Below are 59,300 nucleotides of genomic sequence, written 5' to 3'. Positions count from 1 at the left end.
AAACAGTTTTGTTTTTATGTTCAAAAATCACCATTCATAAGAAAAACTGTAATTACACATATAGTATCACTACTTCTCAAGTTTGATTTTTCAAAATAAAATGAAATTCTTGACTAAACTTTTTGACTTTGATTTGTTATTTATTTTTCATTTGTAGGTTTTTTTGATCTGAGCTTAAGTGTGAGTTCTAGAAATTATTGTGACCAAGAAATGATGAGATGAAACACAGCACACTGCTGATCACAGACTACTTTGGGTCAAAGTTACCAGGTTATTTGTTTTGAAGGACAATCACAATCTAGACTCAAAAACATATTTATGTGAAAAATGCTCGAATTTGATGTAATTCTTTTTAAATTTACATAAGTAGAATGTAAAATGTTTAATTTAATGGACTCTGGTGAAATTAAATTTTCTTGATTGCTTTATATTCAGTTTATACCAAACATTTTTTCCTTAATGAATAATAATTTAAATAAATAAACCTTTGATTTTTTTATATTTCACTTCTATTTAATTAAAAATGATTGCATCTTGTTTATGAGCTTGTAAGTTTAGCACAGATATTTGGTTAAAATCTTACATTTTAATGCTACAATCATTACTAAATATAGCACACTTCACTTTCGTCATGTATTTAATTTGGTACTGTGGCAGAGTTCAAATCTAGAGTGTAATCGCCTCCCTGTGTATTTCTTTTTAGGCTTTTATATGACGACACCCCCATAAAAATCAATGCTGTGTAAAGATAAAATTGTTACATGATGTGTAATTTACTGTGTCTATCTTTGAAAGGACCTCCATCATCACAGGGTTGGATAGCGCTGTCTGTCTGATTACAAAAAAACACAAACATCAGGCTCTGTTCATCTGTCGTTTTAAAATCTCAAACTTGTAGGAAGTCAAAACAGCTTCTGTTGTCTAAAATAAGCCCTGAAACCTCCTTCCTTTGTTTATTACCCACGAGGGCACGGTAACTGTGCAGATTACAGCCACACAGCATGTCCCGTCAGATCTGCACATGTACAGTGCATGAGTTTCCAAAGCGGGGGATCGCAGGAAGACGGTGTCCTCAGGCACCAGTGGGTTAGTGTGTGAAAGGTCAGGATGTTGCTACATGTCTGGTATGTTGCATCAGCCTCTAGCGGGCATGAACTATTCCCATACTATTCCCCCTGAGCTCTGTTTGAGCCCAGACATGCACAGCGGGAGACCCAGAGGAAGAGCCGGGACTCTGAACCAAAGCCTCTAAAAACAGGCAGAGGCACAGCAGCTGGATCAGCATGTAACCATTATCTTGTTTAGTAATTATCAGGAAACTCAAACAAGGAAATTCTCGAACAACCAACCTCAGCAAAGTGTTATTCATAGAACTCTGAAAGGAAGCTTTCAGACTTTAAAATAATCTGATGGTGGTGGCCAATTACAAGGGTCTTAATCCCTGGTCAGGTGTCAGGTAAGTGGCATAAAGATGAGACAAGAAGCCTAAATAAGCGCTGTCCATTTGCAGCTTGGTAAACCCAGTCCTTTATTTTCTTTATCATATTGTGCTATGGCTGCCATCATTCCATGAAGCTCAGAGATTTCAAGGTATTCTCCTCCACTCCTGGGATATGGTCTGTTTCTTCCATTTTCATGTCAAATGTGTTAAGAGCTCTTTCTTACTTGGCTGTAACCAGAAGTCCCCCCAGATTTATTATCCTTACCTTGATGCTGACCTACACAATGAATTTACTTTACTGAAATAGCTTGAAATTTGATATATATGCAGGGAGTTAAACTGATGCCAACATCCACTAGTTAAAGCCAAGCCTATACAAATAATACAAAACGCATACAGGTTTCTGTAAGAAGGCATCAGTTGCCTGCATTTTCATAGGAGTCTGCAGACATTTGAACAGGGATCACCAAGATCTTAAAGTGAAGTCTGAACTTTATGGGGAGCCAGCGCAAAAACGACAAATTAGGTGTCACCTGGGACCACTCGGAGGACTTGGTAGGTACCTTCGCAGCTGGATTTTGTAACCGATCCAACAATGAAATCCTGACGCCCAGATACAGTGAATTACAATAGTTCAACAATGAGTTGGACCAGTCAGTTTCCCAGTGTTAAGTAAAAGATAATTAGCAGCCATCCAGTTCTTAAGGATAGATATATTTAGAAAAGACATTTACAATTAGATATCATCCACTTAACGTTGATATGAAAGGTGCAGAAGATAATAAATACAGTTCAAACAGTACGGGCGCCAAACCAGAACCTTGAGGTACACCATAGGACAGAGTGGCAGATGAGGAGACGTAGATAATGCCGTTAAACCGAGACGTACAAGAACAGTCTATTCACCTGCACCTCTCTTTATTAAAACGTCGATTTGTTTCTGAAGAAGATAAATCTCCATCATAAAAATCAAGTCTGATTTCACTTTTTGTTTATTTTCATTATATTATTGATTCATGTTAGTCTGGCTCCTGTTTTTCATGTCAACTTTTGGCAGAGAAGAAAAGTGGGTGAAAGGTAATGCTCGTGCACAGCTCGTACGCAGCTCGCGCACAGCTTCATGTGTTGATGTCATGTGGGATTCATTAAAAACAGCTGTTATTCACAAATGCAAGGCTGCTGCTCCATTCGCTGACTTTCTTCCCACTGACCTTTTACCTAGTTTCCACACGCTCGCAGCATCCCTGCTTTACGACTCACTTTGGGACTGGTGGTGTTTTTTCTTTTACACTTTCTGAATGCACTTTAACCCAGAATGCAGCACCGTTTCCTCAGGGCGTCCTCCCTCTGATCAAACAGAGGAGCAGAGCCAAAGACATGTAAGTCAGAGGTTAGATTTGTGTTGACTGCAAAAACATGCTGACTTTTCGTGTTGATGTGAGTGTGTTAATTGAATTTTATGGCTGCTGTAAATGCCCGAGCATAGTAAAGTAGCACTTTGACTATTACCCAGTTTTCCTAACTCTGTGTAAAAGCATCAATGTGTAAATTTAAACACTTTCCAAGCATCCACACTCTTAGGAAGGGACAAGAGAGAAGTTTGACACTTTACTGGAACCATTATTTTATTTTTTTAAGTTAAAGCAAACAGATGTTTTTAAATAGTATTATGATTAGTTTTTATTCCTTGAATTATCAAAGTAGTACTTCATTTTTACCCCTTTCAGGATATTTAAGATCCCCCCCACTGGTTTCCAGGCGCCTCTTCAAAAGCTTCTGCTTGTATTCATGCAGATTTTGAAGTTCACTTGGATCCTTGTCCTGGTGTAAAAGCAAATATCTTCTTTAGACATTTGCATCCAGGATTTGTTGGCATTGTGTTGCAAGTATAAACCTGCATCTGTGTGCAAAACAACATTACCAACCCAAACAAACTTCCCAGTGCAGATGTTACTTTTGCATAATTGTGGATGAGATCACAGATACGATCTGAAAATGTTCTTTGATATGTTGTTTTGACTCCCACTTTGTTTTTATAAGAAAGGAAAATCGCACAATGCTGTGTCTCGACCTGCGTTGCATTCAGCAGTCCAACCAGTAAACACTAAAATGACAAGAGGGGGGAAAGGTCACATCAGATGAAGGCAAAACACAGAATAGGACCATGTGTGTAGTCCATATGCTGGTGGTGCTGGTGGTGGTGAAGGTTGTTTTGGAATAGCTGATGGAAATTTTGAAAGTCACTGGACATCCAAGAAGAGGAGGAGGAGGAGGAGGAAGTGGCACAGTGGGAAAAAATAAGTGGTTTAAAGCACTGAGCTTAAAAAAAATGTGGGCAGGAGAAGTGACGGAGAAACAAAAGGAATGAGGGACAGATGTTCTTTATCAAACATTTGTCTAAGCTTCATTTAGCATCATTTCCATGAGTTTTCAGTCAGTCTGAAAATGTCATTAATCAGCACAGGCCACGGCCCGCCTTCTAGATCCTAATGACTCATTTAAGGCTTAATGAGACTCAGTGGAGAAGTGAACGTTTTATAAGTTTGTGAAAAACATGAATAATTGACATGAGGCACACTTCAGTCATTGTTTGGTGTAGCAGTTACACCCTTTCACCTAAAACAAATGCATCTTAGGCTGTTTTCATCTGAATTTCATCACTAAAGTAATCTGCTGTGGGTGTGGTGCACAGTGTGCTTGTTGTTCTTCTGTAAGCGATAGGACCACATTCCCATTAAAAAGATTCCCTTTACCAAAACTCTGTGGGACTTTCCACTCTGATTTGTGGTTGCCAGATTACTAAAACCCACAAGTTTGAGTTCTCCACCTTGTTTAATAGTCTGATACTGATCGCACATGTTTCAGCATACTCACACTCAATAAAAAGAAGCAGGTATATTTTTGTTATTAACCAGGTATTAAGCTCTGATCATGGGTTCACTTCACCCTCCATCCCGTTACTCTGCACTCTGATTGGTCGTGACTGCTCCTGGCAGGCCATGCTGCTGTTTTTACACAGCTCACCTTTTACCCAGAAACTGGGAGGAAAGCCCTCACATGTGTGAAAATGAACAGAAAACAAATAATAAGTGTTGGTTACCGCATTTGTAGAGATTAGGGGCATGGGCAAAATCAGCCCTCTGGTGAGTGTTTGCATTTTGTCTGAATATTCAAATTTCATGGGATTCATATGATATCCTACAAAGCTCTGTTTGTGAGCAGCTCAGAAGAAATCAATAAAGTTTTTCAGTTTTTAAAAATGTAATCTTAGTGGTTTCTAATCCAGAAAAAATGACTGAAATGTTAGTAATGGATAAGTTTAGTAAAACACTAACATTAAAACTGCTAATAAAATTGATTTAATTTATGTAACTTTTATAATTTTAATTTGATTATGTAATATTTTGTGAGTGATTATTGTGAAACAACAGTTTGTTTCCTGAAACTATGAGTTAATTTGTGAGTTTGACCTCAAATACCTTAATTGTTCTAGTTTTTGTAACTGTTAATATTTCTTTTTGTAATGTTGATCCAGGAGTCATCACCAACCAGAGGATGAATTCACCTGACTTTGTTGAGGCTGTAGTTTTCCTACTTTTCCTGCAAATATTAACAAACTGCACAGTCTCGGATGTTTCTGTCTTCAGATCCAACTGTTTGAAGCATTTCTGTGAAATCTATGGATAGTAATGTTCCCATCAAGATGACTTGTACTGACTCAGGAGAGCTCCAGGCTGTTCTTGTAACACAACTATCATATCAGAGAGCTCCAGTACTTGTTTGAACAGGACTTTTTTCCATTGCAGCATCCAGAGCTGCTAAAGTGTATTTTCACAATAAAAGAGGGAATCTGTTGTGAGGCAACTTTAAATGACTCATCTTCATAAAGCAAGAGGGTGATGGAGCGTTTCCTAAATTTATTTTTAACCCCAATTTAACAAGAAAACACGTAACGAGGCCGAGAGTGACGGAAACTCTTTCGGTTATGGGAGTTCCTTTTTCTGTTAAATGTGAATTTTCTTGTCAGTAAAATGCTGAAACATTTGAAAGATAATAACTTATAAATAAAGTAGAAATCAGTCATTCTTTTAAACAGGCTCGTTCTTATGTGACACTTTTCTGCTCTGGTTTATATAACATGCCTCATTCACACACGCTTTATTCTGAGATTCAAGATTCACACGCTATTGAACACACTGCAGAGCAACTTGAGGTTCAGCATTATGCCCAGTGATCTTTTGACTGGAGCAGCCAGGGATTGAACCACCAACCTTCATATTAGCAGATGACCCATTCTGCCTCCTGAGCACCCTCAACACCTTAAGCCAGTGGCTCAGAGAGCCTCGACAGGTGAGGCATTTAATGAATCTGATGTTTTTTTTAGGGAAGATTAACAAACTTCAAGAAGCTAAAATGATGTAATTCTTGATATAAAGGTCTCCTGTGATTCCGACTCTTCTCTGATCGAGTTTTAAAGGAAAAATGGTCAATGACAAAATAATCATTACTATGATGTAGAAATAGGAATCTATAGCCACTTAAACTAGAAGACTGCATCAGTTATTTATTTGTAAGCTTGTTTTTCTTGGAAATTCTGAGCATTTATGTGCGCAGAGGCCTTGAGACCAATGTAAATGTGTTTATGACTCCTTCCTGTGTGGCCTCATTCTGACTCTACTTGAGAAAACACATTTTGCTGCCAGCCTTTTCTTGGACTTTGATGCATACTCTGAGCTGATAGACAGGTATACTCCTACCTCCATCCTGTACGTACAACTAACTGCTCAGCAGGGAAATTATTTTACAGGTTATTGTTCTGATAAAGAGCCGCTGCTGCTTGGCCTCCAGCTTTGTTTTTCCTCCCTGGCCGGTAATAGCGTACAAAGGTTTCTACAATGTTACCATGAAATGCGGCAGTGCGAGAAACAGCAGAGAGGAGTGGTACCACTGATGGTACAGAATGTGCAGCAGTTTTTATTGCAGTGTTTGTCAGCATTTTAATCATTTCTCAGTTGGGAACGATTGGAACGTGCTGTGATCTCAGGTTTGTGTTTACAGGTGGTTTCTCTGGCCCCAAGTGGCCACATTTTTTTTTTCATCCATCATCCATGAACAGATCGTTCGGGTGTTTTACTCAAAAATTACAAATAATTTCCTGATGAACTTCTGTTTTAGTAAGATCAGTGAAAATCTACCAGGAGAGTCTCCTCTGGTGTTGCACAGAGAAGGCGTGGAGCTAAAGCTCAGACTGATCCGAATGATAACTTCCTGGCTTTGTCGTGTTTAATGCACATTGCACGTTCGTTCTTGAAGACAAACCATCGCACTGATGGAAGTAATGACTCACTGAGAGAAACCTTGCCAACACACAAACAACCAGCAACCGCCCTATGTTTCTGGTGGGATGAACTGGGTGTTGACGCCATCCGTGATAACAGAAAACCTTTGATTTGTGGCAATATTAGCAAACAAAAACGTTATGATATATTACCACATGTCCTGTGAACAGCTTAAAAGCTTCAAAAGGACCTTGAGAGAGACATGGAAAGAGAGAGACTTTGCCCACTAAAATCAAAGCTCTTTCTTGGGCATAATGGAACTCCAGATTTTTTTCTCCCACACATCTGTGTTTAAAAAAAATGAAAGGTTAAAAGGTTGACTTTAGCTGATTGCAGTCTCCTCTTCTTTTAGGAGGATGAGGGTGTGTCCATCTTTTTTAGGCATGATCCAAGTCACTGTGAGGGTGACCTTCTGAACCAGAAGTCGTGCTTACCTGGAGGAAAAAGAAGCCATAAAACCTTTCAGTGCTTCCAAATTGCTGCAGCTTCCTCCATCTGTAGGATCCATCAGAACATCTCCTCATGCGAACTCCTGCACGTCTGTAACTGTGGCTGTAAGAAGAAAAACAGCAGCAACCTGTAGGAGACGTGCAGAACCATTAGCAGGAAAATGCACTGGTATACTGAAATAGATTTATAAATTTCAGACCATTTCTACAGTTTACAGAGGTTACAGCTGGGTGGGTCATGACCACACACAACAAAGAAATAAGTGAATGAGTGACTAAGTAAGTGACTATGGTGCCAGACAGGCTGGTTTGAGTAATTCAGAAACTGCTGGTGTGCTGGGATTTTCCCACATAACCAGGTTTACAGAAAATGGTCAGAAAAAGAGAAAAATATACAGCTCTGGGTTTCTCTGGGTGAACATGTTGATGTAAGAGGAGAGTGGCCAAAACTGCTTTGCAGATAGGAAGGCAAGAGTAACTCAAATAACCAATTGATAAAACCCAGTTAAGGAGAAGAGTGTTTCTTAAAAAAAAAAAGGAGTGAATGAGGAAAGACAAAGGGCCCTGGGTTGGAATTGTGTCTCGCAGCACATCTCTTGCTCAACCAGGCGAGATGTACTGGTGCCTCAGAAGAGCATCTCTGAATGCACAACATATTAAACATTTAAGCTGACGGGCTACCGCAGAGCACACCAGCTTCATTCCCTGTCAGCTATGAACAATAAACTGAGGCTACAATTTGCACAGGCTCCCCAAAACTGAACAATTCAATTCAATTTTATTTATACTTACCATATATAAATATACCATATTTATACTAATCACAACAACAGTCACCTCAAGGCGCTTTATATTGTAAGGTAGACCCTAATAATAATACATAATACATACAGAGAAAACCCAACCATCATATGACCCCTTATGAGCAAGCACTTTGGTGACAGTGGGAAGGAAAAACTCCCTTTTAACAGGAAGAAACCTCCTGCAGAACCAGGCTCAGCGAGGGGCGGGGCCATCTGCCGTGACTGGTTGGGAAAAATGTAACCTTGTGTAACATGTAAGATTGGAAAAATTTAAAATGTTTGTTGTGATGAGTCTTAATTTCTGCTGTAGGGTCAATATTTGGCATAAACAACATGGATCTATCCTGACTCGTATTAATGGTGCAGACTTGTAGTGTGAAGTAATACTGTAGTAATACTGTACTGTTTTCTTATCACACTTTGAGCCCCTTAGTACCAACTGAGCATTATTTAAATGCCACAGCCTGCCCGAGTATTGTTGCTGACTATCTCTATCCCTTTATAACCACAGTGTACCCATCTTCTACCTGCTGGTTCCACCAAGCTAACACTCCTGGTTTCTTTGGGATGGAAAATATCATGTCAATATAGACCCGAATCTCTGAGAGTTTTTCCAGCAGCTTGTTGAATCTGTACTTTGAAAGAAAATGCAGTTTTAAAGGCAAAAGGGAGTTCAACACTGACAAGGTGTAACTTCTTTTTTAAATGAATGTATTCAGTTGAAGTCATTGTTTGTTTTTGCCTTGTTTCATTGTAGAGACCAAAAGTTTTATGTTTTGATCCAAGTGGGGGAAAGGGTTATCTGTGTATGAGTGTTTCTTAAGAAGTGGACCAGGTCACAGGTCTTTCTACCAAGATCACAGAAGCAGCAGCTTTGCTACTTCTAAGTATCTGTTCCTCCAGGGTGGGATAGTTTGGCTCCAGAGATATGAACTGTTGAACTGCACTGCTCTTCCCGTCCAGAGCCTGCTGTGTTTTCAGTGTCGTGTTGCTCATTAATGTATTGACACAGTGTCATGTCGACCCTGCTGGGTCACACTGACCTGAAAGCATTGTTGCTTCAGCCTTCCTGTCCAGCAGCTCACACTCCATCTTATATCAGTCAAATCCAAACCAAGGTTCAACAATGTGTCACCTCTGCAGTGTTACAGTTCACAAACTGCTTGCCTCTAACCCAAAATCAAACAAACTATCTTGCCAGCTTTCCCCAGGCTTAAAACATCTCATGTGCTTCTCAGAACTAATGATAACAGGTTTCATTATAACCACATTTAAAGGCAGTTTGACATTATAATCTCAAACATTTCTCTCTGTTTCCAGGTTGTTTAAACACTTTTTTAAATCATATTTTTGTGTGTCAGTCAGTAATAAGTGATACAATATTCTATAAGAAAACCATGAGCTGAGATTTTGATGATTGTGACTCTCGTGCGTTCTCTCAAAGCTCTTCCTAAAAAGAAAAAAAGAAGAAGTTTTTTTCTTTCATTGTTATAGCTCTGTTCTCTCACCCTCATCCCATAAAGACTGTGTGAGGTGAAGAAATGGTCATGTCATCACTGTGAACTGTGTAAGTTCCCCATAAAACAGGCTTATAAGCAAAAAGGAAACTGCTTCGGGAGAGGGAGAGGTGAACTGTAACTAAGTCAAATGTTCCTTTTTCTCTCATAGTTTATGGTTTGTTATGGCAGCAAAAACAAACCAGATGCTGGATGGTCTGGCTTCCCAGCAGCAGAGAAGGAGTGGCATTGTTCCCCTATTGTTTATAGATTTGGATGAAGGATGGCAATTTCTTGCTTAGTCGTGGGTCCAGGGTGGGGTCCTAGTAACGATCTGTGCAAGGTAATATGGACCACTGATCTTCTATCTTGGTCTTGGTCTGGCCTGACACCAAGGACCAGTTTGTCTTGGAAGACACTATCTGGGGCAAATTTCTCCTGGATAAGGTGAGATGTTTCGGGCAGGCCTGACTGGGAGCCAACCCAGGGCATTATATCTTTTGGCTGATATGGGAACGCCTCAGCATCCACCCTCAGAGGAGCTGGAGGAGGTAGCAGATGAGGGTCTGGGTATCATTGCTTAGACTGCTGCTCAGTGACCTAAAACAATGGATGGATGAATGCTAAACCCAGTAATAAAAATTTATATTACACTTTTTGAGAAAGCAAACAACAGCTCTGTGTGATATGAAAAAGATAATAAATGGTTGAGAATGAGTGTATTATTTGAATTTTAATATGTTGATTGTTTGAGCTGATGCACAAATAAGAAACAGGTTGAGTAGACTCCAACAAAAATGCAGGCCCAAACTTTGAGCCTCAAGGCCATAAAAACAGATTTCACAATTAATTGCCGTGTAAGCTTAACAATGGTTACAATTCACCATTAACAAGGTTTTTAAAAAACCCGTGAATCCTCAGAGACACATTTGAGAGCTGAAAGTACAGAGTAATGTAGCGTTCATTTGAGGTCATTTCTGTGGGAAGAAAATCCCTGTGGACAGACCAGTCATCCATAAAAGTTCTTGGATTAAACCCTCCCATAACCACTGACAGCAGTAGTTTCATCTTTGGGGCCATCAGTTTGATTACCAGCATGAAAGAGCTCTTAGGTTTGGACCCAAACTTAGTCCTAATTGCACGCTTATGTTTGACTCATGCATGAATACTCCTATAACCCCCGTTGTGACTCTGTTCTGCACGCTGTCCTGCTGTTAAATTTCACGCAAACAGCAAAAACAAAATGCTCTTTATGTTGAACTTGCTTCATAGCTCAGACCAGAGGACCACTGCAGTAATGAACATGGAGCAAGGCGATGAATTAGAAATGACTGAAGATACACAAGAGCTAAATGCAGCTGTGCACACCCCAAAATACTGGATGAACTCAACAAGCATGTCAGGAGAATGATGCAACATGATAATCCTTAAGTTTTTAGTTTTTTTTATAGAGTCTTTGCTTTGACGGTGATCAAAATGGTGAGAAATAACCAAAACTTACAGCAGAAAAAGAATTTTGGGAATCAATTTGAGATATTTTAACATTTTGTTATGGTGCAGGGCTCTTCTCCCTAGTTAGTCTTTGTTACACTTCATTCAGACTGGTATCTTTGTGTGTGGCTGATGTCTTTTTATTGTATTAAAGCCAATATTTTCATTCTTTATTTCACTGAAATGACCCTTTACAGTTTCTTTGTTTGGTTTCAAATATTTTGGCTCAGTAAGGTTTCTTTTAAATTTTTAATTCAGTATAAAACATTTGGAAGCTTCTTTGTCACAGCCACTTTAGGAATCTTTTTGTTTTCAGGCGTCCTGTTTGTTGTATGTAGAGAATCCCTGTGAGTACCTTCATACTGGAAAGACTACAGCGCCCTCAGCTGTTGGATGGCAGGTGATGCAGTTTACAGTGCTTTATGAAGGTACTTTCGAATAATCACAATCAGAATCAGAAAGGGTTTTATTGCCAAATGTTGAGCGGGTTTACAACATTAGGAAATTGCTGCGGTGCTTCAGTGCAAACATACTGTTATAAATACTGTTATAAATTAAGCTTAAATGGACATGAAAATAAAAATGAGAATAAGAATTAAAAGTGCTAAGTAGATAGATAGATATATACATGATATATACATGAGTGCAGGTGGTGATCAGTGCCAAACATGGAATGATGCAGTGAACACAACGTAGGGTCATGTGTTAGTGGTGGGAACAGTCATAAGGTTATTGTTCATGTGTCCAACAGCAGAGGGGAAGAAACTGTTCTTATGGCGAGAGGTTCTGGTGCGAATGGACCGGAGCCTCCTGCCTGAGGGAAGCAGGTCAAACAGACTGTGTCCAGGGTGAGAAGGGTCAGCTGAGATCCGAGCTGCACTCCCCAGTGTCCTGGAGGTGTACAGGTCCTGCAGAGATGGGAGTCTGCAGCCAATCACCTTCTCAGCAGAGCGCACAACACGCTGCAGTCTCTGTTTGTCCCTGATAGTGGCTCCAGCGTACCACACGGTGATGGAGGAGGTGAGGATGGACTCGATGATTGCAGTGTAGAATTGCATCATCGTCCGTGTTGGCAGGTTGAATTTCTTCAGCTGCCTCAGGAAGTACATCCTCTGCTGGGCTTTCTTAATGACGGAGGTGATGGTGGGCTCCCACTTCAGGTAATAAGTCAATCATCCCCTTTTTGAGGCCAGGAAGAGACACACAATACTTGGACGGTTTTGTCAATTTCAGATCTTGAAATTTCGAATTAGGCATGTCAAAAGCTCAACTTATTAACTCAAAATTCTGAGTAAATACCTCAAAGTAGGACCCAAAATACCCAGTAGGAGTTCAGTTAGACTTGACCAATAACAGCGTCCCCTGCCCTGTGGTTGGTGACGCTGTTATTTGTCATTAATCCTTCACTACAACTGTCAAAGCACCAAATGTGGGAAAATCTCTTGGAATCATGGTTTTTCATCCCTCAGGCAGACAGTCTAGAATAAATCGGCCACAAAGGCGTCTCAAGAAACTTTATTTTTAACCTCTCAGCTCCCAGTTTGGACTCAAGAGACAGACACCCTCTCTTCTTTAAAGATGAGGCTTTAAACTTTCCTTTTTGACAAAGCCCATAGTTAGGGTTGAATCAGGTGACCCTGAATCTTCCCATAGTTACCCTGCAATAAGCCCAGGCTGCAAGGAGCTTCCCATGATGCACTGAGTGCTTCTTCTTCACTGGCCTCCTTAATCATTAGTTATTATTCATCTCTGGTTCTCTTCCATAGCGTATCTTTTGTCTGTCTTCCTCCCGTAGCCCCTAACCAGTCACAGTAGATCACAGTAGATGGCCAACCCTCCTTGACCCTGCATCTGTTGGAGGTTTCTTCCTGTTAATTTACCAACCAAACCCTTTGAGTTAAGGAAAAACTTTGATCTCAAACCCAGAAATTTTAACTTGTGTTGGGCTTTTTTTTTTTTTTTTTTTTTTTTTTTTTTTTTTACAATGGCACAAATGACCTTACATGCAAGAAACAAAAGAAATATTTAAAAATGATTTATGATTACATGCCAGATTTGGCGCCATTTGACCAAACTGACAAACAAGTCCCGCCTATGTGTCGTCGGTCCCTGGGGGCTCCACACAGGGTTCCTGATTGGAGCATTCAGCTGTTTGTCAGTGTTCCTTCAAGATGGAATTAGCGGCAAACTCTCCAAAACCTACGTCAAAATATAATCTGTCGTTGCAGCTAAACAGGAAATGACGGAAAAGAAGGCCTCTGCATTCAAAATAAAAGCCAGTTAAAGCAACATTTCATTAGACGTTAAACCAACATACTTATAATAAAATATAAAAACATAAAAAGCAATTAAAGACAAAATAAAAAGTTACAAATTCTTATAAATAATATATAAAAGTTAAATATACACTTTTAAGTCTGCTTTTGAATGTAAGCATAGTTGTAATTGCTCTGAGGTCAGCAGGTGGCTTGTTTTAAAAGTACCTGAATGCATCCTGAGCACTAATTTTCTGAGATCTGCTTTGGGAACAGTTAAAAGATTTGCAGCCGATAACCTGCTACAACATAAACAAATCAGCGCCTCAATTGTTTTCAAGCTTCAGCTGACATTACCCCCCCCCCCCCCCCCCACCCTTGATATTCACTCACACTAATAGATACACAGTATGCTCACAGAAGATGATTTTCATAGGTTAAAAAACAAAACAAAAACCCTGTAAGACAAGAAATATGTATAAACACCAATGATGCTTTTCCAAATCCTCATCACTCTGTGCATCCGACAAACACACAAGTAGAGTGGTAGAAAGCAACGCATCAGTCATGATATAAGCAGTCGTGAGTTTGAATTATGTTTGTGTATGCTCTGCCGTGTTGAAAGAAAACCTGTTTGTTGGACTTATTTACTGATCAGACAATGATCTTTACTAAAAATCATGCAAATGTTAAACCTACTGTATTATTACTGTATCACTACTGAGAAATAAAATAATAAAATGCATGTTTTAGAAAATCAATTTTACAATACAAAAGCATGAATGAATAAATAAATAAATTAATTAAAAGTTCAATGCTCTAAATGTATTTATAATATCAGACAAAACATTAGATAACTGAAGCTGACAGGTCTGTCATCAGCGTATACACAGGAGCTGTGATAGAACGTGATTTAAGAAAACGAGATTAGAGATGTAAATGTATACAAGAGATAAAACAAACCCCTTCAGTGCAACGTGGTCGTTTTATTTTGAAATTCTAAATCGGAAACACATTTTAAACTTTTTCGGTAACTTGACCCAAAGGCTGAAGTCAGGGGGTAGGAGTTTTTTTCCCCCTCCCTCCTTCTCCTCCCAAACTTTTCTTACCTCTACTGAAGTTATGTCAAGCCTCAGTGTGACTGGACGGAGGGCAGCCACAAGGTAAGACAGCAGTGCCCGAGGGGGTCCATGGCTGTATTGATTAGCTGATTATTACTAATCGAGCCTCTGGCCAAAGTAGTTGTGTCTTATTAAACAGAGGCTGCTGCAAACTGTTCCAGTGGATTATTGATAATGTCTGATTTTGTGTTTGCCTCTGGAACCTTATATATAATATATACATTTTTAAATTATTTTAAATGCTCCCTTTTTTAAATTTAGAGTCTACTCAGACTCTATTTAGGTTTTACTGAACTGTCTGAGTGGATGTGGTTTGTACTGGCTCCCTCGCCACTAATTTGGCAAACTGAAAATAGTTTTTGTTTCCCAAACAGGGCTTTTCTCCCACCACTGCATTTGCTATGAGAACCATTCACTTTAAAGCTGTGTTTTATTGCCTGCGGCTGTCTCACATTAGAAATGACAGGATTTAGGTCAGTGTTCGTGATATCTTTTGTGGTTTTCTTGTTGTGTTGTTGTTGTTGTTATTGCTGTTGCTTTGACTTGTCAAACCTCAGACGAGCCACTTCAGTGCGCATCTCCTTTTACACCTCTTCCTGCAGGACACACTGCAGCTTCTTCACATGTGAAGCAAACTAAATGTAGCTTCAGTAAAGAAGGGAACATCTTTCTGTGCCAGACATTGTTGTGGGAGGGGTGAGGCTGCTTTATAGGACGGAAATCCCCCTCCATCCCAAGTCAGCACCCCCAATATCTGTCCCCCTGGCTGCTTTCCTGTCTTATAATAAAGTGCTGTGATTCCAGTGTCTGGTTTGCCCTGTAGCTTTGCTGGCTTCATCAGCCTCTCACTATGAATCACTTGGGATGATGGACGGCCTGCAGCCACAGCTCCGGATGTTTAGCTTGAAAACAGCACTGCTTTAAAAAAAATCCTAAGTGGCAGCGCTGTTGGGGGCGTGTTACATTAAATACCAGTGAGGTGATGAGATATTACCCTCAGAGGCTCTTTTTTCCTTTTTTATTCACACATCCATGAATTTGAAGGTTTATAAGACAATAAAAACTTTTGCTGCATTTCTTTTCGATACAAAGACACAAGTTTTTACAACTCGACTTTGATCCTTCATCCAAACAGAAGAAGTGCACTTTATGTTATGAAGTTATTCAGCGGCTAAAGAATTGTGTTGCTGTCTCACCTGTATTAATGAAACAGGAAGTGCGTATTTAAGCTTTTGGTTAAAGTGATTAACGCCACTACTATTAAAAAACAAGGTCTGCATACCCACAGCTTCATTTACCCTAACACTGGCAGTCAGTGTGGCAATGCTGCATATTATGTTGTAGGTCCTGTATGTAATGTTGGATTTTTGATACTTTTGAGATGTTTTGAGTTTATATGGTTGCTATCTTGACAAAGTCTCTGTTGTAAAAGAGATCTTAGCTCAGTGGTTCTGCTATATTAATAAAGTGCTGACTGTGGTATTAATGCTCTGTCTTTAAAATCTGATCAGTTGTTTTTCAACTGAATCTATAATTAGATGTGTATAAGTACTATAAAGCAAGATTGGAAGTTTTCGAGCTATGTGAGCTTGAAGTCCGAGTTTTCTGTTTCATCAAAGTGTCCACCCTTACCTGGCTGAATCACCATGCAACTTATGCCGAACACATAACCTAGTTCTACTCTGCTAAGTCTCTTTTGCACTGCCGGATGTGCAGCTACTAGAAGACAGAACACACACCGAGAATAGCTGTTCGGTCAGTAAAATTAATTTCACTTTGATTTGCCGACAAACTAAAGTGATCTCCAGGTCTCCTTTATTAGGCTGTGGGACGGTAACCTTGATGTTTAAATGGATCCAGTTTAAAGTTTCAGAGCTCTAATGTGCGGCCATTGTGTTGTGACCTTTGTTTGTATATTAAATAAGAAACCTCTGCAGATCCATCTGTGGCTCAAACCCAAGAGACATGTTTTGATTTTCTGGCCTGTTGTTTTGCAGTGAGGAGTGCTTTGTGCTGCCAACACACACACACACACACACACACACACACACACACACACACACACACACACACACACACACACACACACACACACACACACACCTCATGAATGTCATGGACGTTCTTTCGGTCAGGATGTTGTCGTTATGTTGCGCGTCATGGGATAAAACAATTTGTTGCCTGTCTGGGAACGATGAGCTCAGCAGAACAGGAATCATGAGATAAGTAGGTGAAGCAGTGCAGTGGCTGGTGCTCGGTGGCTCGTCGTTACCTCGCTATTGTCAGCAATTCTGCATAATGTAACCTTTTTGGATTTCTTGTCCACCCATCAGCTCTTCCTTAATTAACTAATGTGGGAGTAGGAAGAAAAAAAAGTGAGCTCATTTATTGGTTCGGGAGTGAAATATAGCAGCCGTATGGATTAACAGACTAAATATCAGGGCTCCAGAAAACTGAAATCAAAGAGGCAGTTGCAGTAAATACATCCTTAAGTCTCTGGATGAAGGGTAAGAGTGAGAAATTGATGGGGGCGATGAGGAGAAGCTCTTCAGAATTTGTGTTAAGCTCTTAATAACTTTGTGGCGCTCTCTCAGGGGAAGCTGCCTTTCTGCAACAGGACCCTGGGGTTTGACTTACTGCTGCCACCTCAAAAATAGCTTGGCAGTAAGTCTACTTGGAGGAGTCAAGAGGTCACTGTAACACTCTTGATACTCAGTGACAGGATTATATTATATATATATATTTTAATAAACACTGCCTTCCTAATTAATGCATTCCTGCCTGATTTACACCTCGGAGCTGATGGAGAACAGTTTATTAAATTAGAACTAAATTGCATTTGAGTGTGTGCTCATGAGTCCTGCTTGATAAAGTACATGTGGTCGTATTTTTAGCTTTATTACAAGTGGCTTTAATTTTAGCAGGCCAGTGCACTGCGGTGACATGATGCAGGCAGGAAAAAGAAAGCTGGACGCAGCAGTGTCAGGAGAAGTAAAAAATAAAACTGACATATTCTGACCGGGCCACGTACTGAGATACAACCGCCGCAGCGAGACCGGGCTATAAATCAATACTTCATTCGCTGTTGTTTTCCTTCGCATTTTGTGCCACATTCAGGTCAGATTTTGGTAATGGTAATTATGAGATCTAGACTTCTAAAGTAATAATTATGACTGGGAGAAACAGACTTTTCTGACATCTTTGTTTATATATACCCAACTTGGTGCTGAGATAGTTTCATCAGTGTGGTATTTTTAAGCTCCAGAAACTGTAATCGCACAACTCAACGAAATACGTTTTCTTCTATGAATAGACTGACCCCATCACCCTTATGTGAAGAATTAAATTTTTGTATTGGTCTGCCCAGATCACGGAGCTCTAAACAAACCAGGTTAGTAAACAAGAGACCGCTGTGTGCCTCGCTGAACTTGGTATTGAATTTCTGATTTTTATTAGAGGTGCAACGATACACAAAATTCACGGTTCGGTTCGGTTCGATACTTTGGTGTCACGGTTCGATATTTTTTCGATACAAAAAAAATGTTCATGCCTTTTTAATTTGTCATTTATTAAAATTATAAATATATATTTTAACTCAAAAGTACAGTTTTTAAATTTAATGTTGCTGAAACAAAAAAGTAATAAAAAAAAAAATATCTCAGGGCTCGTAAAATTTCAAAATCCCTGGTAGCCCTTCGGGCAGGGACTCTTCAGTTTTTGGTAGCCCAAAATAAATTTAAGTAGCCCGAATAAAAAAGAGAGCAATTTTTTGATTGATGTTTTGTTTCCTGTTTTGTTTCCTTTATAAAATTATACATTAAAGTATAATATTGTAAAGGAAACAAAACATTAATTAAAAAATTGTTGAAAAACAAATTACAACATTGTATAAAAATTACAATCATCAACTCAAATACTTGGTTCTAATTGAACAGAAATTTCTATGAACTTGTAAGAACTGTGTAGGACATGAATCAGTCTGTGTCAGATCCTGTATTTGAAATTTCCACTGAAGTCACGGGTAAGAGACAAGTGGAACCAAGATCGAGGCCATTTGCTTTTTGAAGTTTGCAAAGACTGCTAAATTTTGCCAGTGGTAGTTCACTCTTTGCAACATAGTACGCTGTTCTAAACAGATTTTCAGGTTTATTTTTAGTATGTTATTTGCAATTGGTGTTTGTTCTGGGAAAGCTATTGCAGACTGAGCAATAATGCATTTCTTGCATTTCTCATGGGTTCTAATGGGGGCCTTTCTTAAAATGACTGGTCCCAGTAACAAAGGCGCTTGTCGACCCAGAAATCGAGGGAAACCCAACAACACACCCGGCAGAACATTACAGGGAGTGCAGAATTATTAGGCAAGTTGTATTTTTGAGGAATAATGTTATTATTGAACAACAACCATGTTCTCAATGAACCCAAAAAACTCATTAATATCAAAGCTGAATGTTTTTGGAAGTAGTTTTTAGTTTGTTTTTAGTTTTAGCTATTTTAGGGGGATATCTGTGTGTGCAGGTGACTATTACTGTGCATAATTATTAGGCAACTTAACAAAAAACAAATATATACCCATTTCAATTATTTATTTTTACCAGTGAAACCAATATAACATCTCCACATTCACAAATACAGTGGGGCAAAAAAGTATTTAGTCAGCCACCGATTGTGCAAGTTCCCCACCTAAAATGATGACAGAGGTCAGTAATTTGCACCAGAGGTACACTTCAACTGTGAGAGACAGAATGTGAAAAAAAAATCCATGAATCCACATGGTAGGATTTGTAAAGAATTTATTCGTAAATCAGGGTGGAAAATAAGTATTTGGTCAATAACAAAAATACAACTCAATACTTTGTAACATAACCTTTGTTGGCAATAACAGAGGTCAAACGTTTACTATAGGTCTTTACCAGGTTTGCACACACAGTAGCTGGTATTTTGGCCCATTCCTCCATGCAGATCTTCTCGAGAGCAGTGATGTTTTGGGGCTGTCGCCGAGCAACACGGACTTTCAACTCCCGCCACAGATTTTCTATGGGGTTGAGGTCTGGAGACTGGCTAGGCCACTCCAGGACTTTCAAATGCTTCTTACGGAGCCACTCCTTTGTTGCCCGGGCGGTGTGTTTTGGATCATTGTCATGTTGGAAGACCCAGCCTCGTTTCATCTTCAAAGTTCTCACTGATGGAAGGAGGTTTTGGCTCAAAATCTCACGATACATGGCCCCATTCATTCTGTCCTTAACACGGATCAGTCGTCCTGTCCCCTTGGCAGAAAAACAGCCCCATAGCATGATGTTTCCACCCCCATGCTTCACAGTAGGTATGGTGTTCTTGGGATGCAACTCAGTATTCTTCTTCCTCCAAACACGACGAGTTGAGTTTATACCAAAAAGTTCTACTTTGGTTTCATCTGACCACATGACATTCTCCCAATCCTCTGCTGTATCATCCATGTGCTCTCTGGCAAACTTCAGACGGGCCTGGACATGCACTGGCTTCAGCAGCGGAACACGTCTGGCACTGCGGGATTGGATTCCCTGCCGTTGTAGTGTGTTACTGATGGTGACCTTTGTTACTTTGGTCCCAGCTCTCTGCAGGTCATTCACCAGGTCCCCCCGTGTGGTTCTGGGATCTTTGCTCACCGTTCTCATGATCATTTTGACCCCACAGGATGAGATCTTGCGTGGAGCCCCAGATCGAGGGAGATTATCAGTGGTCTTGTATGTCTTCCATTTTCTGATGATTGCTCCCACAGTTGATTTTTTCACACCAAGCTGCTTGCCTATTGTAGATTCACTCTTCCCAGTCTGGTGCAGGTCTACAATACTTTTCCTGGTGTCCTTCGAAAGCTCTTTGGTCTTGGCCATGGCGGAGTTTGGAGTCTGACTGTTTGAGGCTGTGGACAGGTGTCTTTTATACAGATGACGAGTTCAAACAGGTGCCATTCATACAGGTAAAGAGTGGGGGACAGAAAAGCTTCTTACAGAAGACGTTACAGGTCTGTGAGAGCCAGAGATTTTCCTTGTTTGAGGTGACCAAATACTTATTTTCCACCCTAATTTACGAATAAATTCTTTACAAATCCTACCATGTGAATTCATGGATTTTTTTTTTTTCACATTCTGTCTCTCACAGTTGAAGTGTACCTCTGGTGCAAATTACTGACCTCTGTCATCATTTTAAGTGGGAGAAATTGCACAATCGGTGGCTGACTAAATACTTTTTTGCCCCACTTTATACATTTCTGACATTCAAAAACAAAACAAAAACAAATCAGCGACCAATATAGCCACCTTTCTTTGCAAGGACACTCAAAAGCCTGCCATCCATGGATTCTGTCAGTGTTTTGATCTGTTCACCATCAACATTGCGTGCAGCAGCAACCACAGCCTCCCAGACACTGTTCAGAGAGGTGTACTGTTTTCCCTCCTTGTAAATCTCACATTTGATGATGGACCACAGGTTCTCAATGGGGTTCAGATCAGGTGAACAAGGTGGCCATGTCATTAGTTTTTCTTCTTTTATACCCTTTCTTGCCAGCCACGCTGTGGAGTACTTGGACGCGTGTGATGGAGCATTGTCCTGCATGAAAATCATGTTTTTCTTGAAGGATGCAGACTTCTTCCTGTACCACTGCTTGAAGAAGGTGTCTTCCAGAAACTGGCAGTAGGACTGGGAGTTGAGCTTGACTCCATCCTCAACCCGAAAAGGCCCCACAAGCTCATCTTTGATGATACCAGCCCAAACCAGTACTCCACCTCCACCTTGCTGGCGTCTGAGTCGGACTGGAGCTCTCTGCCCTTTACCAATCCAGCCACGGGCCCATCCATCTGGCCCATCAAGACTCACTCTCATTTCATCAGTCCATAAAACCTTAGAAAAACCAGTCTTGAGATATTTCTTGGCCCAGTCTTGACGTTTCAGCTTGTGTGTCTTGTTCAGTGGTGGTCGTCTTTCAGCCTTTCTTACCTTGGCCATGTCTCTGAGTATTGCACACCTTGTGCTTTTGGGCACTCCAGTGATGTTGCAGCTCTGAAATATGGCCAAACTGGTGGCAAGTGGCATCTTGGCAGCTGCACGCTTGACTTTTCTCAGTTCATGGGCAGTTATTTTGCGCCTTGGTTTTTCCACACGCTTCTTGCGACCCTGTTGACTATTTTGAATGAAACGCTTGATTGTTCGATGATCACGCTTCAGAAGCTTTGCAATTTTGAGACTGCTGCATCCCTCTGCAAGATATCTCACTATTTTTGACTTTTCTGAGCCTGTCAAGTCCTTTTGACCCATTTTGCCAAAGGAAAGGAAGTTGCCTAATAATTATGCACATCTGATATAGGGTGTTGATGTCATTAGACCACACCCCTTCTCATTACAGAGATGCACATCACCTAATATGCTTAATTGGTAGTAGGCTTTCGAGCCTATACAGCTTGGAGTAAGACAACATGCATGAAGAGGATGATGTGGACAAAATACTCATTTGCCTAATAATTCTGCACTCCCTGTATGTTATTTACACGGGTGCACATAAGTGGTCTGCATGTGCGCATTCGCTGTCAAAATAAAAGACGCGCACCAGATAAGAAGTTGCAACGCGCGTTTGCGTCCATATAAAAAGCACTGTTTTTGTCTGCTAGAGTGGGATTTTCACGGCACATTCTGCACCACATCTCTGTGTGTTCATCATTTGTTTGAAGCCAGCTCACCTCTTGCAACTACTTTTCCGAGAATACGCGCTTCTTTTGTGGTTCGGACTCCTTCTGACATTTCTTTGGAGGTGGAAGAACACCAAAGTAATTGCTTAAAGGAGCTTCTTCGACATCTTTAAGAGTTCTAAACAAATGTCTGTCCTCCTCCAGAAAATCTTATGTACGCAAACACGCGTTGCAACTTCTTATCTTGTGTGTGTTTTTTTATTTTGACAGCGAATGCGCACCTGCGGACCACTTATGTGCAGCCCCGGTTATTTAGCTCGTCATATTGCAGCCACAGAAATTCTTTTGTCCATGAAACCATAAAGCTGCACTTTCTTTTTGCCTTATAGTCTGATTTGTCATTACTTTTCCGTTTTGTGGTAAGCTTTTCTTTGGCTGTCACTTCTTCACCCTGACCTGTCTTATTTGGCTCAGCAGAACTAAAATATATATCCTGCTGCTTTTACACACACACACACACACACACACACACACACACACACACACACACACACACACACACACACATATAACGGTCAGCGATTCTCTGCGTGATCAACCTCTCACATGTTTAAGCTTGCTGCGGGAGATTTCACCTGTCATGTTTGCATAGTAAGCTAACTATTAATAAGACGATGTCAGAGGAATTGGTGCACAAATTATCATCACTCACAGATCAGTGCTGTCGCTCTCTATACACAGTTCACGCGATTGCAAAGTGAAAGCAAAAAACAAGCGCAAATTCAAATGCGATTTCAATATGTCACATATTGACAGTGGCTCACCGATGCCAATGACCTAATTACCCAGCTACATTTCCGAAAGAATGCAAAAGCATTGACATATTTTTCCTTCCTACAATAGCCCGACGGGCAGGGCAGGGCAGAGATAGATTTTGGTAGCCCGACTGGAAAAATCGCTAGCCCCGGGATGTCGGGCTAGCGATTTTGCGAGCCCTGTATCTGATTGAGGAATCACTCATCTTTGGAAAAGAGAGTTTATTACAGAGAAATGGCTCTTTCCAAAATAAAAGCTATACTATACGCTTCTTCTGGGCTATATTCTCAGCAGCATATTAAACATATAAGGAGAATCATGTGCTAACAGCTGTCTAAATGACTCGGCTAAAGTTAGTAGCATGCTTGTTGTTTTTGTCTGCTTCCATTTGTCTTTGCACTAGGATGATATCTGAGTAAATGTGCAGTCATATTCATTGTGTTCCCACTAGTGCTGTCAGCGTTAATCTCGTTGAAATGACCTTAACGCCACAACACAGCAAATCTCCGTTAACGAGCTACCCCTGATCGCCCCGTGCATGGGGCTAGACGGCCAACACGTTAACGAGCTAATTGCGCTAACACACTAGTTCCCACCCATGTAATTGAGCATTGCGTGGCACATCCAATACACTGTTTTACTTTAGTCCATGACGCGCTTACCTTCAGGGTCATACGTCACATGAAAACCAAAATAATTCCAAACGCCAGATCTGAATGAGGGTGGGGGAGGTTCAATTTGCTATGTTGCAAGGAGAGCTTAACTTCTGTCTCGCTAGCTTGCCCTGCGCTCTTCCTTCTGACGATGTCTGTGTTGAGCGCTCAGTGGATCTGTGCTCGACAGTGTAGCCTAGGCGGAGTAGTCGAACGCAGATTCACTCTGCACTCAACACAGACAGCATCGTCAGAAGGAAAGTTGATAAAATAAATGACAAATTTTGTATTGTTCGATACATATGCGTACCGAACCGAAAGCACTGTATCGAACGGTTCAATATCGATACAAGTATCGTTGCACCCCTAATTTTTATGTAGGCCTATTTAAGTAGTTTCCTCTTGCATCCATTTTTTAAGTAGTATTGATTGAGTTAAAGGGAAATTCGGTCACCATCAGAGTCTCTCTGCAGGTTTTTGGGAGTATTGCTGCTTAACGTTTTTGATAGAAAAGATCCAGAACAATGCCCATAAAGAGCAAAAAAAAAAAAAAAGATTGGCTGCTTGTGAGGGACTGGGAGTGCTCCAGCAGTAGAGCTACAGTGTGTCCGGAAAGTATTCAAAGCGCTTCACTTGTTCCATTTTTAGTCCTGTTACAGCCTTATTCCAAAATGGATTAAATTTATTTTCCCATTAAAATTCTACACACAACACCCCTTGCTGTCTCAAGTCTTCCTGAGTATGATGCTACAAGCTAGGCACGCCTGCTTTTGGGCAGTTTCTCCCTTTCTTCAGTGCAGAATCTCTGAAGCACCATCAGGTTGGATGGAGAGCATTGGTGCACAGCCATTCCCAGATCTCTCCATAGATGTTCAGTATGGTTTAAGTCTGGGCTCCTCACAGAGTGGTCCCAGAGCCATTTTCCCAGTTCCTGCTGGTAAAAAAAACATCCCCATAGCATGATGCTGCCACCACCGTGCCTTCAACATGTTTTATAGGCCAGGTGATGAGCAGTGTCTGTTTACCTCTAGGCGTGATGCTTGGCGTTCAGGCCAAAGAGTTCAATCTTTGTTTCATCAGACCATAGAACTGCTAATGTAGTACTAAGGGGCCCAAAGTGTGCCAAAAAAATATATTCCTTACACCGTTACACCAGCACCACCTGCCTGAGGCACTGAACAATATAAGGAGGGATTGAGCCTCAATTTTAATTTGTTTACACCAAATTCTGATCCTGACTGTCACAGCAATTCTCAGCAGACCAGGCAACATTTTTCCAATGTCCTGTTGTCCAATTTTGGAGAATTGAAGTCTCTGTTTCCTGACCGTACTGGCAGGAGTGGCACCCAGTGTTGTCTTCTGCTGTTGTAGCTCATCTGGTTGTAACAAGTAGTTATTTGAGTCACTGTTGCCTCTTACCTCTGGCATCAACAAAACTTTTTCACCTGATCTCTTTTTCAGACTGTTCTCAATAAACCATAGAGATGTTGTGTGTGAAAATCCCAGAAAAGCAGAAGTTTTAGAAAAATACTTCGACCAGCTTACCTGGCACTAGCAACCATGCCATGTTCAAAGTCACTTAAATCACTTTTCCTCGACATTCTGATCCTCAGTTTAAACTTCAGCCGGTCATCTTAAACATGTCTATATGCCTAGATGCATTGATTTGCTGTCATGTGATTGACTGGTTAGCATTAACAAGCAGTTTAACATCTAATGAAGTGTTCAGTGAGTGCATATCAAAGATGTACTTGGAAATATTTGGTAGTCTTACCCTTACTCATATTTTCTCCTTGGTAGGTGGTACGTTATTAGAGGAAAAATGGAAGTGAGTGAAGAGTTTCTGTTTTTATTTGTTTCCATCAAGTGCAGTCGTAAGAAACATTTCAAAGGTTTCTGAAAGTTTAAAAGCTGAAGCATTTTTTCCTCTGGAGCAATTAGCTTTAAGTGCGAGACCTGCATGGAATTCCCATAACAATTAGCATGCATCCAGGCTTTTAAAATGGAAATGAACACTTTATGCTAAAGGAAATGGTAGGTCTTTAAAGAACATTGGATTTCTGCATTCAGATCTAGATTTTAAAAGGTAAAAACGCATATCGTAATAGTAATGGTGTTATTGAGGAAGTCTGAAGCGTCTTTCTGTGACTCTCAGATATTTACAGGAATCAAGAGCAGCTCTGTTTCTCATAATTGTATTTGCCTCAATAGTCTCGGGATCATGAGTCATTTACTTAAAACAATTTCGGAAGTTCATGTCCAGTTTTTGAGCTAATTTGTACTGAGATTGAGTTTGCATTATATTGTTATCTCGAGATGTCAGACAGTTTTAAAATCATGGCTTTGCAGAAATTTAACTTGATCAGCTTAACTTAATCATGTTGAAACTTGTCGACAGTCCATGTCTGCATGGACTCATTATCTTCATTCCTTGTTAAATGAAATCAAACATTTGTGATCTTTCCTTTTGATACTGTATAATGCTGCCTAGCTATTAGGTACGCACAGGCTCATGAATGATATGATGTAACCACTAAAACTCAATTATCTTGAAAAAATGATGAAGTTCTGATCACAAGGGAAGGCGGTTTGATAATTCAGGACATCTTGTAATAATCATTTGTACATAATGAAGACAAGATAATTGAGCTAGGTATGGATCAGAAGAAAATCTCAAGATAACAGATTGTGTCTGTAGTGAGGGTAAATGCCCGGAGTATCAGACAATGTAATGTATGTCCTCTCTTATTTAGAAAAATGGATATAAAGATAAAATGAATGTTGCTTTCTGACCTTCCAGCTTATATGTGGCTCTGATAGGCCTCTGATCCTCAGGCCTGTCGGTTTCCATAAAAGAAATCTTAAAAAAAGGTCAAGTATGAGGTAAATCTATGTACTATAAAAAACCTCAGCTAATATGTATATATAGATATAGTCCTTATAATCCATCCACTTGTTCACAATTAAGGTAATGTTTGCCTGCAAAGATCTGATTCTGCCATCTGAACAAATGTGAAAGTCGTGTCATAGAAATGCCAGTGAGGTCTACCACTGTGGTCCAATCAGACGCTCCTCCCTCTGCTATCTCTGCAGTCTGAGAAACACTCAATGAAAAACAGGCTAAAAATACCAACATCAGCTCAAGTACTAGCAGGGCAGCACTGGGAAAGTCATCAGACTCTGTCCACTAACACCAGGGTGGGAAAACTCCAAATTTACTGAAGACTGGCTGCAAATTTGTAAAGTCTTTACTCAGCCACGCACTGGCCATCATTCAGGGGTTTTTTCACTTAACTGGTTGGTAGAGTGAGAATGGATTTAATGCTTGTGGACTGAACATCTAAAATATCAGATCTCTCAAAGAACCAAACCACAACTGCTTTTGGAAATTTAGACACAACTTTCAATTTTTTGACCGAACAATAAACGCCCTGTTCGACAGGAAAAAATATGTTGGTACTTTCTCTGACGCCATCTCCCCAATTCTGCCTGACAAGCGTCTCTAAGTGTGAAGTGGGAGCGAGGTCACCTCTGTTCAGTGGTCCATAGTGGAACAAAAGTTGTGTTTGGTATTAAGGTGACTGTGAAAATGTACCCCTGCCCTGTGAAGCCACTAAATCATATAAAAAGATTTAACAAGGCTCCAACACTCAATGTTCCCTTCCTCATGCTGTTACAAGAGATATAACTGGACTTTATGGTCTATTTAATCCCTTAATACATTTCATTACTGAGACAAACTCACTCTTGCTGCCAAGTATTGTATGTCCCATCGTTAAAATAAAAAAGACTTATAAAATGACGTCTAATAATACCAGTGCCACTTTGTTCTTTAAAATAATTTACAGGTTATAACTGATCGATGTATTCAACTATTTACAGATTAGTCTTCTTTATTTTGATCTTTTTAATGCTTGTTCGCTTCCTGGAATCTGATCTGGCCATATCCAGCAGCAAGATTTATCCCAAAACCCTAAAAATTACACTAGTGTGGGCACCCTAAGCTATCATCCACCTCTACAGTCTGACCATCCATAACTTCACCTTCCTGACAAACCCAACATCCCTGCACTAAGGTGGATAAAACCATCTTTTACTCTTCTGATCTGGCTTTTGTCCCAGGTATTGTAGCATTTTTCTCCCCCAGAAAATCTCTTTGTGGAGTTTACATGTTCTCCCTGTGCTTGCATGGGTTCTCTGCAGGTACTCTGGCTTCCTCCCAAGGTTAAACACAGTGTCATGCTTGGGGTTAGGTTAATTACTGATTCTAAACTGGCCACAGGTATGATTGAGAGCATGAGTAGTTGCTTTGTTAACTGTGTGATAGAACTGATGACCTGTCTAGGGCATGTACCCCACTGGATAAGCTCCAGTGCCCCCTCCCCCTGTGAACCTGAAGTTGAGAAGCAGAAGAATATTGTTAGATGGAGAAAATCTGTTTTCTGGTGAGGTGTGGAAATCTGAAACCCTTTCTTGCTAGTGCATTGTGGAAACTACTCTTTAGCATTTTTTTTTTTTTTTACAATGATGAGGCAAACGGCAAATATGGAGTAAACAAGGAGGGCAATATAAGCAAACCATATCTTGCTGGACTCAGCAGGATTGTGGTAATATGGCACTCAGTGAGTCATCCCCAGACTGCACTTTGTAGAAATTCTTTCATATAGATGACAAAACAAAATGTTGTTTTCTTGAACAAAACTGTGACAAGAAAAGAAGACACGTGGTGGAAACATTCTGCCAACTTTAAACTTGCTGGAAACACTTAAAGACTTAATCCCAAGTTTTATGTTGCTTGGTGACAAATGGGTCTCCAGATGTGAATGCAACTCACATCTGGATGGGAAAAACTGGCCAAAGATGCAGATCAACAATTCTAGCTGTGCACAGAAACAGCCAAGCAATCAAGAACAAGAGCATTTTCCAATATTTTCAACATATCGTATTTTAGCTTCACTGTCTGCAAATATCTCACAAAGCTATGTTTGAAAATGTAGCTTAATTGGACAGTTTCTGAAGCATACGCTGGAAATAAACACACAATCCTCACATTCAATCACACACGTTTATTGAGATTTCTCACGTGATGTCACTCACACATTGCTTAGGAGTTGTCCATCATATTGGATGTGATACAACCAGTTGTTGCACGGGAAATGCGTATTCTCCGAGCGGTTGGAAGGGGTTCCTGGAGGCTGCTGGCCCCTGCTGGAAGAAGGTACCGCACCTAAAACCTCACCTGATTTAAATGGTTATGTCTAGATTTTCATGGTTGCCGGAAGTTTTTCATGTGTGTCTGCAAATGCTCGCTAGCTATTAGCTGAGCAGTGGCAAAACTTGAAAAAGTGATATGGAGAAGGTTCGCCTTCAAAGTAAAGTTCTTCCTTTTGGCTGTAGCACTAAGACATAACTTTTACTTTGGAGGCAAATCTCCATTTTAGGTTTGTGTTGCACTTTTCACAGTTTCACTATAGCTCAGGGAACAGCTGGTCACTGTTTGTAGACAAGTCTGTCACTTTCATTCAACCTATGATCGCAGCAATAAGCTAACGATCAAAGCAATCACAAGGAGGATTGAGCCAAAGGATTGGAATGCACATTTTTCTCTAATGACAGATGATTGCCATCTGGGCACTCACTGGTCTGTATGTCTGTGTGACTGGATCTTCAGCAGTCATTTTCTTAGTGACTGCCATCAACCTCCACCAGCCTAGTTTTGCCTTCACAGCCAATGGTTGCCAGATGGTTGTGAACCATTTTCTAGACCTGTGTGTCTGGAGTCTTATTCACTTCAACCTACACTGTCGGCATCATTGTTACACATCCAAGTTAAAATCATGTGGTTAATGGTCATGTGTCTGCAAAACCTCAATCCGTGCAACCTGGCTACACAACCAACGAGTGATGTGATGCTGGTGACATTTCCGTCTTTAGCCTGTGGTAAAAACATTGTAGGGATTGGGATTGATTGATGATTTCTAGTAAATATTGCAGCATTTTTATCAGAATCTTCATCACTTATGAATATGCCTTTTTGGTGGCTCTTTTAAAAAATTGCATTGTTACTAAACCACAATAATTCAAAGGGCGGACACAGTTTGATGTCTTCAAGTGAAAAATTCATAGAACATAAACAGATTTCAATGATCTATCTTTGTCAGTCTAGAGGTTTTAATACTTTTGGATGCAAAAATGGTGGTTTGGTGGTTTTCTCATGTTGTCATAAGTGGTTTATAGCCAATTTATAGAGTTTTAATAATCAGGTCTTGTACCAAAAGGATGGCATAAATTCAGTAAGTAAAAAACAGACTTTCCTTGCCTAAAATCACCTGGCAGATTGCCTCAGGGTCAGCCGCAGGCCATCAAAATGTTCGGTGCAGTCATGATCCCTGCACGATGTCCAATTGCATCTTAGTGTGACTACAGCCATAAAGAAGGAGCTAACTGAATCACTGCATTACGGAAAACTGAATTAGAGCCCACAAACATGTATTTTCCAGAGGAGCAGCCCAAAGCAGATGAAGGTGTGTGTAGAGAGACATCTCATAGGCGGTGCATCCTCTGCCTTGTCATTATACCGACCAGCTCCATCAACGATATGCAGAACTATCATAATTTCATCCGGTGAAGGAAATGATAACAGTATGGAGTGTGTTTTAGTAGATTCTGGGCATGAAGCAACAAACACTTGACATCTGGTCTTGTTCTGTAGTTACGACAATCAAACATCTGGAGGCTCCAGTAGCTACTGTTGTGAAGGAGACAAATGGGTCACAGTCTCCTCTTAAACTCAAATCTGTGGACCAGATATCTGGGTCAACTGCAAAAAGGCTTTTAGAGATGTCACGAGCTGCTTTACTTTCACTGTTCACTTGGCTAGAATAGCAAAGAGCTGAATGGATTACAAAAAAGGGAAATGAGAGAGCGACAGACCTGCAGTTTACATGGAAATAATATGGCTGATTATTGACCCAGATACAAGATTCTACAAGGATTCGGTCTGTTATGATGGGAAGAGTTTGTGTCACCACAGAGGGAGAACAAGGCGTGTTCGGTCTGAAAGGCAACGTGACGTCAGAGCTGGAAACTGACTTATTGAGGGGAAACTTGACTTATGAACGCTGCTTTGTTTTAAAGAGGGACTGACTGGATGCTGCTGCTGCTGCTGGGATACAAAATGGGTGCGGTGCAGGAAGTGTATCTAGTTGTGCCAATACCATCATTGTTTCAGAAATAAACATGCAACATTTATTAATAAGAGATGGGGTCTTAAATCTTTGGAAGAGGAAATCAGCAGGATGACCAACATAAAACAACGATAGCAATCTGTGGTAGGTCCGTCCAAACGGCCCAGACTCTCTCACAGATTGGTTTAGTTGTAGCCGACATGACGGAAGGAGAGCCTTTGGTCAACAGGATGCATCTAAAAGAAGTGAAAGTCTTAACAGGGTTTCTGTAGGTGCCCTACTGGAGCTGACCCTTCCATCACTCTTGCAGGTCTCATGAAGTGCTGGGACCACTGTGTAGTTGTTTCGCAGTCAGAAACACCCCCTAAGCTAATAAAGTAATCTATTTGCTTTTTCACTTCAATTATATTGGAATTTCAAAGAAATCCAAAATCAAGAAACCCTTGTGCAACTTTCGCCAAGAGAGAAAAATCAGTACTCGTGCCCTTTGTTACTGAAGAAAAAGTCCCTATTAATATGCACTCTGCCTTTACAAACATTTCGGAAAGAATGGATCATCCCAAAGGGCTGCAGGCACGATGACAGAGTAGTCATTCCTCTTACTTATCTGAACTCTGCTTAAAATCCACCATTTGCGGCATATACATAGTTGGTGTATTGTACCAACAGAAATGTACATCACTTGGACCTGAGCACGCCCTAGTGGACTTGCGGATGCGAAAAGTATCATAATTTTTTTTCAGGATGCTGCAGTAAGCCAGTCGGTATTTTGACCTTGCATTTGGAGTGACAACGTCCAACAAACCATAATGTTAACGCTTTTAAGGAAACCTAAGGAAGCAGGACACGGTGAGGTATTTAAGAGATCACAGATGGATGAGATCTGACAGAAGTGGAGTCAGTGGGAAGAAGAAGTCATTATTTGATGCCACCATCTGTGGACAGTGTCCGCCCTCTCTCCTTTATTCAGCAGGATCTCTTCAGCTTCAGATCCACCTTTGGAGCAGCTTCGGCTCTCCATGTTCAAAACTCAAGTGCCGCAGTTCCCCCACGACTTTGCTAAATTCACTTTGTGGCTTTTTGAACCTGGAAATGGGGGAGGAAAAAAAAAAAGGCAAGGAGCACGAAAGGGAGTGGAGGGTGAGGGGGTGGGATGGTTTGAAGAAAACAACCAGGCCTCAGAAAACTTTTGGAAAACAGCGTCACAACCAAAGAGGCATAATGCCTCATTGTGGAGGCTGAATGTGCATGATTGTGTGTGTTTGCTGGAGAATCTGGAAGGCAGAGGGAGGGGGAGGCGGGACACATGTGATGTTTGAATTCAACCTGATTGTGAATTTTCAAAAAAATAAAACTTTTTTTTTGTACACAACAAGATGCGATTGAGGTGAATTTTGTTATTTAGGACACAGGAAATGGCATCTGGCGGCAAAAACCCTGCACAGAGGTGACTGTGTGTCACCGTGAGTGAGAGCGCGCACAAACACTTAAATGCTCGTGTTCTTGCCAAATGTGATAACATGTTACCTAACCTTAGTGTGATGCATCATGTGATGGCGGATTCAGTGCTGGTGTTGGCGGCAGGATACCTCTTTGTGTGTATGTGTTTGTTCAGCTCTCAGCTTTTGCTTGTCGTATGCTTCATGCTTTCCTGCTGCCTTCAGGAAGCAGCTTTCAGGACGGCCTGATGGGTTTCCTGGCAGGACCCTCTACCCCCCTCCCAGTTCCTACTGGGAGACAATAGGAGGTCTCGCAGGGCATGGAGGTGTGTGGTGGTGGGAATTTATTGGGGGAGTAGTGGGCTTCCCTTCAGGAAACTTTAGACCTATCCAAGCAGCAGAGAGGCCTCTTGTGTGTGGATGTGTTGAGCTTCATTTTAGTTTCTGTTCAGCCTAAATGTCCTCATGAGGATGAGGACTCCTGTGAAAGAGATTAAGCTCAGGATTAGCAACTGGCTTTAAGTTTCAGATTATCAGATTGGAAGTAAAGATTCTGAAAACGGACCTGTAAACTCTCTAAATGCAGAGTTGATTCTTAAATGGTAATTACAGAAACTCTCACCTCTATTTCAGAAGCTCAAGTTTTTATTAATGTCCATTGAGCTTTGTTTAAAGACATAGTGTGTAAAATCTCATCGCTAGATGTCAGTAGATTGGAAGTCGTAGTCAACTGAGCTCTGTTTTCTTACTTGTTCCAATTCAAGTGCATAATTTTTAGAATAATCTATTTTTGCTGCTGTTAGCCACTGTTAGCTGCTGTTAGTGATTGTTTTGTTTTTGTTTTTTGAAATGGCTCTAACATTGTTAGATGCTTAGTAAATAAATTACATGATGTGAGAATGTAATCAAAATGTTTTTCAGAGAGAAAGTGTGATTATAGGATATTCAAACATGACATTAGCAGGTTTTAAGCTAATGTTAGCTTAAAACCAGCTATTGTTGTTTAACTGGCTTGTTGTCAGCTGTCCAGTGATGTCTAATCTGATAACAATTTGTCAAGTAATTTCTGCACGTTTCTCACGTTTTAAAGCCCTGACTTCAGTTCATGAGATAAGGCTTAAAGTGAGGAGAAAAAGGATGAGGTGTTGATGAGGGTGGAGGAGGAGGGAAAAATAATGAACCCCTGGAAGATGGCTGCCCCTCCTCGAGCCTGGTCTGCTGGAGGTTTCTACCTGTTAAAAGGGATATTTTGCTTCCCACTGTCGCCAAGTGTTGGCTCTTAGGCACTTGTCTGTTTGTTGGGGTTTTCTCTTTCTTATTGTAGAGCCTGTACCTTACAATATAAAGCAGCGTGAGGTGACTGTTGTTGTTATTTGGTGCTAAAAATAGACTAATGAAGATTGCTGACAAAATCAGGCAGGATGATTCAATTATTATATTCATGGATGTACAGAAAGTGTATTAGTTACCTTCAAACAAGAAGGTAAATAAATTCTAAGCAGCTCTTTTACTCTAGACTATTCTAGCTGTGTGTCTGGAAATGCAAGTTCTTTTGAATCTACAAATGCCTGTAATGCAGTGTAAAAATGCACAGATTAATGGATCAAAACTTGATCCAAACATCATGAAAGTTAAATTATATAATGATAAGTGTATGGTATTCATTCTGGGGTGGATGAGTGTGTGTCTGGTTTGTATCTTTGCTTCTATTAGTCTGTACGTGTTCACATTTCTGAATGAGTTTATTTTTTCTCTCGTGCAAATCAGTCAGACTGTACAAGCTACTGTCAGGGAGAGGATGTTGGCTTTCGTCCCTCTCCCCCTCATCATCAGTCTAGTCGTGTCTCCTCGTCTCTCTCCCTTTTTCTCTCACAGGCCTCCCTTCTCGGGAAAAGGGTGGCGTTGGGGATGAGGTCATTCTTTCAAAACATGGCTCCGATTCTCCAACCAACATGTTTCCTCCTTCATGATCTGGACTGACCAGTGTTCCAGTCCTCGTTAATAACACATCTATGAGTGTGTGCTGGGATTACAGGATACCTCTCCTCTCATGTTCCATGTTTTTTGACGGGGAAAAAATGCAGCAATATTATTCTGTATTTTCCATTTTTGTTGTAGCTTAAAGGTAACTAACATGCTGGGTTGTGTATCCAGTGCAAAGAAGCTCTGACTGATGCAATGAAGCAATTTTGGGAAAGTATAAGATTTTATTCATTACTTTGCTAAGTGGTTACAACTTGAGTGCTAGTTTTTTCATTCAGTTAAATTCAATTACATTTGATTTATATAGCTCCAAATATGTGCTTTATATTGTAGTCGAAAAGATTTGTAACACAGAGGAAACCCCTAAAATCAAACAACTCCCTATGAGCAAGTAGTTGACAACAGTGGGAAGGAAAACCTCCTTTTTAGCAGGAGGAAACAATCAAACCAAACTCGGGGAGGGGCAACCATCTGTCATGACTGTTTGGGGGTATATGCTTATGCTTGCAACTTTGTGCATACATTTTTGCAGGTGATAGATTTCAGGTGTGTTTAGTGGACTGCATGATGGATGTTTAGTTTTACTTTTGAATGTCTTAGAATCAAGCTGTTGTTGTTCTAACATATAGACATATTTTGTACCACATTCTATGATGTACAGTGGATATTCTGATGATTTTAAGTCTTTCATCGTTTACGCTGGCTGGCTCTGAGAGTGTCCCAAACTCGCTGCAGTAGTGTTCTGGATAATGGCCGTCCCCACTCAGAAAATACAGGTGGTGATGTAGAGGTTTTGTCTGAGTGGTCCAAGAGAGTGGACCATCTCCATCTCTTGGAGCCTGTACTCCTATATCAATCAAGTGGCATGATGCTGGTGTTTTCCACTCAGTCATGTCAGCTTACAAAAATCAAGAAATGCACAACAAGCTGTAATGATACCAAAGTGTAGCTTGTGCCAGCAGACAACAGCAGCTGAACAGGTCTTTATGTTTCAAATATATTCAGTAAAAGTAACATAATACATATATTGTAGCACCAGCTGGTGGCTACTTGGACACATTACATGACTGTGTTCTGTAGCTGTTGCACAAAGCTGGCCAAAAAACCCTGTAGTTTACTAGTGCTGATCTGGATTCAAACCAGGAGACAAAACACAATCCTGAAATCAAAAGCTCATGAACTGCACTGCTAGTGTACCCACCGATGCTGCCATTACCTGAGCCAGCCTCTTCCAAATTACAGCACACAATGTTCGTACTTATCAAAAGTATTAGACTCTTTGGTTAAAGATACACGAGTCAAAATTTGTCAAAAGCACCCACAAATACAGGCAGTTGGAGCATTTAATTAATTTCCGCTTACAGGTGTTTATTTTTTAAGCGTTTAGTTTCTGTGCACCAGAATAGAGCTCCAGTAGCTATGACTGCAGTTCAGCACCAAATTTTAAGAATTTGTTAAAAACACAGTTTGTTGACATGGGAAGTACTGGAGCTGCTCAGCCACAGAAGCCCATTCCACTGAAGCTCCCAGTGTGCAGTTTCTGTGCTGATGTTAATACCAGAGGAGGTTTGGAGCGCTGCAGTTATTGAGTTTTCAGAGTGTTGGTGACAAAGTATGTGCCTCAGCTCTTGGCGATGTGCTGTTACTTGATGTAGTCTGACATTTTGCGGCTGAGTTGCTGTAAATCCTAAACAATTCCATTTTGTAGTAATACTCCTTATGCCTTGCAACAAAGCTGACTTTGTTGCAAGGCATGTCATTACAGTACCATGCTTTAATTCAGTGAATTTTCTAGAATGACTCATTGTTTCAGGAATGTGTCTAAAAGCAGATTGTGTGGTGCTTGATTTTATAAACCTGAATTCAGAGATTGAAGGATGTGACCCTCAGTTTGTGATGTTTTGTGAATAAATTGACAAGTTTGTTCACTGAAACTTGTAGTGTGACATTTGAGATGTGTTGTATTGTTTTAAAACTTTTACATTCAGACAAGCAATAATCAAAAATTAGCCAAACCAACAACAACAAAAAACATTTATCTAAAATAAATTAATGGTAGGACCTAGGATGCTGCATTGCATGTGTTGAGAAGGTTACTTTTGGAAAGTAATAGCTTACTTTAGATAAGCTAATAGATAATTTCCACAGCCTGTCTTTATCTTGTCTTCCTTCTCACATCACAACCTGTTGCAGCAGACTGCCGCCCCTCCCTGAGCCTGGTTCTGTGGGAGGTTTCTTCCTGTTAAAAGGGAGTTTTTCCTTCCCACTGTCGCCAAAGTGCTTGCTCATACAATTGTTGGGTTTTTCTCTGTATGTATTATTGTAGGGTCTACCTTACAATATAAAGCACCTTGAGGCGATATTTGTTGTGATTTGGCGCTGTATAAATAAAATTGAATTGAATAGATTAGATTAATAATCCCCTGTGAAAATGGATTTAATTATTTTGGAGTAATTAACAGCTAATTTGATCACTTGTTTAAGTAATGCCTTATTTAAACAGGAAGGTCCTCTCTAGGTTGACCTGCATTGTTAAAACAAAACCATGTCATAAACAAAATACTGCTGAATTTCCTGCACTGAAACACATTCTTGTCTGCCGTGCTCGTGACCAGCTGGCCACGTTCTCAGACTCCGGTTTCAGAGCAGTGGGCACCAATTTCATTGGCAGATGTGAAATTCGAAGAAGACAAAAGAACAAAAGCAATGCACTAAACTGCACAGTTAAAACAACAACAACAAAAACACCCTAAAAGTTATCAGTGGTGTGAAAACAATCACTTTTGAGCTGTTTAAAACGGTGTCACAGCTGTATATCTTTGTGTATACGGTGTGTTTTGTGCCAGCCTCAGACTCTGCGTGTGTGTTTGAGAGTGTGAAAGACTTGACAGCGGGGCTCTCAGCTGGTTAGGGCTCGGGGTGTAGAGGGAAGGAATGCAGCTTCTTTCTGCAGTCTGTAATTTGCTGTCATCAAATCAGAGAGAAAAACAGCAACACATGAGAGGAGCCGAGGGAAGTGTGTGTGTGTGTGTGTGTGTGTGTGTGTGTGTGTGTGTGTGTGTGTGTGTGTGTGTGTGTGTGTGTGTGTGTGTGTGTGTGTGTGTGTGTGTGTGTGTGTGTGTGTGTGTGTGTGTGTGTGTGTGTCTTGTGGATAGCTGGGGGTGAGAAGAAGGGAAAAGTCATGTGAGAAGGGTTAAGATGAGGAAGACAAGAGCTGGGAAACGAAGAGGAGCAGGGAGGAAATGAAGGGAGCCGTGGAGGAAGAAGTGAGAAAGAGGAGACTTGCCCGTTGACTCTTGTTTTAACAATCTAATGAACTTGCAGCGCAATGGGTGACTCTCTTTAATGAGTAATGCCTCAGCATGTCTCAGCATTCAATGTGGTGTTGATTTTCGGGAGTAAAAGTCTCCTTTTTTTGTTTTTTACTTTCTGAATGGCGCCTCTTACAGCAGCTGCTTGTTTACAGTATTTTCTTCAGTTTGTTTTCTGTGTTGCTCCGTATGGTAAACAAATTATCTGAAGTGGAAGCATTTCTGAAGGAATTGTATTAACTTGGTTGCGTCACTAGTGTCAGCCTTGAACTGTTAAGCCAACAATTTAAGCATGGAAAACGCACTATTTTCAAGGAGTGTCCTTTCTTCTATTCAGCAAGTTAAAACAGCCCTACTGAACATGTAATCCAACAGCTTCACATTAGTAAATATGGACATAATACCACAGTCTGCAAGGAGGAGGAAAATATACAACACACAGCACTGCGACTCATACCTAACTGGATTCAATAACAACAGGCTAACTGAACCTTACTAAAGCAAACAACACTGAGACTCAATTTGTGAACTGCAGACAAGTGCTCAGACAAAAACTGTAGGTAGGATTACATGTTACTAAAAGTGACCGCTGAATCGAGATTTCTGTGACTTGTTTTTGAGCTCTGCTTAGCTTGTGTTTGGTTTTAAACAAAGCCAATACAAAAACTCAAAGTACTGCTCTCTGCTTTGGTCGAGGCCACATCTTTAAAAAGCTTTTGTGTGGCTTTTGTCCGATTGGCACAGATACTGCAGCGTTGTGTTTGCTGTGGTCTGGGAGTCAAATGTGGCTGAAACACTGAGGGGAACCTGAAGCCCGTACTACTTAGCCAGGTAACTTAAGAAGTTCATACATTAAAGTCTTTTGTTTTTTCCTAACTTTTTTCTTTCTAGACTAAATATTATAACATATTACAGAGTTAGTTAATAATGTATAACAAAATAGCTCTAATAGATACAAATGGCTCTGCTTCTAAATATCCCAGTATATTGCACAAATTGGATATATATGTGGTTAACACTGAGGTGCCCCTCTTATCATGTGGTACTTTTTTTCCGTAGAGGATGTGTATACTTGTGCATTATATGGAGGAATTCTACGGGCAGGAATAATTTCCTGTGTCGTTCAGTGATGCATTTGGGTAATCTCGGTCTCTCACTGAACGCGCTCCTGTGATTGGCCAGCACGTCATGGAGTGGGTGGGAGGTGTTGTCCAGCATTGTCCTTATTTTTGACAACATCCACCTCTCTGACATCATCTCAAGGGAGTCCAGCTCCATCGCCACAGTTTGAGTCTGTTGGCATCTGCGACCCTCAACCTGCCACAACAGACTCTCAGAGAATCTTGAACATTGTCTGACAGATGTTAAGACGTCAGCTGCTTCAGAAAACAGAGTGTAGAGTGCAGTGGTGTTTATTGTCAATATGTACTCTGTTGTATTTATGAACCTCAAACAGGAAATTTGTTCATACTTGTCTACGGCGGGTCTGTAACCTCTGTACAGTCTATGAACTAACCTTCGTAAGTGACCAGCGTCATTGCCCACGTATATTGTACATGTTCATAACCATGCGGTTAGTTTAAATGCATTATATGCCTTACACTGAGGCGATGTTTGCTGATAAATGATCTCACTGACAGATTCAAAAACTGCGGGTTTCCAGGAATTCCCAGGAGGAATTGGTGGTGCTGAACAGGCCAATTACAGGAGTGGCGGGCTGCGTTGAGCCAATGCTGACGTGCTGCTGGTAGACCTGTCCATGTTTGTGACTGGTCAGATGCCAATGCCAAATTTCTTTCATGGCAATGAGCTTGCAGCTAGATTAACAAACCCTGGGTTAACTATTGATAACCGCTTTCGTGTGACCGCTTAGCCTGATTGTGGATGTTGGGGAAAGTGAAGCCTGATAAGGAAAAAAAAAAAGATATCCCGGGTATGTTGAACTTGCTTTGTAGTACAGGACCCAAAGCAGTGGGTGATATGAAACGTTTATCAGTACTGCATTCTTTCTTCTCTTTGCACTGAAGGTTCTTACTATCAAGTCCGAGACAACAACCTCTGACAAGATTTGGAATAGTTAGTCAGCAGCCTGTGTGAATGTTTACGGGCTTTTCTTTGACAGTAAAAGGTGTATGTGTGTGTGTGCGTGTGTGTGTTATAGTCTGAGCTGTCAGATGATGTGTGTGTGTGTGTGTTTATAGGTTATCAGCAGTCTGCCAGCTAGAAGGACGACTGGCGTGCTTCAACAGCGTGTGTTAGGAATGTGCTTGAGGCTACTGAAAAACGTCTGTGTGTGTGTGTTTGTGCATGGCTACAACAGTGTGTGTTGTAAACTAAATGAATGACTACGTGTATTCTAAAGTTTTGATTGTGTGTGTGGGTCAGGTCGCTGTATTCAACTTCCTGTATCCAGTCTTTGCTTTAAATCTGAAACACACCAAAACAAGGTTTGTGCCAGTAACACTGACCATCTCAGACGCCAGCCACTATCACCTGTGATAGTGGCATGTGCGTCAGTGCCGTTAGACATAAACACTGTGACAAAGTGGGATTACATGACTTACTTCTCACTTCTCTAAGAGCGAGGAAGCAAAGGTGTATCCAATGTGCACGTCTTTTGATGTGTTTTTATGTATATGCTGCGCCTCAACATCCATCCATCCATCCATCCTCATCCGCTTTGTCCGGGGCCGGGTCGCGGGGGCAGCAGCCTAAGCAAAGAGGCCCAGACCTCCCTCTCCCCAGCCACCTCCTCCAGCTTATCCGGGGGAATACCAAGGCGTTCCCAGGCCAGCCGAGAGATATAATCTCTCCAGCGTGTCCTGGGTCTGCCCCGGGGCCTCCTCCCGGTGGGACATGCCTGGAACACCTCACCCAGGAGGCGCCCAGGGGGCATCCTTGTCAGATGCCCGTACCACCTCAGCTGGCTCCTTTCGATGTGGAGCAGCAGCTGCTCTACTCTGAGCCCCTCCCGGATGGCCGAACTTCTCACCCTATCTCTAAGGGAGAGGCCAGCCACCCTTCGGAGGAAGCTCATTTCTGCCGCTTGTGTCCGCGATCTCGTTCTTTCGGTCACTACCCACAGCTCGTGGCCATAGGTGAGGGTAGGGACGTAGATCGACCGGTAAATTGAGAGCTTCGCTTTTACACTCAGCTCCCTCTTCACCACGACGGACCGGTGCAGCGTCCGCATTACTGCAGCTGCAGCCCCAATCCGTCTGTCGATCTCCGGCTCCCTTCTCCCATCACTCGCGAACAAGACCCCGAGATACTTGAACTCCTCCACTTGGGGCAGGAACTCATCCCCGACCCGGAGTGGGCACTCCACCCTTTTCCGGCTGAGAACCATGGCCTCAGATTTGGAGGTGCTGATCCTCATTCCCGCTGCTTCACACTCGGCTGCGAACCGTTCCAGTGCGAGCTGGAGGCCCTCACCCGATGAAGCCAACAGAACCACATCATCTGCAAAAATCAGAGATGAGATTCTGAGGCCACCAAAGCGAAAGCCCTCCGCCACTTGGCTGCGCCTAGAAATCCTGTCCATAAAAATTATGAACAGAACCGGAGACAAAGGGCAGCCCTGGCGAAGCCCATCACCCACCGGGAACGAGTCCGACTTATTGCCGGCAATGCGAACCAAGCTCTTGCAACGGTTGTATAGGGATCGAATGGCCCGTAGCAATGGGCCAGACTCCCCATATTCCCGCAACACCTCCCACAGGACACCCCGAGGGACACGGTCGAATGCCTTCTCCAAGTCCACAAAACACATGTAGACTGGTTGGGCAAACTCCCATGCACCCTCAAGTATCCTGGAGAGGATAAAGAGCTGGTCCAGTGTTCCGCGACCAGGACGAAAACCGCATTGTTCCTCCTGTATCCGAGGTTCGACTAACGGACGAACTCTCCTTTCCAGCACCCTGGCATAGACTTTCCCAGGGAGGCTGAGGAGTGTGATCCCCCTGTAGTTGGAACACACCCTCCGGTCCCCTTTCTTAAAGATGGGGACCACCACCCCGGTCTGCCAGTCCACAGGTACTGCCCCTGATCTCCACGCAACATTGCAGAGGCGTGTCAACCAGGACAGCCCTACAACGTCCAGAGCCTTCAGGAACTCGGGGCGGACCTCATCAACACCAGGGGCTCTGCCACCAAGGAGTTGTTTAACTGCCTCAGTGACCTCGCCCCCGGAAATTGGCGGGTCATTCCCCTCATCCCCAGACTCTGCTTCCTCCTCGGAAGACGTGTCAGTGGGATTAAGGAGGTCCTCGAAGTATTCCTTCCACCGCCTGACAATTTTCTCAGTCGACGTCAGCAGCGCTCCGCCAGCACTATACACAGTGCAGGTAGAACACCGCTTTCCCCTCCTGAGACGTCTGACGGTTTGCCAGAATCTCTTCGAGGCAGTCCGAAAGTCTTTTTCCATGGCCTCTCCGAACTCCTCCCACACCCGAGTTTTTGCTTCAGCCACTGCCCGAGCCGCATTCCTCTTGGCCTGTCGATACCTGTCGGCTGCCTCCGGAGTCCCACAGGCTAACCAAGCCCGATAGGACTCCTTCTTCAGCCTAGTGGCTCCCTTCACCTCTGGTGTCCACCATTTGGTTCGGGGATTACCACCACGGCAGGCACCAACCACCTTGCGGCCGCAGCTCAATGCAGCAGCTTCGGCAATGGAGACGCTGAACATGGTCCATTCGGACTCAATGTCCCCAGTCTCCCTCGGAATGCTGTTGAAGCTCTGCCGGAGGTGTGCGTTGAAGATCTCGCGGACTGGGGCCTCTGCTAGACGTTCCCAGCACACCCTCACTACGCGTTTAGGTGCACCAGGTCTGTCCAGCGTCTTCCCCCGCCACCTGATCCAACTCACCACCAGGTGGTGATCAGTTGATAGCTCAGCCCCTCTCTTTACCCGAGTGTCCAGAACATATGGTCGCAGGTCTGCTGATACGATTACAAAATCAATCATCGACCTACGGCCTAGAGCGTCCTGGTGCCACGTGCACTTATGGACACTCTTATGTTCGAACAGGGTGTTCGTTATGGCCAAACTGTGATTAGCACAGAAGTCCAATAACAGAGCACCGCTCTGGTTCAGATCAGGGAGGCCGTTCCTCCCAATCACGCCCCTCCAGGTCTCGCTGTCGTTACCCACGTGAGCATTGAAGTCTCCCAGCAGGACAACAGAGTCTCCAGGTGGAGCACCCTCCAGCACCCCCCCCCCCCCCCCAGGGACTCTAAGAAGGCTGGGTACTCTGAACTGCCACTCGGCGCATAAGCGCAGATGACAGTCAGGGCCCGTTCCCCGACCCTAAGGCGCAGGGAACAAACCCTCTCGTCCACCGGGAAAAACCCCAACGTACCGGCAGCAAGCCGAGGGGATATTAGGATACCCACCCCAGCCCGCCGCCTCTCACCAAGGGCAACTCCAGACTGAGACAGAGTCCAGCCCCTCTCCAGGAGACTGGTTCCAGAGCCCAAGCCATGTGTAGAGGTGAGCCCGACTATATCTAGCCGGTACCTCTCAACCTCACGCACTAACTCAGGCTCCTTCCCCACCAGAGAGGTGACATTCCATGTCCCTACCTCAACATGTCATAGTTTATTCATGCAGTAGCACAGTGAGATGCAATATAATGGATCATCTGATTGGTGTAAATTTAACACTGTAGATTGGGCAGGCCAATTTAGTGCAACATGTTGTAGGTAATAACGATGCAAGTAGGTAAATGGTCTGAGAAGCAACGTATACACCGATGCATTAGGTTTAAAAAAAAAAAAAAAAAGTAAATATTAAAAGTAATAACAGTAATACAGCCATTGGTAATTATTAACTTACTAATCTAACAGCGTTATATGTAAAACTTTCACCAGGCTATTAGTGATTGTAATCCATCTATGTATGAATGATGGGCAACAAACTTTGACATTTTCATACCAGTGTGAAGGCTCCCAGCTTTGATTTCATTTCATTTATATGGCAGAAACACTGCTAACTGATCAACAATTAAAAAAACAACAACAACTAAATGGATGGATAAATAAAATTCATGAACGAACAAAGAGATGCAAGTGAAGGAAGTGAGGGGACATGTTGGTGTATTAAAAAACAATCGTAGACATGGACTCAATGCCGGCCTCAACTGTTTGACATTAACTCATCAGACTGTAATCAGAGTTGGCTTTCTCCACAGAACAACTTTTGAATTTTATAATAGTTTATTGTTTTGTGTAAAATCTCTCATTTCTGTGCGCATCAGTTGGTGGTGAGCTTAGCCGGTTTCTAGTCTAAAAGCGAACTCTTTCTGCAATGCAAATTCTTATTGCATCACTAATTATCTCTTTGTTTGAAATGAACGTTTTTCTTTTTGCCTTGACTATTTATTGGTGGGAAGTAGCAACATCCTGTAGCATTGTAGTGACAGAGTGAGCCAAACAACTCGAGGCTTGAAAACAAAAAATCCACTTCCTGTATGGCATTCCTGCTCTTTCTGTCTCCTTTCCTGTCTGCTTCACTGTCCTATTCAGCAAGAAAGGTTGAAATGCCCAAAAACAAACCAAAAAGAAAATACCTGCGAGAGAGTGCATTCTGATCTGTATCATAGCAGTGTTTGTGTGGTAGATTAACAGGAAAAAAGACAAAGCTGTAGAACAGCTTCCTCGGTATTGACCCACCATTTTTCCCAGTATGCTCTCACTGAAGGTTGTGTGTGGCATTTGGTCACTGTAAAAGCCAGATGTGATGATTCACATCATTTTCATCTTCAGCAAACTGATACAGAAATGTTGACTCATCAGTTTATTCAGTTCTCCTCTGTTGTGACAGAAGTTGTTTATGATGATAATTGATGTCTGTCTCACAGGGCTGTGTGAAGCAGGGAGGACGAACGACCTGAGCTCCAGCTGCATGAATTAATCAGTGAGTGGCTGACAGAGATTAACCTCTTTAACACACTGTTTTAAGCTTCACTTTTACGTTTTTCCTTTGTAATTGGTGTCCAAAATTCAGAGTTTTCCACATGCTGTTTGGACCTAGGAGCTTTTCTGCAGCACAGGAAGCATTTTATATTTCCCGAGGAAGAATCAGTTAGTAACAGCAGAGACAGCTACTGTGGCTAAACAAAGAAACCTCTCTTAAAAAGGCTGACTAACCGCAACTAACTACGAGATGGGTTTAACTGAATTAGTTAAAGTGAAAGACGGGGATTCGCAATCTTTTGAATTCAGTCACAGGTTGTTACACGTTCTTACAACTCATAAAAGACGATCCTCTGCGCTTGGTCTAAAAATTTTACCAATTAAGAAAAAAAACAAAACATGGGAAAGTCTAAATTCTACTTGCAGAAACTTACTTCTGCAATACTTTATAGCTTCCTTTATTTCCACTGGTCTTGGTTCAAGGTCATCTATAACAAATGCATTCATGTTGATCTGTTTTTTCTTTAAGCCAGGTGTTGATTCAAAGCTGTGTGCGTGCTGAAAGGTCCTCGTCCTGAAAAATGACTCAGTCTGTGCAAGTTAACCCAAAGCTGCCTGGTAAGAAACTCCATAAAGAAGTCTCTGTTATTGAAATTAAAGCTTACTGTCAAATGTAATTGTGTGTCCTGAATATTTCTGTTCGTTACGCCTAGAGATGAGGTTTGGGGTTTGCAACATGTAGTTTTAGAAATGTATCAAGTAATTTGTTTTGACCTGACAGGACGGTGATGAACTAACCACTTTTAGATAATTAAGATGATATCAGAGTATCTGAGTTTGATCCATCTTTAAGACACCTAAATCAACTACAGTTGATAATGAAATAACGCTGAAAGTGTTAACCTTTGCCAATGCTGAAGCCAAAAAATTAGACATGGCTTTTTTTTCTCCTTTTCTTTCTTTTTTTTTTCTTTTTGGCAAATACAACAGGAGTGCCTTTTGTTTCCTGTAAAGGTGTAATATTTTGATGATAGCCTGAGGGGTTTTAAATCTGTTAGTTATATGATGACACAGTGCTTTACAATCACACTCCTGGTTTGTTTATATAACTGTTGATCATGCATACCAGGATGATAAGGAAGTCGGTGAGGAAGCAGCTGGCAAAGACGGATATAGACAAAGGAAATAAACACATGCACATGTTTAAAAAGGAAACGCAATTCAACTCATTGCCAGGTCTCACTGAAATCAAATGTAACTTCTGTTTATAGAGATGCCCTCTGGAATTTCTTAAGTACCGATCACGTGTTGTCCATAACATGTCTTTCCCCTTTCAGATCTAGGCTCGCCTTTCCATTACCCCAGTCAAGAGGAAGCAGATCAGCAAGCTTCTTACTCTGTCCAGACTCCGTATGGATTTCAGTTGGATCTAGACTTTCTTAAATATGTAGAAGAGATAGAAAGTGGGCACAACCTCCGTCGTGCACCCATCAGTTCTCGACGCTCTGGTCGGGGGCTAAAACTCTCCCAGAGGAGTCCGGGTGTGGGGGGGCGTACCAGTGGCTGGACGTCCACTGAGTCGCTCTCATCCCCGGTCAGCGAAGATGGCAGAGCTCCACCGCCACCACCGCCTCGTAACCGACTTGGGTCAGCTCCCTGCGAGACAGTCTCCCTTTCCCCTGTAACTTTTCTCAACGTTCCTCCGCTATCTGCTGGGGCAAAAGTGCCACCGCCTCCACCACAACGTAACCCCAGAGTTGAGCGGACTCTCCTGGAAACCAGCCGGAGGCTACAGCAGGAACAAACCCACCAGAACCAAAATGGCGCCCGCTTCCAGCTTGCAGATCCTCCCAAACTGCTCTTACCCTCTCCAGCCATGCAGTCTCTGCAAAGTAGTTGGACCAAACCCAGTCCTCAGACCTCTGGGCGCAGCACTCCAGCTGCTGGCACCACTGTGACCCCAATCCCACCCAGCCAACTGCAAACAGTTAGAGAGCAAATGGCAACAGCCTTGAAGCAGCTGAAGGAGATGGAAGAAAGGGTAAAAGGTGTTCCTGCACTTGAGAAAGAAGTGGCCAAGCTTCGTGCAGAGAAAGATATGCTCTTGTTAGCCCTGCAGGAGAAGAAGGCAGCCATGGACTTGGCCCAACAGAAGCAACAGTTTACAGAGACATCCACCCAAACCGTAGAGATCCTCCAAACTGAACACAGTCGATTGACTTCACCGACCTCGACTGGACACAAAGGCTTTGTAAAATCTGGTGAGCTGAAAAGGCTGACAGAAAAGTTTGAAGGGAAAGAGGACAAACCCCTGAAACTGTCAAGTAAGACTTTAGTAAACGCCCCTGAAAAAACAGTCATTCAGAAGAAGTCAGTGGCTGTAGGGGACGACATGCCGATGGCCTCAGTTGTTTTATACTACAGAGATGGTGTAAAAGATGCATGTGAGGGCACCAGAGTGAATGTTTGTGAGAAATGCACAGAAACAGAACCCCCCCTGGTTCAGGAGGAGGGAATACAAACCAGAGTGGAGACAGAAGAGGCTGAGGTTTGGGTCATGGAGTCACTACTTGGCCTGACCACAGAAGCACAGCGGGAGATAGACACCTTACAGGACACCATTAAATTCCAACAGGAGTCCATTGTGGCTCTAGAGGATCGGTTGAGTGTTGCAGATAAAGACCTTGGAGTTCTTAGAGCGAAGATGGAGGAAAACATCTCCAAAATCACATTTGAGAAGGGGGTTCTTGCCAAACCTGTCATGACAAATGCCCAAGTAGAAACGCTAACTTCTGCATTAAAGCACACTGCAGTTTCTTGTCATCCGGAGGTGGCCGATGCATGTGTAGGTGAAGACGCAGAGTCAGATCAAAGTGAACAAAGCACTCAGACCGATGCATTAGAGACACTAGAAGAACGAGCTCCGGCTGCTCCGGTTGTACTCGTTAGCACCGGGTGTCAATGGGAGAACTTAAGCGAGGAAAAGACTGAAGAGCAAAAAGTTACTGTACCAAAGAGGAGACAGCTGACTATTGCTGAATACAAGGTCTCACCAGAAGAAGAAGAAGTAGTTGGAAAGGTTAAGAATGAAGGAGGAGATGAAAAAGAGAAGACTGCAGCCAGCAGCACCAAGACAGGTAAGTACTGTTTGGCTTTGCTGCTGATTTTATGAGCTGGGGTCAAATATTGGCTTGCAGTTAACATTAAGGATGCATGGATCCAACTTTGCCCAGTTCTGATTCGATCCAGACATCCTAACTTAAACCCAGTGATGCAGTAATGACCTGTAATTATCACTGTTAGAACGAGGCTGAATCATTTATGTGCAAGGCAATGTCAGGCTCAGCATTACGAATTATTTAATAAGATAATAAGTAACAAAAATAATAAATTCCCATTAGCAGTATTAATTTTGATTTTAGTTTAAGTCATAATTTAGGCATCTAAATTCTTTTAGTTGAAAGTCGACACAAGATCATAGGACACACTTGCTACATACAACATACCGATAGTGAGAGCGAGAGAAGGCGCTCTGTTGTCAGTGCTCAGTTTTTCAGCTCACTTGATCACAATTTGCAGTTAAATTTAAAAACTCCTGCAAACATACAAATAAAGGTTGTTTGGATGGCTTGAGTCAGTTGGCTTCAAGCACTTGTTGCTTTTCTGCTAGCCTCTTTCAGGCTATGTTAGCTTAGCGAGTGTGCTGCTAGTGGGAGATGTAGTACTGAACTGAATGGCTCATCTGTGGATTGGTTGTCATCACTAATGCTGATTGACTGCAGCCTAACTGTGCTGCCTGCATCTCTCATTGAACCTTCTGCTTGTGTGTGAGACACGTTCTGCTCATGCACAAGCATTTTCACTATTTTTCCCCCCTCTTTTATGGCAACAGGTTTGCTGAAATCAATCATGAAGAGGAAAGACGGGAATAACGCAGGGGAGAATCGCAGCAGCAGCAAGAAGAGCCTGCAGTTTGTTGGTATTCTAAATGGAGGGTGAGTTACTGTAATGTGAAACCAAATTTTTATTTTTACCTCTGCAAAAGTAAAATAAGTGGCGACAAGTAGTCTCGAGGAGGGAAATGACACTTTGACCAGGTGACAGGTTTAACAAATGAGAAATAAAGAGCCAGAGATGAGATTTTTGAGATATTTGGCTCTTCCAGGTATGAATCAACATCCAGTGAAGAAGAGGAGGAAGAAGAGGAGGAAGATGGGAGTTCTTCTGGAGAAAGTGTCGAAGGCGAGTGCTTGGACAGCACTGAAGAAGATGAGGCAGCTTTGGAGGAAGAAACGTCAGAGGAGGAGAGAAACGTTAACCTGGATGAGAGTGACACTGATGAGGAAACGCTGAGAGCTGCAAATTATTCATCTGATGGTGTGAAAGAAAAGTGGGTTGTTATGAAAATGAAAGTAAATGTAGTTTTGTTGACTTAGAGTGTAATCTATGGAGGGAACAAAAGGCCTTATCCTCTAAATGCGATTTTATTTCTGTGTTTCAACTTCACACATTTGTCTGCTTTGTCACAGATTTGAGTTGAGCTCAAAAATGCGAGAAGCCTGTCTCATTCTGAAGAACCACCTAAACGATGACCTCAAAACACTGAAGAGTAAGGAAGTGGTGCGTCCCTGCTTTCCTCTTTTTCAATTTTACCTCCAGGGGACACACGTAACGCTTTCGCCTGCAGTGAGGCAATATTTAATCATGCAAAAGTGTTTAAAATCAAACTTTTTGCTCCTTCTCTTGATTATATAGCAAAAATATTCTGAGAAAGTGCCAAATGTCTCTTGAATTAGTGATTCATGACTGCCTGGTAGGAACTCTGGGGGGTAAACTGTTAACCTCATCACTGCTAAAGTGTGCCTTGTAGAAAAACAGCCATCATGTAAAGAAAAACTCATTCACTGGGTCTAACTGGCTACTAAAAACTTGAGACAAAAGCAGTTTTACTTGTGTCTATACTGTATGCCGATCTACTTCAGGCACTTGTCTGCAGTTTATAAGTATATATCACTTCCCGTCCTCACCTCCAGCTCTCCAGCACACACACTGTCCAACTAGAGTGGTTTCGTATCTCCAGCGCGAAGATGGCTCAGCCGCCGCGGGTCTCAGACTACCTGATGGCGTTCTCCGAGGTGTCATCAATGCTGCTGGAGCACGTAGTCAACATGACAGATGGCAATGGGAATACAGCTCTTCACTACAGCGTCTCTCACTCTAACTTTGGTGTGGTGGAGCTGCTGCTGGACACAGGTTAGCAGTAGCTTTCAGAGAAGGATAATCCTGACTTGAATTTAATGTTTGCGCACTGTTACTATCTTGATTTGAGGTTCGATAAGATCAGGCAACATGTGGTTCTGTGTCCACTTCCAATTCCTGTCGACCTTATCACCATGCCTCATGGGAAGAAAAACAAAAAACAGCACACACTTAATGTGCAGCCACAGGAAGTAAACAATGAAATGAAACCTGCTTTTTCAGTGAGTGTAGCACTATCCTTTTGTTTAATAAACTAACAGTCAAGGAGAACTTTCTTGTTTGCACTGTGGGGCTGTGTATACATTTAAAATAATGAATGTTTGAGGCAGATATAAAGGGGAATTTAAAATGGACGGTAACGCTCATTTCTAGCTCCTTGTGTTTATTGCGCTAGAGTAGCTTTGCATGATTCATATCTCAAAATAGTTGTAAATGTTATACTGAACCTTAGGGACAGCCCTTCAGATCATCCAATGTATAACTCAAACTGATGGCGTGTGCACTGCAAGTGTTCAACTCTTCTCGCTTGAAGGCGAGCTTCCTTTACAACGCGCTTGCTTATGATTGGCTGGTCCTTGCAAACCTTCTGTTTGCAAGGACCAGCCAATCATCTGGAGCAACCTTGAACATCTGGAGCCATCTGGCTGTAGCCATCTGGCCGACCCTGAGCCTGGGAGTGACGGCCTCCCAGGCTCAGGGAGGGGCAGCCATCTGCTGTGACTCCAACTGGCCCCTACCTGAGCCTGGTTCTGCCGGAGGTTTCTTCCTGTTAAAAGGGAGTTTTTCCAACTGTCGCCAAAGTGCTTGCTCATAGGGGGTCATATGATTGTTGGGTTTTCTCTGTATGTATTATTGTAGGGTCTACCTTACAATATAAAGCGCCTTGAGTTGACTGTTGTTGTGATTTGGCGCTGTATAAATAAAACAGAACTGAATTAAACAGCAAGAGGGTGGGTTTGCTGTGCGCGCAGCCAGAGTTGACCCTCTTAAGAATATACCATCTCTACATAATCATGCAGAGCCAAGAGTATCAATAAATAAATAATACTGACAGTTGACAGCCTCCTAATAGATGGACCTGTGGTATCAATTTGAAAATCCTATGTTGTCTCGTTCTTGTTCTGAGTTATTGTGATCACAAAGTTGGTTACTTGCACACACCTAATTTTTTTTAAAGACTTTCACCATGTGTATATAGTCAAGTCAAGTCATCTTTATTTATATAGCACATTTAAAAGACAAAGTCTCAGCCAAAGTGCTGATATACATGATCGAAATATAAGTTGAACATATTATTGCTTTTCCTAATCTGATGATATCTTTTTAAAGAAACGATAATCAGAATACCACCACAGCAAAACTCGTTTTTACTCAGTCATGAGCAACAAATGTATTTAAAGCGCCATCTTTGGAATATATTGTTACTTTTTATACACTATTTACATAGTGACAGCATTTTCATTGGCATTTCAGTGTTATTCACTGGTCAACTAACCTAATACCTGCTGACGGTCCTGTCCTTACGCTTCAATAAGTGATAAGCATATCTCCTACAGGTGTGTGCTCTGTGGATAAGCAGAACAAGGCGGGCTACACAGCCATCATGTTGGCTGCTCTGTCAACTGTGAAGAAGGAGGAGGACATGGTTGTGGTCAAGAAGCTCTTCAGTCAGGGTAATGTCAACGCCAAGGCCAGCCAGGCAAGTCATCAGCAGTTCATCATCCAGCTCTTAAAGTGGACAAACATGCCACATGAATGTGCAGATATTTGGAAGCAGCCATTTCTTTCGTATGCTAGTAGCTTATATCCTGTATTTCTCATTTATTTTGTTCGTTTTATTTTGAAATTCCACAAGATTTGATGGGAACAATTTGTGGAAGAAAGTTTTAGTACTCATGTGACTTTAACATGCCAATACTAGTTATTTTTATAATAAAAACAACCTCAGCCCTGGAGAAATGCGAATGCGCAACATGTCTAGAAATGCACACAAAGAGCTTCTGTGAATGTGTAGTCGGCTCCATCAGCCAGAAGCGTGTTATCATTTAAATGTGGCAGTCTTGGCTCTGTGGGCTTGTTTTAATGAGTTTAGATGGATTTGAACACAAGAAACTGGAATAATAATAAAAAAAAACCATACAAAAAAGGGCAAACGTGAAGCAGCCAAATTGGATTTATAAAGCTTATTAACATTTAATAAATAAAAAATAATGTTATGAGTGAATTTGTTTTTAGACTACTGTAATTTCTTTATTCCCTGTTTATTTCGAGGTGGAGCTGTTTTATTGTAATAAACTACTATACTGCATTTAAATCTGGAAACCTGAGGTGTGATTGGGCATATCTCAGATTAGATTTAGCAAATGTGGAGCCTAACATGACACAGAAGCCACTCACGAGAACCCGTTGACTTGAAGTCTTCTTCATTCCCCGGCTGATCTAATCAGGCTGAGTAGTGTATGTGTTTTGACACAGCGCCTGATGGGTTTTTCCGCTGCCAAGTCATAGGACCGAATTTATAGCATCACTGTCTATAAAACCAATTACTGCTGCTTGTTATTGTTGCTGTGGGTAATTAAGCACGAGTCACGCAATGCAGTTTTTCTATATTTACATTTTGGATCAGTTTTGTGCTTAATCAGACAGCCAGAAGACTTTTCTTGTATACTTATTGTAAAGCTGCCGTCTTGATTCTCAAGTACGGTGTGTATTGAGTTGTGCCAGCTTTCCTTGTAGCTGGACTTTAGGGAGACATCCTCCCTTTAAAAAAAAAAAAATCAGCTCATAGATGGCAAAAATTAGCATTGTGTGACTGCACCTGCAAGTGACGATGCAAAATCAAATTATGTGTCTAGAATTTAATTTACTGCCTGCTACTGAGTAAACAGCTGTCTGTTATATGAGGAGTAGTAAATGAGTGAATGACCAAAAGTGCACGGTGCTCAAATGTGAGCGTTGTTTTTGGGCAGTAGCAGTAAAAGGAAACAGTGCACCATGCAGGAATGCCATTTATCCAAAAATAAAGCAGTCTGAAGTCTTCTGAACACTCAAGCTTTAAATGGCAGAAGCTTCCTCGTTAATCCAAATCATTTAAAATTCTTTACCTCTGCAGGCAGGCCAGACGGCATTAATGTTAGCAGTCAGCCACGGGCGTCAGGAGATGGTGCGGGCGCTGCTCGAGTGTGGAGCCGATGTCAACGTGCAGGACGATGAGGGATCGACGGCTCTGATGTGTGCCAGTGAGCACGGCCGAACTGAGATTGTCAAACTGCTCCTGGAACAGCCCGGGTGTGACATATCCATTGTGGATAACGTAAGACTTCTACAATTTAAGCATTTGAACTAGCTCATGCAATGACAGAAACATGAGCCTAACACTGAAGCCAGCTGTTTGATGGCTGCCAAAAAACATCCAGGAGCTTTCTTCTCTGGGATTTGGCTTAATCTCTTCTCAGGAAACTGCTCGTCTGTGTAGTTTCCTTTTTTCTCTATTTCTTCTTAGAAAGCTGAGGTGTTACAATCAGATTAGACTAAAACGGATGCTGTACAGAGGAAACGCAGTGACTGGACCCCAGAGGAAAAAATTTAAAACACACTTGCAGATTTCAGACACAATGTCCTGCAGGCATTACACTGGTCCTCTGCATTTTTCACCACTTAACCCATAAAGAAATACAAAAATCTGGCAGCATTAAATGCTAACGCTAGCAAAGGTCTGCTCAACACTCCTGCTTTTCTCCCCACTTGTATGTTTTAAAGTGATTTTACAGTGGATTTCTGTAGATGCTTGAAGAGAAGCCAGACAGACAGATATTTGAGCATTAACATCTGTGCCAGAATGAGCTGGCCATTTGGTGCAAGCAGCTCCTGGTTTGTGTTTCAGTACAGCACAGCTGGACTGAGGGGGTGGAAGGAAAAGCCCCCACCTCCCCTCTCCGCTGAAAACACAAAACTGCGTGACAAAGTTTGACTGCAAGGCTGAGTGGATACAGTAACGACTGCAGAACCATTTTTACTTTCAGTTCACTTGTTATATTAAGCAGTATTGTTACTACAAACCCCATTTTCAAATGTTGGGACCATGTTTAAAATGTAAAGGGAAAGCAACGATTTGCAAATCTAACAAGCTCATATTAGAAAACCTATCAAATGTCTAAAATGAGAAAATATTTTGGCTCACTTTGAATTTCTTGGCACATTTTATGAAAGCTGGGACCTGGCCACGTTGACCGCTGTGCAGCATCCCCCAGTCTGCACATGTCTGGGAACTGAGGAGATGAAGCGAGTTCAACATACCCAGGGTAACTTCCGAAATCTGGATTCACTTACCCCAAAATCAGCAGTCAGGATAAACGGTCACATGAAGCTAGTTATCAACTTTCCCCTCTTTGTTCAAAAGAAAACGGTGGCACTGCCAGCATCTGACCAATCACAAATAAGGATAAGTATACTGACAGCAGTGTGACTGGTTTTTAAAAAGGATCATAAAACCAAACAGACACTGACTGAAGGTAGCAAGACACTGTACTTTAAATTCTTTGGCCAACAAATAACTCCAAACTGACCATTTTGTCTTCCTGTATTATAAACAGTCAAACGTATCATAAAGCAATAAAAGTCCCATAGTTAACTGGTTAAGCAAAGGTGCATGATGGTAAAAGAAATAACAAAACTGTCCAAACAACTGGAAAACAGAGCAACTGTGCGTAACGTGTATCACATGGTTGCTCTCACACTGTAAAGCTTTCTGCTCTAGTTGAAAAGCTCTCCTGGATACTCATGTGTCTCTCTCCATCTTTGCTGTCTGCCTGCAGGATGGAAGCAATGCTCTGTCCATCGCACTGGAGGCATCCCACAACGACACAGCTGTGCTACTCTACGCTCATATGAACTATGCCAAGACCCAGACTGCTGCGGTGAGTTCATATTATCAAAGATGGACTTTGGTTTATTCCCGACTCCTTCTTCTCCACTTTCTCAAATACAGACGATTTATTTTAGGCTAAAGGGGAAAATCCGCATAATCGCCATATAATCTTGTCACACTGTGTGAATAATTAAACTGGTAAGAATTGTTAGGGACAGCTGAGTATTGGAGGCAGAACTCAAAGGCGTTTAAACAGTTGAACAATATTTTTATTTCTTTTTTTGCCTCCTTCACAGCAGTAGATTAGTGCACCGTATGTTCATGGCCAAACTAAAGTCGAACGGAAACCAAGAAAAATAATGGAGAACAAAAAGCAAGGCTCGCTCAACATCCAAAGTTAAATGTAACAGTTAAGGAAACACTTCTGCACACTGCTATAGAGTGCAACAGTGATGATCAGGAAGTAAAAGTCCCATTCATATTCTCCATAAGTATTATGAGCCATAAAACTCACCACACATACAACACTGTTCGCATGTTTTCCCTGTGGTTTCTTCCTGGGTACTCTCCCACAGTCCAAAGACATGCCGTTAGTAGGGTTAGGTTAATTGATGATTCTAAATTGGTCCAAAGGTGTGAATGTGAGTGTGAATGGTCGGTCTCTGTGTTAGCCCTGCGTCAGACCTTGTACCTTGCCTCTTGCCCTATGGTAGCTGGAATAGGCTCCAGCCCCCCCCCAACCTTGATAAGGGTAGGTGAAAGAGTATGGATGGATTGTTGGAAGTAATTTGCTGTGGAAAACTGGGATTTTTAATTTTTATGGGATGAGTAGTCCCTCCAATGTTAATTAGGTGCACAGTCTTAGTATCTTTGACTCTTTTTATCCAAATCAAATCTTTTTTTTTTTTGGTCACAATTCACCTTGTAGCTGGTTGGCTCGATTCAAGGCGTAAAATTCATTACTGAAGGACTTTCTCAGACTTCACTGGAGAACATGAGTAGAAAAAAAAAAAGTTTGGTCACTCTTGTGCTCTATACCTAATTTTAATAGGGCAGAAAGCTGTAATAGGTTAGCAGTGGAAAAACAAATGTTGTTCTATTAAGAGAATGTACCTGCTCTCTAACTACTTAAAATGGAAAGATATTTCAAACATCAGACCAAACTTCCCCTCCTTAATACCACATTTGACACATTTCCCTAGGACGTTCACCATAAAAGGAGCCCAAAAGGGCCTGGACTGAACTGGTTTGGCAATTCCTGGGATCAAACCAGACAGAGGCCAAGTTTAGTCTAGAGGAGAGGTATCCAAACTAGCAGTTTCAAAGTCAGGATTCACTCACAAATCTTAACGATTTCATGAATGACTTGGCAACAATACACAAGAAACACAGCATATTTACAAGCACTGTGTGTTTTGTATAAAGGTCACATGCCACCCTGTGACAAGAATAATGCCCTTCTGCATAAAAATCTAATAAAATGCCACAAGCCTTCTTCACAAAGTCTGGCCCATCATATATGAACAGGGTGGCTAGAATTAGTTGTGATGCTCGCATTGTTGCTTAAGTTTATCAGCTAAGAAGGACCACTTTCAAGAATCAAAATTATAATAGTTTTTAAAACAGTTTCTCTTTTTCCATCAGGGAAACACTGAGCTTCACTTTTCTAATAATCACACCAGCAGTAAACAGAAAATTCAACTTTACACACTTTGAATGAGGCTATGCGACATCACAGCTACATCTGATGACAAAAGCTATCATTTTTAACCAAATCAACATGTTTATTTCTTCTGAGCGGGCCCGCTTCAAAGAAAGTCTCTTCAAAATGTTTGGAGCGCTATAATACAGTGATTTGGGCCAAACATCATGAGAATTTCCCTTTTGCCAAATCTGATTGTAAAGTACAGTACAATTCGATTAAGTCATCCAACGTCAGCAGAACCGATTCAGCACTTCAAAGAGAAGCCAGGCGGTTCCTTTACAAAACAAAGCCGACCCCAATCCCCCGTGTTCGCCTTGTAACTTTGAGACTTTTTGGTTATCAGCTCCCATCTCCCAGCTATTTTTATATTATGCAACCTACAGTGTCCCTAATGCACATATTGCAAGATTTCACATTGTAGCTGGCCAAGTTTAAAATTAGGGTTGTAAAATCACCTTTGAATCTAATAAATAAAGCGTGCGAGTTAGTTAAAGTTAGGTCACACTTATAAACAACTTGGAGTGAATGATGCCTCTTGTATTTAAAGGTGGTAGGATCAGTTCCGCTGCAGTGCTCCAAGCTATAGTTAGGGTGTGGGCTGCACTAAATGAAGGTGCACCGCTGCCCCCTTTAGGTGTCACCACAGTCATGCAAGCTATGGTCTTCTTGGGAAGGCGATGAAGTGAATGCATACAATCGTTACCATCAAGCCTTTAAAATGTAGCCCTGTCCTTTATGTTGTCTTTCAGGGGAGTCCAAAGGCCCAGCCACGGAGCCCCACGAGCCCACACAAGTGCTGGCCTGCAGACTGACACGATCAAAGCCGCTAACTGGGGCAGACACACCAGCAAACATAACTGGATATGAGCTGTGAAAAGCTCCACTGGAATTTACTTAAACGCATATTTATAGTTTGCCATGTCCTCCATTTACACTGATCAGCCACAACATAAACACCCGACAGGTGAAGTGAAAAATAATTGGATTATTTAGTTAATATACTTTGTTTAGCTGGTCAGCTTTGATTTGGCTTATGTCACTTGATAGACAAAATTTAGACTCTCACACCACAAAAACTGCTGAGGCACAGCTCAAGAACATGTGGAGTCAGCCTCCACAAACCCACAGAACCAAAAAAACCTGTTGCCAGAAATCCCTTTTCAGGCTCCGACGAGTCAGAGCCGGGATACTAATGCTGTTGCTGATCAGTGTACAAAATATTGTTAAGAGAATATTATATTTCCATAAGATTCTTCAATGGTTATTATTTACTTTAGGTCTCTAAGATATGTTTATTTTCTCTATGACATGCCTTGAGATGTTACATTTATCATTTGCACACCACTAATATTTTACTATTAAGGGCAACACATCATTACCACATAATGTACATCCAAAAAATACATCTATTGGTTTTCCATACACATGCGCACACACAGTGGCGTAGTGTACAGTTATACCCCAATGTCATCAAAAATCATCACATGGATGTCACATCGTCCAGCGTGACTGAACTGAATGAATGTTGCTCTGTGGTCTTCCTTTCCTGGCTAACTGATGTGTAAACCTTAACTGTCATAGTCTGCACTAACTGGCTGTGCATTATGTTGTTATAAAAAAATATATATATATATATATTATTGTCTAAAATAAACATATTTACATAAAAGTTTGTGGGTGTTGGTGTTTCAAAGCAAGGAGTGCCACATGTTTGAGTTGGCAGCTATAATCTTTTTGTTTTTAATACCAGAAGAACTGAATGAGAGCTCTTTTGCTAATTAGACAAACAGGTAAACCACTGAACTATGGAGCTACACGGTTACATTCGAGTGGGGATAAACAGGACTAATCCGTTTGAACAGTTTTTTAAAAAGCTGATATTAGATGGTATCAATTTAAAAATTCTAGGTGACATCCTTTTTGAGTTGAGTTTGCAAGATTTTTTTTTGGAAAAACTTGACTTCTGACCTGGACCTTGAGGTCAAGGAATCCAAACTGGGAGCTTGGGAAAGGGGTCTGGTAACTGATAACCCTGCCTCCCATTCTACATTTAGAAATTCTGGGAACCACAAGTTACCCTCCAGTCTGAGTGTGACGCGTTCCACTGTGATAATGTGGTACTTTGAGGTATTTAAGATATGATGGAACACAATAGTTCTGTATGCAAGGAGAAGGATTTTAATTTCAATTCTTGGTATAATATAGACCCAATAAAGAGAAGATGATATTTGAGGATTAGGGTCTCTCTCTGTAATCCTTGTTAGTACTCCTGATTGTCTCATCTGACTTCATAGATAAAAACATACAGTGCTTTCTGATAACATTACCAAAGGGAAGCACGCATAGCCTAAAAAGTCTTGGTCCTAGTGCAGAACCCTGTGGAACTCCATGACTAACTTCTGTGTGAGATTTCTCATTTATATGGAAAAATTGGAATCTATGAGATAGACGATGATTCAAATTCATTCAGTGTATTTCCTTTAACTAGCAAACTCGTGCAGTATGCACACATGTTGGTTCAGTGCTCAACTGAACTTTTTGTGGGATCTGTATAAAGTATTTGTATACACAGTATAGATGATGGCATTCACAGTGCCCTAAGCAATGTTTCATCACGATTGCTCCAATTGTGTAGGAGAAGATGGGGGAACATACATAAGCTAAGATCATTATAGTGTGATGATTATGTCAAATGTGTATTCTAGTCTCTGTATTAAAATGTTGTGATCAGCATTATTTAATAATGAGGCCTAGCAATACAAGCACCTGAGGAGATAAAGACTGTATATTTCACTCTTAAGCAGTCTTGCTCATTGATTTGTAAGATTGAGTCTACATACCCGGACAATCAGCAGTTACGCCTCTTCCGCAGCACAAGGCAGTCAGCTGAGTGAGGTTTAATCTTGTGTTTAATCGTCTTTCATTTCAGACCGCTCACTCACTTTCCATGTAGGCGCCATGAGGGCTGTGGCCAGACGTTGAGTCTAACCAGGTCACTGGAGCTGCCGGAGGCTGCAGATAAATATTCATGAAAACCTGTTAACTCTTTCCATCTAAACACCGGGTTATTTCACTGCCTATTTTCCAATGTTTTCCTTTTTCTAACAAATGCCTC

At 41.6% G+C, this 59,300-nt stretch overlaps 1 protein-coding gene across 6 annotated transcripts; it reads left to right on the top strand.

Moving 5' to 3' along the window:
* The first annotated feature begins 14,355 nt into the window (after positions 1–14,355).
* kank3 (KN motif and ankyrin repeat domains 3) lies at positions 14,356–57,854 on the top strand. 6 transcript variants are annotated; one of them, XM_080883328.1, is made up of 13 exons: positions 14,423–14,437; positions 38,184–38,270; positions 44,300–44,355; positions 44,884–44,972; positions 45,692–47,491; positions 48,247–48,349; positions 48,520–48,744; positions 48,884–48,974; positions 49,388–49,607; positions 51,170–51,316; positions 52,730–52,926; positions 54,428–54,529; positions 56,935–57,854. In XM_080883328.1, the coding sequence occupies exons 4-13, from the start codon at positions 44,936–44,938 to the stop codon at positions 56,995–56,997; spliced, it is 2,985 nt and encodes a 994-aa protein (XP_080739454.1). In that variant the 5' UTR covers positions 14,423–14,437; positions 38,184–38,270; positions 44,300–44,355; positions 44,884–44,935; the 3' UTR covers positions 56,998–57,854. The 6 variants fall into 6 exon arrangements, with proteins under 6 accessions (XP_080739453.1, XP_080739456.1, XP_080739454.1 ...); XM_080883327.1 differs by lacking the exon at positions 38,184–38,270 and having other exon boundaries at positions 14,356–14,437; XM_080883330.1 differs by lacking the exon at positions 38,184–38,270 and having other exon boundaries at positions 14,400–14,437; positions 44,888–44,972.
* Positions 57,855–59,300: the final 1,446 nt, after the last annotated feature.

Source organism: Rhamphochromis sp. 'chilingali' (genome assembly GCF_963969265.1).
Source record: "Rhamphochromis sp. 'chilingali' genome assembly, chromosome: 5".
NCBI classification, from domain to species: Eukaryota; Metazoa; Chordata; class Actinopteri; order Cichliformes; family Cichlidae; genus Rhamphochromis; species Rhamphochromis sp. 'chilingali'.
Note: the sequence above shows the minus strand (reverse complement) of the source record. Positions and strands in the feature narration are given on the sequence as shown.

Bases quoted from the DNA above. Each gene is read 5' to 3' on its own strand.
- kank3 (XM_080883327.1), top strand. From the start codon at position 44,936: ATGACTCAGTCTGTGCAAGTTAACCCAAAGCTGCCTG. The intron at 47,492-48,246 runs GTAAGTACTGTT...TTATGGCAACAG, and splicing joins AGCCAGCAGCACCAAGACAG to GTTTGCTGAAATCAATCATG. The intron at 48,975-49,387 runs GTGCGTCCCTGC...CCTCACCTCCAG, and splicing joins CACTGAAGAGTAAGGAAGTG to CTCTCCAGCACACACACTGT.